Source organism: Argentina anserina, chromosome 1, assembly GCF_933775445.1.
Source record: "Argentina anserina chromosome 1, drPotAnse1.1, whole genome shotgun sequence".
NCBI classification, from domain to species: domain Eukaryota; kingdom Viridiplantae; phylum Streptophyta; class Magnoliopsida; order Rosales; family Rosaceae; genus Argentina; species Argentina anserina.
The window spans coordinates 20,677,074-20,739,427 of NC_065872.1; the positions used below are offsets into that span (position 1 = coordinate 20,677,074).

The window sequence follows — 62,354 nt, forward strand, 5'->3', positions numbered from 1 at the left end:
GAAAAGATACACAAATTCGAATAGTAAAGTTACGCAAACGATAGAAAGATACTCAATTTGAATGAAACACACGCCCACACTTGCAAAAGTCTGAAATTCAATAGAAACTCGCATCAGAAAGTCGTACAGAAAGATACTCAATCGAGAATTGGAAAGATACTCAAATTGGAATTGCAAAGATACTGAAACGATAGAAAAATACTCAGTTTGAAAGAAACACACGCCCAAACTACAAAACACTTTCAAATATAAAAGAAACTCGCATCAGAAAGCCGTACAGAAAGAAACTCACACGAGAATTGAAAAGATACTCAAATTGGAATTGGAAAGGTACTCAAACGATTGAAAGATACTCCGTTTGAAAGAAACACACGCCCATACTACAAAACACTCTCAAATACAAAAGAAACTCGCACCAGAAAGACGTACTGAAAGATTCTCAAACGAGAATTGAAAAGATACTCAAATAGGAATTGGAAAGGTACTCAAACGAAAGAAAGATACTCATTTTAAAAGAAACACACGCCCACACTACAAAACCCTCTCAAATACAAACGAAACTTGCATCAGAAAGCCGTACAAAAAGACTGATGAATGCTCGATTACTCGACATCAATATTTAACCCTGAACACATCATAGTAGTATAAAGCAAGAGGGTATCGTTCACAAACCGGGGATCCAGCCAGGGCTTAGGATCATAACACTTACACGAATTCATAAAGGTTTTAAGGTTTGATATAGATTTTGGATTGAGTCATAAAAACAGTAAATAAAACCTAAACTAATATATACATGTGATCAACCAACCAACACATAAACAATCACCAAAACAACTCACATGGAGGGAATCGAAACTAGTTCTACAACTTCTCATTGAGTCATGCCGAGACTATGTAATGAGCAACCAAGGATGGATCATGCATTTAGGGTTCTAAGCAGTAACCTAAACACATAGACACTTAACACATTCGATCAAAACCAAGCAGCCATAATCGAAATTCTAACATGTTCATCTTAATCATGTAATTCCAAAGTCATGCACATTGAATTCATCAAGTATGTCACTTACTTAACCAACAACCATGCAATTCGAAAATCACATAAACAAGAATGACATGTTCTTAGCATAAGTCTTTAATCCAACAACCTAAATATCATGCTACAAGCATAGTCATAACACTTAGAAATCGAAAATTGTTCATACATGCATTCGGCAGAAACCAAAAACCGAAAATCATAAAACCAAAAACAACCTTCGAATCATCTATATAAATTGAATCAAGTAGCTATTTCATAGACAAAATTGATACAAGACTACTCTAAACAAATCGCAAGCTTCATCCAAGCACAAGAATAAAACCAAAACCGAATTTTAAACAAGAGTGAATCATGGTTACACTTTATAAATCAAGCAATCCACAAGTGTAGCCGAGACTTCTATGGATGAAACCTTCTTCACAAGCGTGTTTGAAGGCTATTGATAGGTGGGGAATGATGGAATCGGTTTTAGGATTTCTTGGAATGGTGAAGGATGAATTCGGCAGAGCTAGGCTTGTGTTTGTGTGTAGGGCTGATGATGTTGCTGAATGGAGAGGCCGGCCTCTATATATAGAGGTCTAGGAAGCCTTCTTGCGTGCCAAAAGGAAATAGAATCCAATTGGGAAACTGAAATCCTCTTTGTTATGGATTTGATTTATGTACTCCATATCCAACTTGATGTAGGAAACCAAGTCCAATAGGGAGATCTCTTTAAGGGCTGCACGGCAATCTCTTGGTCCAACTAGGAGTAGCTAGGCCGGCCTCCTCTTCTCCTTGTTCAACTCGAATATGATTTCCTTGTTCAACTAGGAATGCAACTCAGCAACTCTTCTTCCTTTTCCATGTATGATTTGTCTTTCCTGAAAAGAAATCGTCGATTAAGGAATAGGAAAGAATGAAAATAGGAAAGTAGAGTCCTAGTCGAGTAAGGAATCCTAGCTCAATCAGGAGTTCTAACACTTAGCACAATTTCATCATCAAATCATCTAAAATCGGAATAGCTCTACTTTAAACATACATATAACAAATATGAACCTAAAGCAACTAAATAAGAAGTAACAAAGCATAAGAATAGGGCATATATACATTAAGAACGTCACACTTTGTGCTCCTATCAAAGACACTCACCTGAGAATTGAAAAGATACAGAAATTGAATATTAAAGATACGCAAATGATAGAAAGATACTCTGTTTGAAAGAAACACATGACGACACTTGCAAACCTCTCAAATTCAATAGACACTAGCATCAGAAAGCCGTTCAGAAATATACTCAAACGAGAATTGAAAAGAAATACAAATTGGAATAGTAAAGATACGCAACCGATAGAAAGATACACAGTTTGAAAGAAACAGAGGCCCACACTTGCAAAACTCTCAAATTCAATACAAACTCCGATCAGAAAGCGTTATAGAAAGATACTCAAACGAGAATTGAAAAGATACACAAATTGGAATAGTAAAGATACGCAAACGACAGAAAGATACTCAGTTTCAAAGACACGCATCAGACAACCTTAAAAAAGATACTCAATCGAGAATTGAAAATATACACAACTTGGAATTGTAAAGATACGCAAACTATAGAAAGCTACTCAGTTTGAAAGAAAACACACGCCCACACTTGCAAAACTCTCAAATTCAATAGAAATTCGCATCAGAAAGCCGTTCAGAAAGATACTGAAACGAGAATTGAAAAGATACACAAATTAAAAAAGTAAAGATACGCACGATAGAAAGATACTCAGTTTGAAAGAAACACACGCCCATACTTGTAAAACTCTCAAATTCAATAGAAACTCGCATCAGAAAGCCGTTCAGAAAGATACTCACACGAGGATTGAAAACATACACAAATTCGAATAGTAAAGTTACGCAAACGATAGAAAGATACTCAATTTGAATGAAACACACGCCCACACTTGCAAAAGTCTGAAATTCAATAGAAACTCGCATCAGAAAGCCGTTCAGAAAGATACTCAAACGAGAATTGAAAAGATACACAAATTGGAATAGTGAAGATACTCACACGATAGAAAGATACTCAGTTTGAAAGAAAAACACGCCCACACTTGCAAAAGTCTCAAATTCAATTGTAACTCGCGTTACAAAGTCGTTCAGAAAGATACTCACCCGAGAATTGAAAAGATACACAAATTCGAATAGTAAAGATACGGAAACTATAGAAAGATACTCCGTTTGAAAGAAAACACACGCCCACACTTGCAAAACTATCAAATTCAATAGAAACTCGCATCAGAAAGCCGTTCAGAAAGATACTGAAACGAGAATTGAAAAGATACACAAATTGGAATAGTAAAGACACGCACGATAATAAGATACTCAGTTTGAAAGAAACACACGCCCATACTTGTAAAACTCTCAAATTCAATAGAAACTCGCATCAGAAAGCCGTTCAGAAAGATACTCACCCGAGAATTGAAAAGATACACAAATTCGAATAGTAAAGATACGGAAACTATAGAAAGATACTCCGTTTGAAAGAAACACACGCCTACACTTGCAAAACTCTCAAAGTCAATAGAAACTCGCATCAGAAAGCCGTTCAGAAAGATACTTAAACGAGAATTGAAAAGATACACAAATTCGAATAGTAAAGATACGCAAACAATAGAAATATACTCAATTTGAAAGAAACACACGCCCACACTTGTAAAACTCTCAAATTCAATAGAAACTCGCATCAGAAAGCAATACAGAAAGAGACTCAAACGAGAATTGAAAAGATACACAAATCGGAATAGTAAAGATACGCACGATAGAAAGATACTCAGTTGGAAAGAAACACACGCCCACACTTGTAAAACTCTTAAATTCAAGAGAAACTTGCATGAGAAAGCCGTTCAGAAAGATACTCACACGAGGATTGAAAAGATACACAAATTCGAATAGTAAAGTTACGCAAACGATAGAAAGATACTCAATTTGAATGAAACACACGCCCACACTTGCAAAAGTCTGAAATTCAATAGAAACTCGCATCAGAAAGCCGTTCAGAAAGATACTCAAACGAGAATTGAAAAGATACACAAATTGGAATAGTAAAGATACTCACACGATAGAAAGATACTCCGTTTGAAAGAAAAACACGCCCACACTTGCAAAAGTCTCAAATTCAATTGTAACTCGCGTTACAAAGTCATTCAGAAAGATACTCACCCGAGAATTGAAAAGATACACAAATTCGAATAGTAAAGATACGGAAACTATAGAAAGATACTCCGTTTGAAAGAAAACACACGCCCACACTTGCAAAACTATCAAATTCAATAGAAACTCGCATCAGAAAGCCGTTCAGAAAGATACTGAAACGAGAATTGAAAAGATACACAAATTGGAATAGTAAAGACACGCACGATAATAAGATACTCAGTTTGAAAGAAACACACGCCCACACTTGTAAAACTGTCAAATTCAATAGAAACTCGCATCAGAAAACCGTTCAGAAAGATACTTAAATGAGAATTGAAAAGATACACAAATTGGAATACTAAAGATACCCAAACGATAGAAAGATAATCAGTTTGAAAGAAACACACGCCCACACTGGAAACACTCTCAAATTCAATAGAAACTCGCATCAGAAAGTCGTACAGAAAGATACTCAAACGAGAATTGAAAAGATATACACAAATTGGAATAGTAAAGATACTCAAACGATAGAAAGATACTCAGTTTAAAAGAAACACTCGCCCAAGCTTGCAAAACTCTTAAATTCAATAGAAACTCGCATAAGAAACCTTACAGAAAGATACTCCGTTTGAAAGAAACGCACGCCTACACTTGCAAAACTCTCAAATTCAATTGTAACTCGCATCAGAAAGCCGTTCAAAGAGATACTCAAACGAGAATTGAAAAGATACACAAATTGGAATGGTAAAGATACTGAAACGATAGAAAGATACTCAGTTTGAAAGAAACACACGCCCACACTTGTAAAACTCTTAAATTCAAGAGAAACTCGCATCAGAAAGCCGTTCAGAAAGATACTCACACGAGGATTGAAAAGATACACAAATTCGAATAGTAAAGTTATGCAAACGACAGAAAGATACTCAATTTGAATGAAACACACGCCCACACTTGCAAAAGTCTGAAATACAATAGAAACTTGCATCAGAAAGCCGTTCAGAAAGATACTCAAACGAGAATTGAAAAGATACACAAATTGGAATAGTCAAGATACTCACACGATAGAAAGATACTCAGTTTGAAAGAAAAACACGCCCACACTTGCAAAAGTCTCAAATTCAATAGAAACTCACATCAGAAAACCGTTCAGAAAGATACTCAAATGAGAATTGAAAAGATACACAAATTGGAATACTAAAGATACCCAAACGATAGAAAGATAATCAATTTGAAAGAAACGCACGCCCACACTTGCAAAACTCTAAAATTCAATAGAAACTCGCATCAGACAACCTTAAAAAAGATACTTAATCGAGAATTGAAAATATACACAACTTGGAATTGTAAAGATACGCAAACTATAGAAAGATACTCCGTTTGAAAGAAACACTCGCCCACACTTGCAAAACTCTCAAAGTCAATAGACACTCGCATCAGAAAGCCGTTCAGAAAGATACTCAAACGGGAATTGAAAAGATACACAAATTCGAATAGTAAAGATACGCAAACGATAGAAATATACTCAATTTGAAAGAAACACACGCCCACACTTGTAAAACGCTCAAATTCAATAGAAATTCGCATCAGAAAGCCATACAGAAAGAGACTCAAACGAGAATTGAAAAGATACATAAATCGGAATAGTAAAGATACGCACTATTGAAAGATATTCAGTTTGAAACAAACACACGCCCACACTTGTAAAACTCTTAAATTCAAGAGAAACTCGCATCAGAAAGCCGTTCAGAAAGATACTCACACGAGGATTGAAAAGATACACAAATTCGAATAGTAAAGTTACGCAAACGATAGAAAGATACTCAATTTGAATGAAACACACGCCCACACTTGCAAAAGTCTGAAATTCAATAGAAACTCGCATCAGAAAGCCGTTCAGAAAGATACTCAAACGAGAATTGAAAAGATACACAAATTGGAATAGTCAAGATACTCACACGATAGAAAGATACTCAGTTTGAAAGAAAAACACGCCCACACTTGCAAAAGTCTCAAATTCAATAGAAACTCACATCAGAAAACCGTTCAGAAAGATACTCAAACGAGAATTGAAAAGATACACAAATTGGAATACTAAAGATACCCAAACGATAGAAAGATAATCAATTTGAAAGAAACGCACGCCCACACTTGCAAAACTCTAAAATTCAATAGAAACTCGCATCAGACAACCTTAAAAAAGATACTCAATCGAGAATTGAAAATATACACAACTTGGAATTGTCAAGATACGCAAACTATAGAAAGATACTCCGTTTGAAAGAAACACTCGCCCACACTTGCAAAACTCTCAAAGTCAATAGACACTCGCATCAGAAAGCCGTTCAGAAAGATACTCAAACGAGAATTGAAAAGATACACAAATTGGAATAGTCAAGATATTCACACGATAGAAAGATACTCAGTTTGAAAGAAAAACACGCCCACACTTGCAAAAGTCTCAAATTCAATAGAAACTCACATCAGAAAACCGTTCAGAAAGATACTCAAACGAGAATTGAAAAGATACACAAATTGGAATACTAAAGATACCCAAACGATAGAAAGATAATCAATTTGAAAGAAACGCACGCCCACACTTGCAAAACTCTAAAATTCAATAGAAACTCGCATCAGACAACCTTAAAAAAGATACTCAATCGAGAATTGAAAATATACACAACTTGGAATTGTCAAGATACGCAAACTATAGAAAGATACTCCGTTTGAAAGAAACACTCGCCCACACTTGCAAAACTCTCAAAGTCAATAGACACTCGCATCAGAAAGCCGTTCAGAAAGATACTCAAACGAGAATTGAAAAGATACACAAATTGGAATAGTCAAGATATTCACACGATAGAAAGATACTCAGTTTGAAAGAAAAACACGCCCACACTTGCAAAAGTCTCAAATTCAATAGAAACTCACATCAGAAAACCGTTCAGAAAGATACTCAAACGAGAATTGAAAAGATACACAAATTGGAATACTAAAGATACCCAAACGATAGAAAGATAATCAATTTGAAAGAAACGCACGCCCACACTTGCAAAACTCTAAAATTCAATAGAAACTCGCATCAGACAACCTTAAAAAAGATACTCATTCGAGAATTGAAAATATACACAACTTGGAATTGTAAAGATACGCAAACTATAGAAAGATACTCCGTTTGAAAGAAACACTCGCCCACACTTGCAAAACTCTCAAAGTCAATAGACACTCGCATCAGAAAGCCGTTCAGAAAGATACTCAAACGAGAATTGAAAAGATACACAAATTGGAATAGTCAAGATACTCACACGATAGAAAGATACTCAGTTTGAAAGAAAAACACGCCCACACTTGCCAAAGTCTCAAATTCAATAGAAACGCACATCAGAAAACCGTTCAGAAAGATACTCAAACGAGAATTGAAAAGATACACAAATTGGAATACTAAAGATACCCAAACGATAGAAAGATAATCAATTTGAAAGAAACGCACGCCCACACTTGCAAAACTCTAAAATTCAATAGAAACTCGCATCAGACAACCTTAAAAAAGATACTCAATCGAGAATTGAAAATATACACAACTTGGAATTGTAAAGATACGCAAACTATAGAAAGATACTCCGTTTGAAAGAAACACTCGCCCACACTTGCAAAACTCTCAAAGTCAATAGACACTCGCATCAGAAAGCCGTTCAGAAAGATACTCAAACGAGAATTGAAAAGATACACAAATTGGAATAGTCAAGATACTCACACGATAGAAAGATACTCAGTTTGAAAGAAAAACACGCCCACACTTGCAAAAGTCTCAAATTCAATAGAAACGCACATCAGAAAACCGTTCAGAAAGATACTCAAACGAGAATTGAAAAGATACACAAATTGGAATACTAAAGATACCCAAACGATAGAAAGATAATCAATTTGAAAGAAACGCACGCCCACACTTGCAAAACTCTAAAATTCAATAGAAACTCGCATCAGACAACCTTAAAAAAGATACTCAATCGAGAATTGAAAATATACACAACTTGGAATTGTAAAGATACGCAAACTATAGAAAGATACTCCGTTTGAAAGAAACACTCGCCCACACTTGCTAAACTCTCAAAGTCAATAGACACTCGCATCAGAAAGCCGTTCAGAAAGATACTCAAACAGGAATTGAAAAGATACACAAATTCGAATAGTAAAGATACGCAAACGATAGAAATATACTCAATTTGAAAGAAACACACGCCCACACTTGTAAAACGCTCAAATTCAATAGAAACTCGCATCAGAAAGCCATACAGAAAGAGACTCAAACGAGAATTGAAAAGATACAGAAATCGGAATAGTAAAGATACGCACGATAGAAAGATACTCAGTTTGAAAGAAACACACGCCCACACTTGTAAAACTCTTAAATTCAAGAGAAACTCGCATCAGAAAGCCGTTCAGAAAGATACTCACACGAGGATTGAAAAGATACACAAATTCGAATAGTAAAGTTACGCAAACGATAGAAAGATACTCAATTTGAATGAAACACACGCCCACACTTGCAAAAGTCTGAAATTCAATAGAAACTCGCATCAGAAAGCCGTTCAGAAAGATACTCAAACGAGAATTGAAAAGATACACAAATTGGAGTAGTCAAGATACTCACACGATAGAAAGATACTCAGTTTGAAAGAAAAACACGCCCACACTTGCAAAAGTCTCAAATTCAATAGAAACTCACATCAGAAAACCGTTCAGAAAGATACTCAAACGCGAATTGAAAAGATACACAAATTGGAATAGTCAAGATACTCACACGATAGAAAGATACTCAGTTTGAAAGAAAAACACGCCCACAATTGCAAAAGTCTCAAATTCAATAGAAACTCACATCAGAAAACCGTTCAGAAAGATACTCAAACGAGAATTGAAAAGATATACACAAATTGGAATAGTAAAGATACTCAAACGATAGAAAGATACTCAGTTTAAAAGAAACACTCGCCCAAGCTTGCAAAACTCTTAAATTCAATAGAAACTCGCATCAGAAACCTTACAGAAAGATACTCAGTTTGAAAGAAACGCACGCCCACACATGCAAAACTCTAAAATTCAATAGAAACTCGCATAAGACAACCTTAAAAAAGATACTCAATCGAGAATTGAAAATATACACAAATTGGAATTGTAAAGATACGAAACTATAGAAAGATACTCCTTTTGAAAGAAACACACGCCCACACTTGCAAAACTCTCAAATTCAATTGTAACTCGCATCAGAAAGCCGTTCAAAAAGATACTTAAACGAGAATTGAAAAGATACACAAATCGGAATAGTAAAGATACGCACGATAGAAAGATACTCAGTTTGAAAGAAACACACGCCCACACTTGTAAAACTCTTAAATTCAAGAGAAACTCGCATCAGAAAGCCGTTCAGAAAGATACTCACACGAGGATTGAAAACATACACAAATTCGAATAGTAAAGTTACGCAAACGATAGAAAGATACTCAATTTGAATGAAACACACGCCCACACTTGCAAAAGTCTGAAATTCAATAGAAACTCGCATCAGAAAGCCGTTCAGAAAGATACTCAAACGAGAATTGAAATGATACACAAATTGGAATAGTCAAGATACTCACACGATAGAAACATACTCAGTTTGAAAGAAAAACACGCCCGCACTTGCAAAAGTCTCAAATTCAATAGAAACTCGCATCAGAAAACCGTTCAGAAAGATACTCAAACGAGAATTGAATAGATACACAAATTGGAATACTAAAGATACCCAAACGATAGAAAGATAATCAGTTTGAAAGAAACACACGCCCACACTGGAAACACTCTCAAATTCAATAGAAACTCACATCAGAAAGTCGTACAGAAAGATACTCAAAGGAGAATTGAAAAGATATACACAAATTGGAATAGTAAAGATACTCAAACGATAGAAAGATACTGAGTTTAAAAGAAACACTCGCCCAAGCTTGCAAAACTCTTAAATTCAATAGAAACTCGTATCAGAAACCTTACAGAAAGATACTCAGTTTGGAAGAAATGCACGCCCACACTTGCAAAACTCTAAAATTCAATAGAAACTCGCATCAGAAAGCCGTTCAGAAACATACTGAAACGAGAATTGAAAAGATACACAAATTGGAATAGTAAAGATACGCACGATAGAAAGATACTCAGTTTGAAAGAAACACACGCCCACACTTGTAAAACTCTCAAATTCAATAGAAACTCGCATCAGAAAGCCGTTCAGAAAGATACTCACCCGAGAATTGAAAAGATACACAAATTCGAATAGTAAAGATACGGAAACTATAGAAAGATACTCAATTTGAAAGAAACACACGCCTACACTTGCAAAACTCTCAAAGTCAATAGAATCTCGCATCAGAAAGCCGTTCAGAAAAATACTCAAATGAGAATTGAAAAGATACACAAATTGGAATGGTAAAGATACTGAAACGATAGAAAGATACTCAGTTTGAAAGAAACACTCGCCCACACTTGCAAAACTCTCAAATTCAAAAGAAACTCGCACCAGAAAGCCGTTCAGAAAAATACTTAAATGAGAATTGCAAATATACACAAATTGGAATAGTAAAGATATGCAAACGATAGAAAGATACTCAGTTTGAAAGAAACACACGCCCACACTTGCAAAACTCTTAAATTCAAAAGAAACTCACATCAGAAAGCCGTTCAGAAAGATACTCAAAGGAGAATTCAAAAGATACACCAATTGGAATAGTAAAGATACGCAAAGGATAGAAAGATACTTAGTTTGAAAGAAACGCACGCCCACACTTGCAAAACTCTCAAATTCAATAGAGACTGACATCAGAAAGCCGTTCAGAAAGATACGCAAACGAGAATTGAAAAGATACACAAATTGGAATTGTAAAGATACTCAAACGATAGAAAGATACTCAGTTTGAAAGAAACACATGCCCACACTTGCAAAAGTCTCCAATTCAATAGAAACTCGCATCAGAAACTAGTACAGAAAGATACTCCAATGAGAATTGGAAAGATATACACAAATTAGAATAGTAAAGATACTTAAACGATAGAAATATACTCAGTTTGAAAGAAACACTCGCCCACACTTGCAAAACTTTCAAATTCAATAGAAACTCGCATCAGAAAGCCTTAAAGAAAGATACTCAAACGAGAATTGAAAAGATACACAAATTGGAATAGTAAAGATATGCAAACAATATAAAGATACTCAGTTTGAAAGAAACACACGCCCACACTTACAAAACTCTCAAATTCAATATAAACTCGCATCAGAAAGCCGTTTATAAAGATACTCAAACGAGAATTGAAAAGAAACACGAATTGAAATAGTAAAGATACACAAACGATAGAAAGATACTTAATTTGAAAGAAACACACGCCCACACTTATGGAACCGGGCGAACATGGTTAAAGTAGATTCATGGTGCATTACCTTGCGGGTGTGATCATACCAGCAATAATGCACCGGATCCCATCAGAACTCTAAAATTAAGCTTGCTTGGGCGAGAGTAGTAATAGGATGGGTGACCTCCTCGGAAGGCCTCGCCTTGCACCCCTCTTTTTTATTTTCTCACCGTTTCAACTTGAAGGGGTTGCTACAGTCAGAGAGGTCCGAGGGTCAAGTGAAATTTGGCGGCAATAATAAAACCGGTAGTACGGGTTTCACCTTGGTAGAGGGGCGATCGGGGCGTTGTTCGACCAGTGGAATGGTTTTTGCGGTTAATATTTTAAATCATCTCGCGTCCCGGCCTATGCTCTTTTATGAGTGCGGCGGAAGGGTTTAGATGCATCAGAGAAGCCGGAGGGTGGTAAAAGATCTATAATTTTGTGCGTGTGGAACACCTTATGGAGCCGGGCGAACATGATAGGAGCACAAAGTGTGACGTTCTTAATGCGTTTATGCCCTATTCTTACTCTTTGTTACCTCATATTTAGTATGTTTTTTGTTTTCTTTGTATGAATAATTGTTTAGGTAGAGCTTATATCAATTATAAGTGAATTGATGATGAAATCGTGCTAAGTGTTAAGAATCCTTGTTGATATATGTTTCCTTGTTCGAGTAGGATTCATCTTTGCGTATTTCTTTGTTTTTAATATACTTATTCTTATTAGGAAATACAAATCCATGTTGGAGAAGGAAAGCAATCCTAGTTCCACAAGGAAAGAGAAGAAGATACACTTAAAAGCCCAATCCATGCAAGAATGAAAATGCTGTCAAGATTTGTAGTCCAACTTCAATGGGCTCCCGTGGATAGCTCCGATTGCGTTAGAAGACGTACCTTATATGGATAAAAAAATATTTTGAGTCTAGTTTCTGTTGGATTTAGAATTAAATAAATATCTTATTCCTACATGGAGATATGACCGAATCATTACTCGGAGGTCCAGTGAGCTCGACGGAATTATCTCAGCCATTGATTTGCTTTTGATCCAAGGGCTATGAGGGAAACTTGGGACTTTGTTCCTCCTGCATATAGAGCAAAAATATGTATCAGAATGTCCATAAATCCCTGCACCAAAGAATGTCAAAGAAGACAAGCAGCAAATTAAATGAGAAGAGGCAAGAAAGTCAAAGAAGGCATGCAGCAAATTTAATGAGGAGAGGTAAGAAAAATCAAACATGGCTGCAACAATTAAGACTTTTGCTGCCTCCCTAATTCAAAGGAAGAAATTTGTGCAAAAGAAATCAGCATTAAAGGAGGAAGAAGATATGCAATTAATGCAAAAGATATGCAATCCTTATAGAAATCAGAATTCTGGCACTGCAGATCATCCAACTTTGACGAGTTCCCTGGACAGCTCAGAATGATTGAGAAATTGCACGATAAATGGATGAATAGCCACGGAAGTCTAGTTGAAATTGCCAGTTGGAATCATCTCAATATCTATTTTCTATAGAAAGTTATGGCCACAACAAGGGACAAAGGTCAGATCTGCCGAATCTAGGAAACCTCAACCAATTTGGTTTCAACTTTGTGGACTTTATGGCCATCCTCCCTTGGGTTTCTTCCTCTATATATAGCATCTCATTTCCATATAAAATGATCATCAACCTTGCTCATAAGACTTGCCAAAGCTCTGCCCAAACACTATCATTCACCAAGAACCATAGAATCCGAATTCACCACCCTTCATCATATTTTCTGTCCAAAGCTTGGGAGCCTAGGATACCATACTCTTGAAGATCTCGTGCTACCTTTGTAAGGAACCTTGGGAGGAGAATTATAAAGTGTAACTCTTTGATCTTCATGTTAAGTTTTCGGGTTTTTATGTTCTTGTTCTTGGATGATTTATGTTTAGGTTTTGTTAAAGTTATTTTTATTCTTGTCTATGAGATATTTGTAACTTTTGAATGACATCATGAATTAAGGTTTTCGATTTTTAATTCAATGATTTTAGGTTTTATGCCATGAATTTCTGTTTATTTATTTAAATGATTTTCGGTGTGTTCTTACTTACGTGTGTGTTTGATACCCGCATGTGTAATAATCCAAAGTTATAAACGATTTTGATACTTGGGAGTTGATTAATTGTATGTTCTTTGTCATCTTCACTGATTATTGCCTAGGTTCGGTTAGACTTGTGCATTTCAATATGTTTATCTTTTCTATGTGATTTTTGGAATTGCATGATTGTTGGTTAAGTAGGTGACATGCTTAATGAATTCAATATGCGTGGCTTTAAAGTTGCATGGTAGGATAAGTATGTTAGATTTCGAATGAGGTTGGGACTGAGTTCGAATGTGTTAAAGTGTCATTGAGTTACGAACCTTAGGAGGAACTTAACTGCATAACCGATTCTAGGATGTATAATGAACCTTAAGGCATGAACTTAATTAAGATTAGATTTCGTTACCTTTGTTCTTATGTTATTTGTTTGGTAATTACTTATGTGTTGGTTGGTTGATCACATGTAAATATTAGTTTAGGTTTATTTTATGTTTGATCCGAAATATATCCCAAAATCCTCATACTCTTATGAATTCGTTGTTAAATATTTGTGATTCTTACCCTGGTTGGATCCCCGGTTTGTGAACGATACCCTCTTGCTTTATACTACTAACGATGCTTACAGGGTTAATATTGATCTCGAGTAATCGAACCGATAAGAACATGGTTAAAGTAGATTCATTGTGCATAACCTTGGGGTGCGATCGTACAAGCAATAAAGCACCGGATTCCATCAGAACTTAGAAGTTAAGCTTGCTTGGGCGAGAGTAGTACTAGGATGGGTGACCTCCTGGGAAGGCCTCTTGTTGCACCCATCTTTTTTATTTTCTCTCTGATTTCCGATGTTATACTTTAGTATTAGTTTTCATATACTTTTTACATATTTAGTCTACCGCATTCGTTTCGGCTTGAAGGCGTTGCTACAGTCAGAGAGGTCCGGGGGTCGAGTGCAATCGGGCGGCAACAGTAAAACCCGTTGTGCGGGTTTCGCCTTAGTAGAGGGGCAATCGGGGCGTTGTTCGACCAGTGGAACGATTTTTGCGGTTAATATAGTTAAATCATCTCGCGTCCCGGCCTATGCTCTATTATGAATGCGGCGGAAGCAGGGGAGATGCGGCAGAGAAGCCGGCGAGTGGTAAAAGATCATTGTGCATAACCTTGGGGATGCGATTATACACGCAATAATGCACCGGATCCCATCAGAACTCCGAAGTTAAGCTTGCTTGGGCGAGAGTAGTACTAGGATGAGTGACCTCCTGAGAAGGCCTCGTGTTGCACCCCTCTTTTTTATTTTCTCTCCTTTTCGGATGTTAGACTTTAGTATTACTTTTCCTATTTACATATTTAGTCTACCGCATTCGTTTCGACTTGAAGGCGTTGCTACAGCCAGAAAGGTCCGGGGGTCGAGTGAAAATGGGCGGCAACAGTAAAATCCGTTGTGCGGGTTTCGCCTTGGTAGAGGGGCGATCGGGGCGTTGTTAGACCAGTGGAATGGTTTATGCGGTTAATATTGTTAAATCATCTCGCGTCCCAGCCTATGCTCTTTTATTAGTGCGGCGGAAGCGGGGGAGATACGGCAGGGAAGCCGGCGGGTGGTAAAATATCTATAACACCTTATGAAGCCAGGCGAACATGGTTAAAGTAGATTGGTTGTGCATAACCTTGGGGGCGCGATCATACACGCAATAATTCACCGGATCCCATCAGAACTCCGAAGTCAAGCTTTCTTGGGCGAGAGTAGTACTAGGATAGGTGACCTCCTGGGAAGGCCTTGTGTTGCACCACTCTTTTTTATTTTCTCTCCGATTTCCGATGTTAGACTTTAATATTATTTTTGATATATTTTTTTTCATATTTAGTCTACCACATTCGTTTCGACTTGAAGGCGTTCCTACAGCTAGAGAGGTCTGGGGGTCGAGTGAAATTGGGCGGCAACAATAAAACCCGTTGTGCGGGTTTCGCCTTCATAGAGGGGCGATCGCGGTGTTGTTAGACCAGTGGAATGGTTTATGCGATTAATATTGTTAAATCATCTCGCGTCCCGGCCTATGCTCTTTTATGAGTGCGGCGGAAGCGGGGGAGATGCGGCAGGGAAGCCGGCGGGTGGTAAAAGATCTATAACACCTTATGGAGCCAGGTGAATACAGTTAAAGTAGATTCATTGTGCATAACCTTGGGGATGCGATTATACAGGCAATAATGCACCGGATCCCATCAGAACTCCGAAGTGAAGCTTGCTTGGGCGAGAGTAGTACTAGGATGAGTGACCTCCTAGGAAGGCCTCGTGTTGCACCCCTCTTTTTTATTTTCTCTCCTTTTCGGATGTTAGACTTTAGTATTACTTTTCCTATTTACATATTTAGTGTACCGCATTCATTTCAACTTGAAGGCGTTGCTACAGCCCGAAAGGTCCGGGGGTCGAGTGAAAATGGGTGGCAACAGTAAAATCCGTTGTGCGGGTTTCGAATTGGTAGAGGGGCGATCGGGGCGTTGTTAGAACAGTGGAATGGTTTATGCGGTTAATATTGTTAAATCATCTCGCGTCCCAGCCTATGCTCTTTTATTAGTGCGGCGGAAGCGGGGGAGATACGGCAGGGAAGCCGGCGGGTGGTAAAAGATCTATAACACCTTATGGAGCCAGGTGAACATGGTTAAAGTAGATTTGTTGTGCATAACCTTGGGGGTGCGATCATACACGCAATAATTCACCGGATCCCATCAGAACTCCGAAGTCAAGCTTTCTTGGGCGAGAGTAGTACTAGGATAGGTGACCTCCTGGGAAGGCCTTGTGTTGCACCACTCTTTTTTATTTTCTCTCCGATTTCCGATGTTAGACTTTAATATTATTTTTGATATATTTTTTTTCATATTTAGTCGACCACATTCGTTTCGACTTGAAGGCGTTCCTACAGCTAGAGAGGTCCGGGGGTCGAGTGAAATTGGGCGGTAACAATAAAACCCGTTGTGCGGGTTTCGCCTTGGTAGAGGGGCGATCGCGGTGTTGTTAGACCAGTGGAATGGTTTATGCGGTTAATATTGTTAAATCATCTCGCGTCCCGGCCTATGCTCTTTTATGAGTGCGGCGGAAGCGGGGGAGATGCGGTAGGGAAGCCGGCGGGTGGTAAAAGATCTATAACACCTTATGGAGCCAGGTGAATACAGTTAAAGTAGATTCATTGTGCATAACCTTGGGGATGCGATTATACAGGCAATAATGCACCGGATCCCATCAGAACTCCGAAGTTAAGCTTGCTTGGGCGAGAGTAGTACTAGGATGAGTGACCTCCTAGGAAGGCCTCTTGTTGTACCCCTCTTTTTTATTTTCTCTCCTTTTCGGATGTTAGACTTTAGTATTACTTTTCCTATTTACATATTTAGTGTACCGCATTCGCTTCGACTTGAAGGCGTTGCTACAGCCCGAAAGGTCCGGGGGTCGAGTGAAAATCGGCGGCAACAGTAAAATCCGTTGTGCGGGTTTCGAATTGGTAGAGGGGCGATCGGGGCGTTGTTAGAACAGTGGAATGGTTTATGCGGTTAATATTGTTAAATCATCTCGCGTCCCAGCCTATGCTCTTTTATTAGTGCGGCGGAAGCGGGGGAGATACGGCAGGGAAGCCGGCGGGTGGTAAAAGATCTATAACACCTTATGGAGCCAGGTGAACATGGTTAAAGTAGATTTGTTGTGCATAACCTTGGGGGTGCGATCATACACGCAATAATTCACCGGATCCCATCAGAACTCCGAAGTCAAGCTTTCTTGGGCGAGAGTAGTACTAGGATAGGTGACCTCCTGGGAAGGCCTTGTGTTGCACCACTCTTTTTTATTTTCTCTCCGATTTCCGATGTTAGACTTTAATATTATTTTTGATATATTTTTTTTCATATTTAGTCGACCACATTCGTTTCGACTTGAAGGCGTTCCTACAGCTAGAGAGGTCCGGGGGTCGAGTGAAATTGGGCGGTAACAATAAAACCCGTTGTGCGGGTTTCGCCTTGGTAGAGGGGCGATCGCGGTGTTGTTAGACCAGTGGAATGGTTTATGCGGTTAATATTGTTAAATCATCTCGCGTCCCGGCCTATGCTCTTTTATGAGTGCGGCGGAAGCGGGGGAGATGCGGTAGGGAAGCCGGCGGGTGGTAAAAGATCTATAACACCTTATGGAGCCAGGTGAATACAGTTAAAGTAGATTCATTGTGCATAACCTTGGGGATGCGATTATACAGGCAATAATGCACCGGATCCCATCAGAACTCCGAAGTTAAGCTTGCTTGGGCGAGAGTAGTACTAGGATGAGTGACCTCCTAGGAAGGCCTCTTGTTGTACCCCTCTTTTTTATTTTCTCTCCTTTTCGGATGTTAGACTTTAGTATTACTTTTCCTATTTACATATTTAGTGTACCGCATTCGCTTCGACTTGAAGGCGTTGCTACAGCCAGAAAGGTCCGGGGGTCGAGTGAAAATGGGCGGCAACAGTAAAATCCGTTGTGCGGGTTTCGAATTGGTAGAGGGGCGATCGGGGCGTTGTTAGACCAGTGGAATGGTTTATGCGGTTAATATTGTTAAATCATCTCGCGTCCCAGCCTATGCTCTTTTATTAGTGCGGCGGAAGCGGGGGAGATACGGCAGGGAAGCCGGCGGGTGGTAAAAGATCTATAACACCTTATGGAGCCAGGTGAACATGGTTAAAGTAGATTTGTTGTGCATAACCATGGGGGTGCGATCATACACGCAATAATTCACCGGATCCCATCAGAACTAAGAAGTCAGGCTTTCTTGGGCGAAAGTAGTACTAGGATAGGTGACCTCCTGGGAAGGCCTTGTGTTGCACCACTCTTTTTTATTTTCTCTCCGATTTCTGATGTTAGACTTTAATATTATTTTTGATATATTTTTTACATATTTAGTCTACCACATTCGTTTTGACTTGAAGGCGTTGCTACAGCTAGAGAGGTCCAGGGGTCGAGTGAAATTGGGTGGCAACAATAAAACCCGTTGTGCGGGTTCGCCTTGGTAGAGGGGCGATCGCGGTGTTGTTAGACCAGTGGAATGGTTTAAGCGGTTAATATTGTTAAATCATCTCGCGTCCCGGCCTATGCTCTTTTATGAGTGCGGCGGAAGCGGGGGAGATGCGGTAGGGAAGCCGGCGGGTGGTAAAAGATCTATAACACCTTATGGAGCCAGGCGAATACAGTTAAAGTAGATTCATTGTGCATAACCTTGTGGATGCGATTATATACGCAATAATGCACCGGATCCAATTAGAACTCCGAAGTCAAGCTTACTTGGGCGAGAGTAGTACTAGGATGGGTGACCTCCTGGGAAGGCTTTGTGTCGCACCCCTCTTTTTTATTTTCTCTCTGATTTCCGATGTTACATTTTAGTATTATTTTTGATTTTGTTTTACATATTTAGTCTACCGCATTCGTTTCGACTTGAAGGCATTGCTACAGCCAGAGAGGTCCGGGGGTCGAGTGAAATTGGGCGGCAACAGTAAAACCCGTTGTGCGGGTTTCGCCTTGGTAGAGGGGCGATCGCAGTGTTGTTAGACTAGTGGAATGGTTTATGCGGTTAATATTGTTAATTCATCTGGCATCCCGGCCCATGCTCTTTTATGATTGCGGTAGAAGCGGGGGAGATGCGGCAGGGAAGCCGGCGGGTGGTAAGAGATCTATAACACCTTATGGAGCCAGGCGAACATGGTTAAAGTAGATTCATTGTGCATAACCGTGGGGGTGCGATCATACACGCAATAATGCACCAGATCCCATCAGAACTCCGAAGTCAAGCTTGCTTGGGCGATAGTAGTACTAGGATGGGTGACCTCCGGGGAAGGCCTCTTGTTGCACCTCTTTTTTTTATTTTCTCTCCAATTTCCGATGTTACACTTTAGTATTATTTTTCATATACTTTTTACATATGTAGTCTACCTCATTCGTTTTGACTTGAAGGCGTTGCTACAGAGAGAGAGGTCCGGGGATCGAGTGAAATTGGGCGGCAACAGTAAAATCCGTTGTGCGGATTTGGCCTTGGTCTCGGGCGATCGGGGCGTTGTTGACCAGTGGGATGGTTTTTGCGGTTAGTATTGTTAAATCGTCTCGCATCCCGGCCTATGCTCTTTTATGAGTGCGGTGGAAGCGGGGGAGATGCGGCAGAGAAGCCGGCGGATGGTAAAAGATCTATAATTCCGTGGATGTGGAACACGTTATGGAGCCGGGCGAACATGGTTAAAGTAGATTCATTGTGCTTCACCTTTCGTGTGCGATCATACCAGCAATAATGCACCGGATCCCATAAAAAATGCGAAGTTAGGCTTGCTTGGGTTAGAGTAGTACTAGAATGGGTGACCTCCTGGGAAGGCGTTTTGTTGCACCCCTCTTTTTTATTTTCTCTCTGATTTCTGATGTTAGACTTTAGTGTTATTTTTCATATACTTTTTACATATTTAGTCTACCGCATTCGTTTCGACTTGAAGGCGTTGCTACCGCGAGAGAGGTCGGGGGGTCGAGTGAAATTGGGCGGCAACAGTAAAACCCGTTGTGCGGGTTTCGCCTTGGTAGAGGGGTGATCGGGGCGTTGTTTGACCAATGGAATGACATTTGCGGTTAATATTGTTAAATCATCTCGCGTCCCGGCCTATGCTCTTTTATGAGTGCAGCGGAAGCGGGTGAGATGGGGTAGGGAAGCCGGCGGGTGAGATGCGGTAGGGAAGCCGGCGGGTGGTAAAATATCTATAACTCCTTATGGAGCCAAGCGAACATGGTTAAAGTAGATTCATTGTGCATAACCTTGCTGTTGTGATCATAGACGCAATAATGCACCGGATCCCATCAGAACTTCGAAGTCAAGCTTGCTTGGGCGAGAGTAGTACTAGGATGGGTGACGTCCTGGGAAGGCCTCGTGTTGCACCCCTCTTTTTTATTTCTCTCCGATTTCCGATGTTAGACTTTAGTGTTATTTTTGATATATTTTTTACATATTTATTGTACCGTATTCGTTTCAACTTGAAGGCGTTGCTACAGCTAGAGAGGTCCGGGGGTCGAGTGAAATTGGGCGGCAACAGTAAAACCCGTTATGTGGGTTTCTCCTTGGTAGAGGGGCGATCGGAGCGTTGTTCGACCAGTTGAATGGTTTTTGCGGTTAATATTGTTAAATCATCTCGTTTGCCGGCCTATGCTCTTTTATGAGTGCAGCGGAAGCGGGGGAGATGCGGCAGAGAAGGCGGCGGGTGTAAAAGATCAATAATTCCGTGAGTGTGGAACACCTTATGGAGCCGGGCGAACATGGTTAAAGTATATTCATTGTGCATAACCTTGCGGGTGTGATCATACCAGCAATAATGCATCGGATCCCATTAGAACTCTGAAGTTACGCTTTCTTGGGCGAGAGTAGTACTAGGATCGGTGACCTCCTGGGAAAGCCTCGTGTTGCACCATTTGTTTTTATTTTCTCTCCGATTTCGGATGTTAGTCTTTAGTATTTTTTTCATATACTTTTTAGATATGTAGTCTACCGCATTCGTTTCGACTTGAAGGCGTTGCTACAGCCAGAGAGGTCCGGGGGTCGAGTGCAATTGGGCGGCAACAATAAAATCCGTTGTGCGGGTTTCGCCTTGGTAGAGGGGCGATCGGGGCGTTGTTAGACCAGTGGAATGGTTTATGCTGTTAATATTGTTAAATCATCTCGCGTCCCGGCCTATACTATTTTATGAGTGCGGCGGAAGCGGGGGAGATGCGGCAGGGAAGCCGGCAAGTGGTAAAAGATCTATAACACCTTATGGAGCCAGGCGAACATGGTTAAAGTAGATTCATTGTGCATAACTTTGGGGGTGCGATCATACACGCAATAATGCACCGGATCCCATCAGAACTCCGAAGTCAAGCTTGCTTGGGCGAGAGTAGTACTAGGATGGGTGACCTCCTGGGAAGGCCTTATGTTTCACCCCTCTTTTTTATTTTCTCTCTGATTTCCTATATTTGACTTTAGTGTTATTTTTCATATACTTTTTACATATTTAGTCTACCGCATTCGTTTCGACTTGAAGGCGTTGCTACATCGAGAGAGGTCCGGGGATCGAGTGAAATTGGGCGGCAACAATAAAACTCGTTGTGCGAGTTTCGCCTTGGTAGAGGGGCGATCGGGGCATTGTTCGAAAAATGTAATGGTTTTTGCGGTTAATATTGGTAAATCATCTCGCGTCCCGGCCTATGTTCTTTTATGAGTGCGGCGAAAGAGGGGGAGATGCGGCAGAGAAGGCGGCGGGTGGTAAAAGATCAATAATTCGGTACGTGTGGAACACCTTATGGAGCCGGGAGAACATGGTTAAAGTATATTCATTGTGCATAAACTTTTGGTTGTGATTATACCAGCAATAATGCACCGGATCCCATAAGAACTCTAAAGTTAAGCTTTCTAGGGCGAGAGTAGTATTAGGATGGGTGACCTCCTGGGAAAGCCTCGTGTTGCACCATTTGTTTTTATTTTCTCTCCGATTTCCGATGTTAGTCTTTAGTATTTTTTTTGCATATACTTTTTACATATGTAGTCTACCGCATTCGTTTCGACTTAAAGGCGTTGCTACAACGAGAGAGGTCCGGGGGTCGAGTGAAATTGGGCGGCAACAGTAAAACCCGTTATGCGGGTTTCCCCTTGGTAGAGGGGCGATCGGAGCGTTGTTCGACCAGTTGAATGGTTTTTGCGGTTAATATTGTTAAATCATCTCGTTTGCCGGCCTATGCTCTTTTATGAGTGCGGCAGAAGCGGGGGAGATGCGGCAGAGAAGGCGGCGGGGGTAAAAGATCAATAATTCCGTGAGTGTGGAACACCTTATGGAGCCGGGCGAACATGGTTAAAGTATATTCATTGTGCATAACCTTGCGGGTGTGATCATACCAGCAATAATGCATCGGATCCCATCAGAACTCTGAAGTTTCGCTTTCTTGGGCGAGAGTAGTACTAGGATCGGTGATCTCCTGGGAAAGCCTAGTGTTGCACCATTTGTTTTTATTTTCTCTCCGATTTCGGATGTTAGTCTTTAGTATGTTTTTCATATACTTTTTAGATATGTAGTCTACCGCATTCGTTTCGACTTGAAGGTGTTGCTATAGCCAGAGAGGTCCGGGGGTCGAGTGAAATCGGGCGGCAACAGTAAAACCCGTTGTGCGGGTTTCACCTTGTTAGAGGGGCGATCGTGGCGTTGTTCGACCTGTGGAATGGTTTTGTGGTTAATATTGTTAAATCATCTCGCGACCTGGCCTATGCTCTTTTATGAGTGTTGCGGAAGCGGGGGAGATGCGGCCTATTGTTAAAAGATGAATAATTCCGTGCGTGTGGAACACCTTATGGTTAAAGTAGATTCATTGTGCATAACCTTGCGGGTGCGATCATACCAGCAATAATGCACCGGATCTCATCAAAACTCTGAAGTTAAGCTTGCTTGGCAAGAGTAGTACTAAGATGGGTGACCTCCTGGGAAGGCCTCGTGTTGCACCCCTCTTTAAACTTAAACGTTTTTTGTTCTATCATCTTTAAGCCAAGTGGTAAGCAATAAGCAATGTGAGTCTTATTGTTAGTTTGGTGCTTGTAAATGAGTTTGAGATATTTCAAAAGAATAAGTGTGAGGTAGGGTAGATTAGTCTTCTGTGTAGCTAAGAAAAAGAAAAATGGTGACTCTAGACATGTTCACAATATCAAAATAAAAGACCTTGTGATCCGAGAGAACTCATGCAATGATCATGTGGAGAAAAGATTGAAGAGCAAGCCTATGGAAAGCGTATCCATTGAATTGCTTTTGAGTGTAAACACTAATCAAAAACACTTGAGTGAAAATGAGTGTATCCATGTGAGTTTGATGGTTAGGCAAATGTAGTCCAAGTTAATCGTATATGGATGACTTTAAGATGACACACATGGCATACACATATATATACTTTCTTGAGCATGACCTTCCAAATCCATTTATTAGCCTTGCATTTCGAAAATTTAGTTTCTAATCATGCTCAATTGATATCATGGTTCTTTAAAGAAAATTAGTTGAATTCAAGATGGAAACAAGTGACCCATTTAGTTTGGTTGTGTTATAAAGTTTGCTTGAGGACAAACAAAGTCTAAGTGTGAGGTAGTTTGTTAGGTTAATATTAACCTAGTAAGTTTGCCTTATTCTTATTCTTTTGCTTTATATTTTGTATATTTATTTATTTTTTATTACGTTTCCTACTCATGCTAGGAAAATGTGCAAATGATCGGAAACACGTCAAGAAGAGTGGATTTAGCGCACATTATGGATTCGGGTGAAAGTTTTAAGCCAAAAAGAGCAAATGTGGAGATTTCACAAGAAAACAAAAGTCAACGCCGGAAAATACCGGTTAAACTCCGACAATGTGAAGGTGGTTGCCGGAAATGGTGGTGGTTAAATTCAATAAGTCAATGAAGATCTTTTTAGGATAGTTACATACCCTTCCATGAGTGCAGTTTTATGAACAGTAGCAAAAAGAACTTCTCGACTATCAAATTTTACTTCCAACAAATAATGCATTATGTTTACTTCACTTATATCTACTTGACTTCCTAGATAACAAAATAGTAATCAGTCATATATAATCCTTGTTAGTACTATGCTAATTTCCAGAAGTTTTTCCAAAAACCCATAAAGCTCTAAAGCTACAGTAACTAAAAATAAGAATGCAACTAGTAAATAGCCTTGACATAAGTTATAGCTAAGCAATTATACTATACATTCAATAACTATCTGTTGGTCATTCTAAACAAAGAGTCATCGCAATAATACATCAAATTTCTTAACCTATTTTATCCATCCCAATTATGCTACTCTTCGATAGTTTGAAATTAAAGGAGTTTTTTGTCACTATCATAAAACTATCTAATTTTTAGTTATTTCATATTAAATGTCACTAGTTCACAACAAACAATGAATTCAAAACTAGCTTCAATAATCTCAAAATCAAGCAATTTAGTCATAACCATGATAACAAAGAGCAATGGATTCAAACATAGTAGAATTTACCAGAAGGCTTGATGGACTCGAAGGGACTTGCATGATCAATTAACATATGTGTTTCTCCTATGTCTCCATTACAAATCAGATGGACAATTTTCTCCAAAGATGGCTCTAATTCTTGTTCTGCCATGATTGAGGTTAACCTTATAATCGCCCAACTTTTACAAATAGAACACTGCAAGAAAAACAAGGGTTTCGTTGAATTGATTATTAACCTACTTCAATAATTGTATATCAGATAAACCATAATACTTGCAATACTAATCTACTGAAACCAAACCTGACGTAAAGGTAAATAATCATACTGAACGTGAACCCTAAACCACAACTGTTTCTCCCACCCAACTCTTAATCAAAATCCAACATCATTTTGCTATCAAGCAAAAACCTATTCCACACTTAGTACGAGAGCTAGGGCAAAAGAAAGTCAAGCTTACCTTGATACTTCAGACCCGGCCGAGTCAGAGTCTGGATTTTGAATCGGAATAAATTTTGATATGACGGTGAGAGTGAGAGTGATTGAGATGAGACTCATCGTCAATAAAAACAAGGGTTGGAATCTAGGGATACTAAAAAAAAGGAAAAGAAAAAAACTAAAATAAAGGGTAGTTTGGGTAGCTTGTAAATAGAAGCCATAGAAAGTATTAAAAAATAAGAAGAGGTGTCTTAATAGAGTTTTAGGGTGTGTCAATAACATCACCCTAAATTTAATATATTTATAAACATATATTTTGTTACGACCCGAATCTTTTTGTCGTTTTTATTTCTATTTAAACCTAAGTACAATTGTTATTGTAATCCGAATTTTAAGTTTTTGGCGTTAGTTAGAATAAAAGAATTTTCGTTTGAACTCATAAACCTTGGGTTATTCGTAAACGGGACTTGCTGGAGGAAAACTGATTCGGAAGGTTACTATTTATGTAAGGGTTATTTCTATATAAGGATGGAAGGTTTCCTTTTCGGGAGGAAGGAGAAAAAAAAAGAGATAGAAAAGAAAAAGAATTTCACTACAGTCCCGAGCTCCCCGACCCTATTGCCTTCTCTTCGTCGAACCGCCGCCGTCCGGCCACACCAGACCATCGCACTGGTCTCATTCGAAAGGTGACTCAATCCCCTACATTTCTGGGTTGTGGTTGGCCCTATCTCGCCAAAGGAATTGAACCAAATCAAAGTATAAGTGCTCGAATCAAGAAATTCTAATCATAGGGTTGTGAATAGTGCCGATTTTATGTTATCATAAATTGGACTGTTTAGACAGTTGAGAAAGTTGTTAGAAATGTCATTGGATGTTGATGCAGTTGAGAAAGTTGTTAGAAATGTCATTTAGATTGTGGTGGTGAAATTTGGTAGGCATTGGTGGTGGTCGAACTAAGGGTGGTCGGACGCTACTTCCGGCGGCGCTAGGGGCGGTTGCCGCCCGCCGTGCTAGAGATGTTTTTGAAGGTATTTTGAGTCGTTTAATGGTTGAGGATAGTGTGAGAATTTTGGGGGGAATTTGGAGATAAAATAGACATTATTTTCCCTAATTTTAATAGATAAGGAGTTGAGTTCTTGATCTTTAATCAAGGAACTCTGGAGTCTAGACGTTATGACCCTATAATATTTTGGGAAATGTGTGGGGGGTTGTTGGTAAGGTTGGAGGATTTCTAGTCAAAGTTGGAATGGTTTTGGGTGTGTGAGGGTGATTGTGTTCCTTTTTGTCACTTATTCCGAGTTATAGAATTTATCTTAAATTGGTCATTTAAACATGACATGAGGAGACCCGAGCTGAAGAGACTTTAGACCGAACTCCAACATAATTAGTTACAGTGAGTGGACATTTATGTTTTTAAGAAAATGCATGCATGTTTATTTTGCGACTTTAATATGTTGCACTATATTTGTATTGATTTTTAAATGATGAGTCAGGAATGGGATTTCTGAATGATTGTGCTATTTGCATTTCATCTTATTATCTCCATGGTTTTGGTTAAGTATTTCGGAATGAGACTTCTAAATGAGGGTGTTTTAATTGAGTTATATTGCATTTTGTGATTTTGGGATTTAATATGTATTTGGAAATAAAATTCCAGAAATTTCAGTTTTATTAAGTTATTATTTGAGAAAGGGAATCGTATTTGATATTATGCAACTTCTTCTCTACAAAGTCCTATTAATTCGGCTATTCCCCCCGTATGGGAATGGAAGACTAATCCAGTGGCTCGCAAAACCCTATACTAGATAAAAATGTAGTCGTTAATTGGAATCAACGAGGTATAAGCAAAATAAATATTGGGATATGAGACTTCCGGATTTTGATGATGACAATGTTGATGATGCTAGCATGGATATATATATATATATATATATATATTTATTTATTCCACCTTATGGTGTTGGTGGCTACCCCAAGTAGTGCACCCAAGCCCTTTTCACCTGGGAGGCGATGTGGTATGCAGGCAATGCCACAAAAGCTCATTACCCTCTCCGTTTAACGTGACGTAACGGTTTCGGAAGTATGGGAGTACATATTTATTTTACCTGAGGGGCACATTGTATGACTTGATGATTTTAACTAGACTAGCATGGCTAGTCCACACTTATGGCTTTGAGATATTATTTTAACTAGCAAGGCTAGTCCCTTTATGTTGTGGAAGTGTTATATTTTCTATATATCTTCTCTTTTTATTTCGTCTAGCGGGGCTAGATCATTCCATTTTATAGTGTTCGTTTTATTTGGTTACGCATCACATGCATGCATAGGATTTATTAACAATTTGATATTTTGGGGAAGTATTAAAGTTGTTCTTGTTAATTCAACAATTTATTTTCGTCCACTCACTTTAATGTTTTATATATTTTTCCCCTATGCCCTGCGTTTTCAAATGTCCAATTCGTAGGCTTACTGACTCCCCTTAGAAGCAGTGAGGCAGTGAGTCCATCGCCGAGTATCCAGACTATAGGTTATCTGTTTAATCTACTAGTCACTTTATTTATTTCCCGTTAGTTGCCTTGATTACCGTGGGACTTAGAACTATATGAGATATTGGATGTTAATTTGAGTATGTATAAGAGTGTGGACTTAAGTTGTATAATAATGGATGAGATGATTGTTGTTAAATAAGTGTTTTTGTTGGAGTTTTTGGTTGTATTGTTGCAGGTTGGGTTGTCTACTTTCAAGGGAGACTATGCCGAAATTTTCGGTGTACCTCCTTTGATAGTGGTCCCCACACGACTTACTCCAGATTTTATTGTAATATCTGGGGTGGATCGTGTCATACTTCTAAATATACCAGATAAACTTGAGAAATTAACACTTATACTCCAAACTGTACCAAATAAACTTGAGAAAAGAAAAACATTTGATTGTTTTAACAATGAAAATACATAAATAGTACTAACTAATAAAATAAGGTGCCTAAAGGATAGATGGGGTGATCATTCATCATAAACTTTTTTATCATTGAAGGTTCTCGACGACTATTTCATTTTCTTTAAATTTGTTTTTTCAAAACGGAGCTGTTAAAAAAAACAAAAAAAAACACCGAAATAATGCACCAATAATCAACTTATCCTATTATTTTGTAAAAATATATGAGCAATATATCCTGATGTTTAAAAATTGAGCGGACCAACATCATTGAAAATACAAGATAGAACAATAACGAGTAATAGCAGCGGAATATGTAGAAGAGTTTTACTTTTCTATTGAATAAACAATATTACAATGATTACACCTTAATCAATAATAATGTTATTCTCAAAAATAAAAATACTTCTTACTTGATAGTCACAATCAAGCATGAAACAACCTCACTAAGATCGTTGCTTCAAGTGTCGATACAATGTCACTAAGATCGTTGTAGTCACACGAATGATCAACCTCACTAAGAACGTTGATGTTGCCACTAAGGTCTTCAATGGAGTCACAAAGATCTCCTAGCACTAAGCTTCCCTTTTTGTGAATTTTCTTCTCTTTGGTTTCACATTCTTTCTCCTCTCTTTTTTTCTTGTTCGTGTATCTCCTAGAGGCCACCCAACCTACTGCCTATATACATCATATATATAGCAGCCACATGTATTCCCTAACCCTAGGAATTAAACCTAACTTCCATTCCTAATACATCTCACATAGAAAAGGAAAAAATCCATATGAATATGGAATACACCTTTTATTTTGAATCCTTTTCTATAACAATTCCCAAACACCATTTAACTAAATATATATTCCCAAATATATATCAATTTACCCATAATCAAATCGGTGGAGACTTCTTTGGTAGGAAAAACAAACCATAATCTTTTCCTAGTCCAATTAGGATACAACTTCAATTCTCCTTTTGCATATCAAATCTTCATGACTTGTCCTCCACACCTTTGGATCTTCATCAACTATATGGAGGCCAATATATGTACCTTTAATCATGGAGGGGACAAGAAGAGATGCTTACACCGACATTAATGGGTGGGCATGAAGTTGGCTTCAGATCCTTCTTCTATCAACTTGGAGAAAGATGGAGATGAATTAATCTCGATCTATATGTGAGGCTTATAGGAAGGAAAGCAACAAAAGAAGCTCTCTGAAAAAGGAAAGAAGGCGGCTAAGGATGAGGGGTCTTGACAATCCGTTGTGGTGACACATACAAGTACCTAAGCATCAACCTTATCAGGAAAGAAACGAGAAGAGGAATATACCAAAATTGCAAGTGTAATAACCCTAGATTTTGAAACAATATTGAATTGAATTGAATTCTATGAAGTTACGAAATTCAATTTAAAATGAAATTGTTTGTTTGCGAACCTTACGAAACGGAAACGGAATCGTTCCGAGAACGTTTAATAAGGAAACGTTACGTTTCCGAACGATTATATCGACTTTTATTCCGTCGCTCGGTTTCAAAAACTTTCTTCACGAAAGTTGTAGAGCTTGTCGATACGAGTTCGTGGATATGTGACGCGTTCGAAACGGACATCGTACGTAAAAGTTATTCACGTCGGAAGTTAGTTTCCGATTTGGAAACTAGTATAAAAAGGAATTTTTCTTACTAGGGTTTCCATAACAGGAAACCCCTCAGTTTCTCTCCGCCTCCCTCTCTCTTTCTCTCTCCCCGAAACTTCTCCCTCTCCCTTCGGAAATTTCTTCAATTCAATCCGGCGACTCCGGCCTTCGTGTCTCTCACCGCCGGTCCAAGGAGCTTCGCGACGACGTTCACAGCCACCCTCGAGCTCGCCGCATCGCGCCTCACCGCCGTTAGCTTCCTCGAGACAACCCGAAGCTCGGAGGTTACCTCGCCACAACTCGCGTCTTCACCAGCGGAGCTAGGGCACGGAGGAGGGCAGTACGACGTCGATCCTCACCTTGGTGCTCTCGGCTTTCAACTTGGAGGCCAGACTTTATCGATTCGAGTTCTCTCCAAGGATTTGAAATTCACCGGCGATCCAAGCCTTTTCGAGGCCAAATCGGAGGTTCAAGCTTCGATCAAGGTATGGATGGATGTGATTACTGGTTGTGTGTGTTTGTTGATGAATTTTGGATGGTTTGGAATGATTTTGGAGTAGGATCAGAGGAGGGGAGAAATTGGTGAGCACCGCCGCCTTAGGCGGCGCGTGTGGGAGCGTGTAGGGGTCTAGGGGCGGCGTGAGGCCGTGGAGGAGGAAGGAAGAAGAAAAGGGAGGAAATTGGGGCGGCGGTGGCGTGATACGCGCCGTGGTTAGCCTCGGCGCGTGGGCCCCACGCGTTGCCACAGTGAGTGGCGCGTGAGCGCCACGCGCGGCCCGCCGGAGGTGGCGCGTGTGCCACACGCGCCGCCACGTGCGGCGGTGTGAACAGTTTTGACAGAAGGGTATTTTGGTAATTTACTGTGTACGGTAAATGTAAATGTAATTTTTATTTGCCACGGTAAATGTAATTAAATTTTACCTTCGGTAAATGTAAATATAAATTACTTTCAGTAAATGTAAAAAGTAATTTGTAAAAGGTAATTAGTAAATTTTATTTACTAAGATTGTATTTACATTTAAATAGTACGTATATGTACAAAAATACGTATTAATATTTATACGTACAGAAATACGTATATAATATTTATACATACAGAAATATGTATATAGTATTTATACGTACAGAAATACGTATATAATATTTATACATACAGAAATACGTATTAATTGCATATTTGTACAGTAACCGCGAATAGTAACAGTGAACAATAACACTGAACAGTAATTTTGTAAAACCAAAAAAATTGCTGAACAGTAACCGATTATTACTGTTTCGGCATTTAAAGGTTTACGAAACGATTCTAAATTCTTTTCTTATCTTTTCAAGGTGATCGTTAAAACGAGGAAATGAATTATCTTCGGAAATTGTGGAATATCGCTCAAGTCAATAAGGTGAGTAAGATCTCACGTATTTACGAATCTACCCTCGCGGTGATTCAATATTTTGCAAGGGTATTTAATAATGAATTACGAACATGTATACAACATAGTGGACTACATATATACTGTATAAATGGTAATATATATATATATATATATATAGTTCATTATGTTATGTACTGTTATTAATTCATTAGAAAAGGTCATTTCAATGACGAGAAATTGTGTATTGAGCATGTGTTTGTGAAATATGACATGTATAGGATATAGTAAACTATATATATATATTGTATAAATGGTAAATAAGTACGAATATATATAGTTTTCTATATAATATACTGTTATGAGTTTTATTGCGATTATATCGAGCATAATTTTGAAACGTACAATATGATGTGTGATTATTGTACGTGAGTGTAACATTGAGTTTGTTGAAAAGTTAATTTGTCTTTGGACGTGATTTAGTACAATATGATGTGAGATTATTGTACATGTGTGGCAAGTCGGAACCTAGCCTTGGCCGGGCGAAAGTTACGATACAGTTAGAGCTCTAGTCTGTCAGCCATAGTACTTCATGTGAGGTAACGGGTGGTTATCTACTCATGAGTACTCAGATTGTTTTGGATGTTGGGTAGCGGGTGGTTACCCAATATCAGCATAGTACTGCATGTGAGGTAACGGGTGGTTATCTGCTCATGGGTACTCAGATTGTTTTGGATGTTGGGTAGTGGGTGGCTATCTAATATCAGCGGTGTATTACGAGAGGGGTAACAGATGTGTACCAGCGTTCTTGGTACTCGTATTATAAATGCATTTAGGTAACCAGAAGGGTTACTTAATTTCTCATGAGCGTTTTATTTTATATTTCTTCGGGACAACCAGATGGGCCGTCCATTGACTCATGAGGGCATTTATATTGTTGATTGTGATTTTTCGTATATATTGATATGCGAACTGTATTGTCATTTTACTCATACGAGCTATAAGCTTACCGGGTTTGTGTTTACAATCCCGGTGCACCAATTCAATGGTGTAGGGGATAATTCCGCAGGTACTGATTAGCGGAGATTGAGTGACGACTCCGGAGATTCGAAGTCGTTCGTATCCTGTTCGTGGTGAGATTTCTGGCGTGGATTTGTGTGAGAATTTGAGTGAATTTATTTGTGAGCTTTGTGAGAGTTGTGAGGATTATTACATTTTCCATCATATTGTAATGTCGAATTATAAATGTGGTTTGTAATAATTGGTTTGACTGAGTTGTATTTGGAACTCAGAGATGATCCGCTGTGCACGTTAAATGATTTCAATTTCTTGAGATTGTTTTTGGTGTTCTAACGACTTTGAAATTTTGAGTTTTTAGGCTCGAAATTTTAGGGTCGTTACAGCAAGAAAGGGAACTTCGAGAATCTATGCGCTTGCAAATGGAACTTCAAAATGAGCAATATAAACTCCAGTAGAGGGAATATCGTATTATGGAAATGAATCCAAGTACTATGTCGCCCAAACCTAAAAAAGATTATTGGCTATTAAAATAAAAAGAGATAGTTGAGAAACACCTCAACTCGATGAATATCCCTTTTGTTGGTAGATATCCCCAACCTCCATTCCCGAGTGGATATCCCCAACCTCCAATCCCTTGTGGATATCGCCAACCACCTTTCCCCGGTGGATATTCTCAACCTCCTTTTTTTGGCCTATTACTATTTGCAACCACCTTCTACTGATGAATCCACAAACCCGGTAATGACCTCCCAAATATCGATTGGGTTGGTAATGAGAATCTTGCTGATGAGGAAATTTGAAATGATTGTATTGCCCTATCAATCAAATGTCATGCAATAAAACTTTTAATTTCAAAATGTCACGTTTATTTTACAGTCATTAATTTACATCTAATATCATCATAACTCTTAATTGTTTTTTTTATCAAAATCATTGTTCACACTTTAAACATATTAAAAGGCAATACACAGTCACTGCCAAGCGGCAATCCAGAGACAAAAATCAACGGGTGGAAGCAGATGTCCAGTCTATATGACCCAGACTAACCCATGTCACATCAATGACCCAGGTCATATCCCTCACGATAACCCGACCGGTGAACTTGTTCTTAGTAACAACTAACGATTATTATATTGCCAACACAACAGAGTACCGATATTTTGAGTACATAAGACGTTGCCCAATTATTAGATTTATTGATAATAAACCAATAATATGCTAACAAATCGTGATGTAACTATACATTGTTCCATATTTTTATTTTAGAAAACAGAAAAAAAGCCTTTCAGAAACAAAAAAAGTGGGGGCAAATTGGTACAATTTCGCTGATAAGAAATGCAGGTAATGAATAATAAATCCCAAATGAAACGAAAATTCAATAGAATTGACTTGGAAACATTGGCAGCCCAGAGAAAAAGAATTGGAGAGAGAGAGAGAGAGAGAGAGTAACTGCGGCGACGATGGTCTAGGGCTTCTTCTTCTTCTTCTTCTTCTTCTTCTTCAGTAAGCAAAGAGTACAAATAGCTCCGGCCATGACCACCAGATTCCTTCGACTGCTTTTGCTCTTGAGCTTTCACCTTCATCCATCTTTCTCCGGTGACCTCTCTCTCTCTCTCTCTCTCTCTCAATGTTTGCTTTCTTAGACACTCTAATTCGTTGTTGATCAAAATCAACTTGTTTCTTTTTTGCTATATTCATATCATTTCAAGGATTTCAATCTCTGAGAGTTTTCACTGGTTATTGTTTCCGTTATGCTGTGCTGCTATAGGTTGTAGAAAGAGATGGATTATTGTTTGGTAGGGACATTTGGAATTTAAGAGATGAAATTTGGAATTGGGTGTCGATTGGGTTTCAACAAATCAGTTAGCTAAATGTCTTGGCTGGTGAATAACTTTTGTTTTAAATTTAAAACAGAAAAGACAAGGAAGACAACTACTGCTGTTCAGAATTTTTGATCATTTTACTGTCCAATTGAGAAATAGATAGAAAGGAAATCGAATTTCCCACGTAGTTTATTCGGTGCAAGAGGGCTGAGTATTATTAACTTTCCTCCATGTCCTGCAAAAAACTAATAATTGAGTGAGGATCTGATCCTTGTCCACCCTGTGACCATGTACTGATTATGTGTCTAATTTCTTGAATTGCAAGGCGATAGTTCTTAATTTTATGCCCAGTAAACATTAGTGTCCAAAGACCCGTTTCACGTTATAAATTGCAGTAGCTGTAAAAGCAGACCTCTTAGTGCCTCAAAAAAAAAATATAGACTGTAAATTGGAATTGTGAGTTTCCATAGGATTACTGAGTTTCTGTCTTGATCATTAGGAAAGACTTCTCTTATGACCATTCCTTGGTTCAAATTCTGTCCTATGGTCTTACTTTGCCCTTTTTCTTAAGGCTGTGGTACTCTATCTGTGTTGTACTTACTTATTTATTCTTTTTTCAACTGTATAAAGCATAAGCGTGATATTAATTTGTTTATTTTTTTGCATAAGATTGTGACTATAATTTTATTAATTGATAAATTTTAGGACAGACAAGCATGATGGAGTCAGTTCCTGACCTCCAGAGTTCCATGTACATGATGCTTGATGGATATCCTTGTGTTCGGCTACTCAATCTTTCTGGGGAGATCGGTTGTTCGAGTAAGTTCTTCATGGTCGCTATTTGTTAGTGTTGTTTATTTACCTGGGTTTTACATTCAATCAGATACCCTTTCAATGAACCTCTGACGAACTTTTCTCCCTTTTATTTTTTGGAAAATATTCCCAGATCCTGGAAGAGAAAAGGTTGCTGCTCCTATAGTAAAACTAAATAATTCCAATGAGCTGTCTCAAAGATCTGCAGTTTTGCTTGCAGTGGATGAAATTGAAAGCTTTTTTACCAGGCACGTATATAAGCTTCATATATGTATATAAAGTCACACTTTTGCTCGTTTAATATTCTGTTTTACTCATTAAGTCTCTTATATTAGTTGATAGGTGAACCTTGGTGTGGTTTAGTATCACTCTTTAAGTTTTTCGCCATCTTCAGTTGAATAACAGTCATATTTCAGATAATAATAATAATTATTATGATTTATGTTTCCAGTAGGAGCTACATTATCTCATTACATTAAGAAGCTTGTATAGGTTTGCTATTTTAGGATCATGTTAAAAGCAGATTTATTTTTTATTAACATAGTTTACCAAAGATTCTAGCTTTGGAGCTGATATAAGGATCCCTTTGGAGTGTTGTGGCCTGGTACATATACTTGTGGAATGAAACAACTTTCCTATATTTCTATGACAAAGCCTTTTGTTCTGTATATTCTTGATAGCTACATCAACACATAAAATTCAGCTGGAAAACAGTTGCCAAATTATTGAAAACCCACCTTATCTTGTAGGATGGGAAGAATGTCTGTATGGCTTTTTTCTTTTGTAGGCTAATTTTCCCATTTTTAGAGTCTTGAGAACTAAATGAATTTCTTTTGCTCAGTGCTAGTGGCATGCAGTTTCTCTGTCGTCGTATATGTAGATATACACACTAAATCAGTAACTCCCTAGTATTACTGTCCCTATTGGTAGACTATTAGCTGATATGAACAGCCAGATGTTAAGTGAAACCCAACAATATTTCTGCCTTTCAAGTACTAAAATAAAGAATAGGCCGCTGACTTGATTTTCTACTTATTTTTGTGTCACACAAACGTCGTTTAATTTGAAACTTTTTAAAAGAAGATTTGTGAGGTAGAAAGGCCCATGTACCATCTAGTGGCTCCTTGTCAAATTATGGTGTTTATTTTTAAAGGTTAACATGAATGATGATTATCTACATCTGTGATTCTGTAATAGAAGCAACTTGTCTATTGCTTATAACAACATATTTGTTGGCTTTATAATGTAGGCCATGGTCCAAGATGCCTCACTGTTTTTGGTTTCATTATTAAATGTAAACGATTTCTGTTATTCTGTGGTGGTGTCATTGATTAACTGTTGCCTGAGTATAATGGTATGCAAGCAAATAACCAGCAGTCGTGGCGTATAAATGCACGCGTCCACCCTTGATGCAAAAGTGCTTAGCGAATTCAAATGCACCAGTGTCTGAAATAATCTTGTTTTTCTAATTCTTTCTGAAGACGATGAATATAAACTTCAGCAACTTGTTGCTTTCTACATATCACTTTGTTCTTTCTGTTCCAACTTGAACTATGTTTACTCAGAAGATATCTGCCTGTTGCAGACTATTGAATGATACGACCTTTGCTAGCAATGTTGCTGGTGTATTGGTTCAATCAGGGCCTGAGATTCAGACTAAGTTGAAAGGTAAAGTGCACTTATCTACTGAGTAGCAATTATTAATTCCTGGCAGACCGCCAGTTTAGTTGACCATGAGCTCTATTAAGTGCATGATTCCACATCATTTCCCCTTTTGAATTTTTGTTGAAAGGCTAAGGTTGCTTAACCCTCAGCACCTCAGCAGTGATGCTGACAATGGCATTTCTTATGTGTAGGATTCTCTCCAGCTCTAAAGTTCCCACAATCAGACTTTGCTCCTTACAGAAGCACCAATTACGAGTGGAACCCGATTGTGAGTTATTTTCTTGTATATCTGCTGCTAATAAGATGAATACTTCTAGTTGAACTATCTTGAAATCAATAAATTTGACAAATGATATCAATGAGCTTCCTGGTTTGTTTTTGAAATACACAGATAGTTGGTTGATAATAATTGTTGAAGAGAAGAAGATATCAAGATGAAAATCATCTTTAAGTCTAATTCAGGAAATTTGAGTTGATAATGTTTGGTGGGATGCCTATGTTTTGGTTCAATTTTCTGACAAACTGAGGCCTTGAATTTCAAAATTGGCAGGGATCTGGTTTAATGTGGAACACGTATAACTTTCCTGTATTCTTACTCTCCAAGAGTAGCACATTGACCCTGCAGGAGGTAATTCAAGTTCTTAAGATTATTGTAAAAATGTGAAATGGCTGGATAATTCCTTATCATGTCATGTGAGATGGCTTCTCAAGGCTGGGCCCTGATGACTATTTCAACATATACATGTCGCGTGAGTTATTGGGGTTCGGTAAGTCCAAAGAGACCAAATAGTTTGACCCAAAATAATCTTCTAAATCTCTATTAAGTCGTGAGAGCAACCATTACTTATATAAGGTAAACTGTGTTTTAAATCTCTGAAGGAGTGAACCAGCTGGATGAAGTATCAAATTAGATCTCTACACTTTTTAAGAAATTTTTGAATGTTATGACTCATAGAAGAATCTCTTCAGCTTTCCTTAAGATCATTCTTTTGGTTGTGTTTTGCTATTGATTCGATGATCACATAGGTCTATAGTTTAAGCCAATTTTACCACCATATGTAAGAGTCTGACGAATTTCTGTGTATATTACTTTTGAGAGACTTATATATGTAATTATGTAAGATTTATTACCTATAGCTAAAGTAAGAAGTTACATCAAGAACTAGCTAAGCCATGTTTGGACTTGGTTGAGTTTATGGAGCAAAGTCTGAATGCGAGGATGAAGTGAGACATAAACATGGGTTAACAGTATTCATCTAAACTTCACCATTCCCTGATGTATTATACATTCCTTTGGATAAAGCAAAGTTTATGTCAGTTCCATCACTTTTTATTGAGTCATTTCCTAAGTGCAAACTACTGTTGATCTTGCGTTCTTGATAGAATTTTATGTATAATTTTTGGGTCATTTTGATTAATTACTATAATTGTGGTGTCACTTATTCAGGCTGCCTTAAAGAATGAGAAGAGCAAGAAATCTTATACTGCTGATGTGGCTGAGTTTGATTTGGTGATGCAGGTATAGTCTATATCAGTTTCCTTTTATATGTAATGTTAGTTAGAATTAAAGTTGAATAATATTAAAAACTGACATGCAGTACTTGACTTGGATCAGACAATGAAAGCTGGCACTCATGATTCTGAATCTTGTTTAGAGGAAAATGCCTGCCTTCCTTTAGGTGGATACAGGTGAGTTTCACTAGGTTTTATTTATTTATTTATTATATTTACTGTAATATGATGAGCTATCATATACATTTTACTTTAAAATTTGAAAAACTTTTCTTTTGAAGAAATGAACAAAAATATATATTCGCTTCATTATATTGTAAAAATTGATTTGAGTTTCTTGATGTCTTTAATGCTTGTCATTTTAGGAGAAACACACATTTAAAATAGAAGAGAAAGAGGTATAATGCAGGGACAATCATGATCAAGCTAGAAAAGCATTTTACAAACAAGTTGATATAGTTGCATTAAATAGTAATTATCTAATTGGAAATTCTTTTTGGAGGGCACTCTTGTACTTAAAAGTGCTCAGTGGCTGCTAACCAGATACTGTACTATTTATAGTATTTGGTGATTGCATACTCAATTCAGAATTGTAAGTTTTTTGATTGTTTGATAAACAACCACCAACTGTATTTGTTCAGAAATCACTGAGTGGCCTCTATTTCTGAAGTTACAAGTGATGGCTAAAGCAGCAATTTGTAGGAATTTCGGAAACAATCTCTGAGGAGTTTTATAGAATCCCATACTTAAATATATGTAGAATGCTAGGGGTTTATATGGTTTTTCAATTAAGGTTTGGTTTTGCTGTTGAGTTCTGTATTTCCGAACTGGTTTTGTTGCTATCAAGTCCCAGTAGCTATTAGCATACAAGTTTGACAAGGAAAATGAATTCCCAAAAGTTGTATCTAGTGCTGGATTCTGGTTAAAAAATTAATTTACTGAAAAGACCGAAAAGGTTATTACTATTATCTTTTCTTTTTGTAATTCTCTTAAGTTTATGTGAAGTGTTATATTTCCATTTTCATTATTAAGGGCAGTGTTTGGTCATCGCTTCCTCCAATCAATATTTCATCAGCCGAGCAGTCCAAGCCCATTATACTTGCTGTAGCATCAATGGATTCCGCATCCTTTTTTCGTGATAAAAACCTTGGTGCTGACTCCCCAATATCTGTAAGTTGTCTTTATTTTCTTGCAATGTCTATGCTGCCTATAATGAGCCCTACTAAATCACATTTGAAATTTATAGGGACTGATTTCATTGCTGGCAGCAGTTGATGCGCTCTCTAAAGAGGATATTGTGGATGACTTTACTAAACAGGTAAATTACGAGTATGTGGAAATTCTTGCAGTATCTGTATTTCTGTACCAACTTACATTTTTCCAGACATCGAACATCATACTGGGGGTGTATATTGCAGTTTTCAATTTAGGATTGCCAATGCCATATATTTTAGTTTTCAGTTTAACAGGTCATGTACCACCCAAGAGTGCGTTCCCTTTCTTCATCCTGGAAGGTGGGATTGAGTTATGCAGTTTGGACTGACCTGTTGCCTGTTACTAGACAACATAACTCGTCATGTCTTTACTAGATAGAACATGGTTTGTTGCTTAAATTTGAATAGGTAGTTAGTTTTTGCCAGTACAGTTGCACGGTGCTTCCACAGTAGCATAGCCTGGAATGCATTTACTATCTGAAGATTTTTTTTTTTACGGGAACTTTCTCTCTTATAATTTGTGAAACCGATTTGTTGTGTTTTTTGGCTTGTTGATGCATGTTGGAGTTAGGATTCAGTAATCAAATCCAGGTTTAGAAAGGAAATAAGTTAGCACAGCTTTTCTATATGTTTTAGGAGAGTATATCTTCCAATATTCTATTAGGATTTGTGTTAGGTTTAGTAATCCTAGTCCATATTGTATCAAGCAGCCCCTATTGATATAAATAGGGCTGCAGGGAGGTTTTTAGAGACAGAGACAGAAATCCTAAAGGGAGAGCTAAGGGTGATAGAGAGATATGAGCTAGACAGGGAAGGGTTAAGGTCTACAATAAGTACTTGTACCTAAATTCTTCAGTACTAGTAAATCTCTCAAGAGAGATCACAGTGGAGGTAGGCTTCAGCTGAACCACTATAACTTTGGTGTGTTTCTGTTTACTCTTCTTTGCTTATATCGCAAATAACTATTAAGATCTAAAGACGCTTATAACAACACGATTTGCACTGGACTTCAAAAAGGTTTTTATAAACAATACTTGAGTCTGTCTAATGCTGTTAACTCCAAGTCATCTTTTTTATAAACAGTGCATCTTTTCCTCTTTTTTCATTGATATTTTGGGTAAAGAAAGGAGAAGAAAAGAGATCGTGGATCTGAGGTATTATACTTGGTGTAAATTGAGCATACTTGAAGATTTGACAGTTTATACGCTGTTAAGTCCAACCTTCTGATGTAAAAAATCATAACATGTTGTGATTTTTACCATCCTCTTGGTGTAGTCATCAGGTCCACTATTTGTTTTACGGTATTTTTTTTCTGGTTTAAATAATATAATTTTTACCTTTTTAATGTTTTTTTGGTTTCAAACGGTGCTGAAGGAGGGCATAGCTGAGAGAAAAAGAAATTAGCTAAACATCAGAACTAAATCATCAAGGAACACTTGATTGGCATGAACCATAGGAAATTTTTTTTGTCCTGTTTCTGTTTTGTTCTTATTTATTTTTAAAATAGATTATTATTATTATTATTATTTGTTTTGTTATTTTACACCTTTTGCAGTTGCAATGCATAAATGTCATCCTTCTGATCCTAAAGTTTAATGCAGCTTGTATTTATTGTTTTCACTGGAGAGTCCTGGGGCTACCTTGGTAGTCGGAGATTTTTACTGGAACTGGATCTTCAGTCTGATGCTGTTAGTGGCATTAACTACTCATTGATTGAAACGGTGGGTGTATTTTATTCTCTATAGTATTGAAGTCAAATACTGTAATTTGGAAGGACTCCATTAACACGTTACGGTTGGCCGCTCACATGAGATGACCAACCTACAAGATCCTCCCTACAGAGAATCTTCAAAAACATTACAGCTGAAAAAAACCAAGTTTGTCACTAACTTTTTCCCTCTCAACTATGGCAGAAGTCCTCATTAATTATGTGTCATGTTAAATATCCCTCTCTTGCTTTGCTCCTTAGTGGGCTGTGTCAGCTGTTACATATGCCTGCTGTCTTTGTCAAGTTATATGTTCTGCTGTTTTTATATTTCACATGGTTCTTTCTCTGTACCAGTACATATACGTAATAGGCTAATCATTTACTAATTTAGTGCTTATGTGTAGGTTGTTGAAATTGGCTCCATTGGGAAGGTCCTCAGGCAAGAAGCTAAGAACTTTTTTGTTCATACCGCTGGGGTGAGAAATTCGCTTATCCATATTTTAGTCACATCCTTGTTACAAGCAGCTGTTCCTCAAATTTGTTTCCATTTCAAACTTAGGTTGACATTTTGTTACTTATTTATGACTACTTTAAATTCTGAGAAGTGTGATGCACTTCCAGTATGCCATGCTGGGTTCATGAGGCTCTTCTGGTTGTAGCAGTTGGTTGTTGTGGGTGATCTGAATAGTGTGATGGCGAAGAATTGGTATAGCCAGAATCATCTTAAGATATGTTAGATTGCTTAAGTACAGTGGCAAGAACCCAACAATCAAATGTCTTTGCACAGAGTACTGCCCTATTTATACTTCTACGATGCACACTACCACATTTATACCTTCAAGTTTTTGTTTATTTTCCTTCTCTATACCCATACTCTTACTGCTTAAAATTTATAAAATAGAAACAAACGAAAATTTTGTTATGTTGTGATTTAAATTAAAATCCATATCATAACTATGCATACCTGTTAGATTTAGGTCATTGCTGCAAATAATAATAAATTCGCCCTGTTTTTGAAAAACCTCTCATCTCTCTCTCAAAGAACTTCATCAAAGTTGCTCTTTGGGGGATAACATCGAAACTGTATGCTGTACTATCTGCAAAGAATGTTTGCATTCAGTATGGCGATATTCTTAAATATATATATATATATTTTTTCTGTAGACTTCCTCTGCTACAAATGAGACGCTGGATGCTTTGACAATTGCACAAGACTCAATGAAGTCTGATCACATTGTTGTCTTGTCTGCAAATACTTCAAATCCTGGGATACCTCCATCTTCCTTGATGGCTTTTCTGAGAAAGGTTTGTTGAACTACATTGGTTGAAATTTTTTACCATTGCTGTAGTTATATATGTAATGATGTTCATGTATATAGTTATATCAGATTGCGATACCAAGTAGGAAAAACTATGATGTTTTGTTGTGTGCCTGGTTCACAGTTCATGCGCATGAAACGTTCAATAATAATTAAAGAAAAGACCATCTTGTATAGGAGTCTGCTCCTGAATTTCAGTTCTTTTGTTAAGGTCCTATGTCATAATGCCAGAAAATGTGCTTATTATTAGGGATGAATCAGTAGGCTTTAAATAAAAAACAGTATAAAAAAGCAGAAAATGAAAGTGGTCTACGTAAGAAAAAAGAATCCACCGAAGCAGAGAAACACTCTCATTTCAGTGTGTTTCTTCCTTTTGGAGATCTTACTTTTCAATTCAAAAATGTTTATTTGATCCTCAAGATGGAAATGCGTGAAGGGAAATTTTGTTTTCATTCTACTTGAAGTGTTTTGACTTCGAAACCTAGAGAAGGACGCTACTAAATTATTAGAGAATTCGCTATAAAGTTATCTGTAGATAGATTGTATTATTTCCTCTCATTTCAGGCGTGTGTTTCTTCTTTCAGGAGATCTTATATCTCTACTTGAATAAGAAAATTCAATTTTTTTTAACTGGGAGAAAAGTAAAGTAGAATTCTCTAGAACCATGCTGCCAATTGTTTGAATGCCTCATCAAGATTAATACATCAGTGAGTACATCAAAATAGATTAAAAATGAAATGGTATCCTAATATGTACAAATGATACTGAGGGTTCATTAATGAATTCATGAAACTAGCAATAACCCCTCTGCTTTTAACAGGACTCTCTAACCTCTGGGGTTGTATTGGAAGACTTTGATACCGTATTCACAAACAAGTTCTACCACAGTCATCTTGATGATTTATGTGAGTTTTGTCTGCTCTTTTGTTGTTGCGATGAACCATCTCAAGACAGTTTACTGATCCAAATTCTATTTTGTACTCAATCTATGCAGCAAATGTAAACTCTTCAGCTATTGTGGCAGCTGCTTCCCTTGTAGCACGCACCCTTTACATTCTTGCCAGTGGCAATAAAAATGCAAGCAGTTCTGCCCTAACGTCTATCAATGTAAACGTTTCACTAGTTGAAGAACTAATGGGTTGCCTATTAGACTGTGAGCCAGGTCTTTCCTGTGAGCTGGTAAAAAATTATATAACACCAGCTAGTACGTGCCCCAGCAATTATGTTGGTGTCATCCTTGATGAACCGTCATCCACCCCGTATATTGGATATGTTAGTGATATTTCAAGGTTTATATGGAACTTCCTGGCTGAAAAAACCTCTATTGCGAAGGAAAATGCTACCTCTGTTTGTTCTAAAGATTGCAGCAATGATGGTAAAGTCTGCATTAGAGCAGAGACAGATGGAAAGGGAGTCTGTGTCATCTCCACAACCAGGTATTCTCTCACCATGAATTCAAAGCGTACTTCATGAATTATGTCCAAAATTTTGTTCTACGAATGTAAAATCTTCCTTCCTTTGGATACGTGCAATTAAATTTGAACGGAGAATATGATTATTGTTGATCTACTACCATTTCGTACTTTCATAGTCCTGCCTAGCAGGCAGGTTCTTATTATACTTAAAAAAAGTGATGGGTACAGACTGTTGTGAATATTGTTGATTTGGCCTCTGGATTTAAATGCTTGTGGTTGATTGTACAGATATGTTCCTGCTTATTCAACACGGTTGAAATTTGTAGATGGATCGTGGACTGTATTGCCTCCAAATAACTCTGATCCCATGGGACTGCTGGATGCTGTTTGGACAGAAAGTAACTGGAACACAATTGGACTCCGAGTCTACACAGTCCAAAATTCTTCTTTCGATGATATAGTTTTACTTGGGAGCATTGCCATTACAATCTTGGCTTACCTCACTATAGTGATTACAAGGGCCTTTTTGACAAAGGCTTTAAAGTGTGATTGATGAGAATCATCTTTTGCTGTTTGCAAGGTTTGCTTTATTATGAGCTGCATCCTTGCTTATAATGTGTAGATCTGTATTTCAGCTCTACCTGATGTTCCAAATATTGTAATTCTCGAGCTAAACTTCACTCTGAAAATTAGGGACTTGTATGAAATTTTCTTAGGTGAGCGTATAGATTCTAAATCGAGCTTGATTTCGTTCAGAATTGGGATGTGTCCATGGAGTTGCATTTTGTGCACAGGCCTACCTATGCCAGGAAAAAAGTCCTAATATTTAGTATGAGTGTTAGCTTGAGCAGCGAGTAGAAGCAGCCTTTCACTTCAATTCTTTTCCTTTATTACGAAGATGATCGATTCAACTAGCTTGACATAGTTGTGCTGCAACACATGCTTGAAATAACCAAACTCTAAACCAAGTTCTTTCAAGCTAGTGACACGTAACCAATTCTAAGATTACAGGCATGTACCATGTGTAATGGAGACTTTAATATGCAATTTGCGATTAGGCATTTGTCGGAACACTATTTTGAACTGAGAAAAAATGAGAAAAAATATGAATGACTAGAGACAAAATTTAAGAATAAATAATATTTGTCACATAAGAATGTAATACGCATCAGAATAGGGAGAAATATCATTTTTATTCATTGATAAGGAATCCTCTTTACATAGGCACTACATCAAGTATTACGTATAACTAGAGATTATATATCTTTCCTTATTTAGACTATAGATTAGTAACTAGGACAAGATACACCGAAAGATTACGGAGAGTAAGTTTCCTATAACATTCACCCTTGTACAGTTGTACCATATTTTACTAAAACAGATATAACTCATTAACGGATATAATCAAATGGTTGGTGTCCCTTGAAAGTAGATACATAGATCTTTCCAATGATACCAATTTCACCATTTTCCATCAAGCGAGCTACCTTATAGGTCCCATAGAAGTTGACCTACGAATCTAGGCAGATTCTTACATCGCTTCATTAAAGTGTCTTTTGTTTTGGGATATAGGATTTGACTCTCATTAACGGATATGATCAAATAGTTTGTGTCCCTTGAAAGTAGACAAATAGAACTTTCCAATGATACCAAATTCACCATTTTCAATCAAGCGAGCTACCATATAGGTCCCATGGAAGTTGACCTATGAATCTGGGCAAATTCTGACATCACTTCATTAAAGTGTCTTTTGTTTTGGTATATAAGATTTGACATCATAAACGTGTTGTGATAAGCACTGACATTATGTGGGTGCACTCAACCTTCATTTTGGCTTTACGAGTTTAAACCGAATGGAATGTCGAGTGACTCGAGTCAAGTAAAATACGACAAGTACATGCATACACATATCGTACTTCAATGGAGGGTTTCATCTCTTAAGACTTATCGTCGCTCATATAGCGGAAACATGTCTTCTCATGACTTCAACGGATTCATGGGATACTTGTAGGCATTAGTTTAAAGTCCTTATTGCCTTTAGCCAACCGATGAATAACATCATCAATAACGGTCATCACTTTCGAGACCTAATAATCCCAAGATCTTTTCATTCTTAAATATAGCTACATACAATATTGCATAACCCTAAGCAGTTTTAGGCAAATTATAATCCATAATTACAACCCAAGCTATAAGGTATATCCGCTTAATTGTCGCCTATGCTAATACATTCTTAAAATGAAAATAGGGTACAAGATGTTTCACATCTCTCCCGATCGAAATGCAATAGTCATTAAAAGTCTTCAAAGTAAATTCTCATGTATTATCTAGTCTAATAGACTTGATTGGATGGTCAGAGTGGTGAGCCCTGTGCTTTGAGCAAGGAGCTTCGGAAATCCAGCATTCGACTCTTAGTTCATCAAGAGTTTATCACACTTCATCTTAATATCTTTACCCTAATCAAGTTAACGTGCTCCGTGGTCTGGAAGCACTTGAATTAGGTTAAAACCAAGCCATTCAAGATCTTTCTCTACATCTTTTAACTTAGTCGTGATAGAGATAATTTGTGACCACAAGCTGCAAGTTTAGTTGTCTTGGAAACCACCTAATTGACAAGGTAGTGGAGTGCAATGGCATCCATTATGAGAGAAAACCTTCTCATATTTGATTTCAAGGCATTTTGTCAGATAGTTTGCACCATAAGGCGAGTCTAAACTCCTCTCTTTCTCACTATGCCTATTAAAACCAAGCCATTCAGGATCTTTCTCTACATCTTTTAACTTAGTCGTGAAAGAGATAATTTGTGACCACAAGCTGCAAGTTTAGTTGTTTTGGAAACCACCTAATTAACAAGGTAGTGGAGTGCAACGACATCCATTATGAGAGAAACCTTCTCATATTTGATTCCAAGGCATTTTGTCAGACAGTTTGCACCATAAGGCGAGTCTAAACTTCTCTCTCTCTCATTATTCCTAACAAAGGTATAACCGATAAAATTTACATGTGTGGTGTTGTTATTACTTGACCAATGACTTATCTCTTTGTTAAAACTTGATAGGAGCACAAAATGTGACGTTTTTAATGTATATATGCCATATTCTTACTCTTTATTACCTCTTGTTTAATATGAAGATATTTTTGTGCATATAAATCAGAATATCAAGGAGAAAAAGATCTGGACTTAAAAGCCTAATCCATGCAAGAATCAGAAATCTGTCAGGATTCGTAGTCCAATTTTGACGGGCTCCCTTGGACAGCTCAAAACGAATTAGAAGACGTGCCATATATTGATAGAAAGCTCTACGAGTCTTGTTTCCGTAGGATTTAGAATCTCATTAATATCTATTTCCTAGAGGAAGTTATGATCGAGTCTTTACTTGGAGGTCCAGTGGGCTCGGTAGAATTATCTCAGCCATTGATTTGCTTTTGATCCAAGGGTTATGAGGGAAAGTTGGGGCCTTGTTTCTCCTATATATAGAGGCACGAATCTACATCAGATCATCATCAACCTTATGCAATTACTAGCCAAAGCTCTACCCAAATTCCTTACCTTCCATCCAAGAACCCTAAATCCGATTTCACCCTTCACCATCCATTAGCTTTGAAGTACGCTTGTGAAGAAGTCCATTCCCTTAGAAGCAATGGCTGCACTTTGGAAAATCACTTGATTGAAAAAGTGTATCCATGATACTCTCTATGATAATTTCGGTTTTAGATTTTTCTTGTTCTTGGTTGTGTATGCAATTTGTTCATTGTAAACTTGTTTCAATTTTGTCTATGAAATAGTTACTTGTTTCAAATTATATAAAGTTGCGATTTTTGGTTTTTAGTTCTACGATTTTAGTTTATGCCGTGATCTATTCTTGTGTGATTTTGAGAGTATCTATGTGTCATGTATACGCTTGTAGCATGATATTTAGGTTGTTGGATTAAAGCCTTGTGACATGAATATGTTTATCCTTTCTATGTAGTTTCAAAATTGCATGATTCTTGGTTAAGTAGGTGACATGCTTAATGAATTCAATAAGCGTGGCTTTGGAGTTGCATGGCAGGATAAATATGTTATATTTCAATGAAGGCCGCTTGGCAAGAGTTGAATGTGTTAAGTGTCTATGACACGACCCGCCCCAAAATATCCTAATATCGAGGAAAATCGTGCGGGGACCACTGTTAAAGGAGATATATAGAAAATTCAGGCCTAGTCTCCCCTGAAAATAGCCAACCATACCTGCACAAAAGACACTCCCAATATCTCAAATCCAACCTCAACATCTGGAGCCACCATGCTCCCCAAAATTTCTAACTCCATATTCACAATTCAAAAATATAATTCAACATGCATGACAGACAAAAGCGCTTAACTGTAAAAGTTCCACCTCCTAAGGAATGTTTTGCGTTCTTAGCAAAGATATTCATCGATATCTCGTGGTTTCCCATTCCAATTCCTGTGACTGACTTTTCAGCATTCTTCTAGTATTTTCTTGCTAGGCTCTACCGTGATCAACTATTTACGAATGCATGTAGATGGTATTTCTTGTAGTCGGGAAAGTTTAATCCTACAGTAATATAATTACCGTATCAACTTGTTTGTACTTGTTTTACTGGTTCTGGTGAATCACCACCAGGTTCTGTAAAAGGATTGATTATCCTTTCCTCATCTTCTTCTTCTATTATTGGACACGACTCTCGAATTATTGGATTGCTTAATGAAGTTACTATCTTCATTTTTGCGACTTCATTTCCAAAGTCTTGTTTGAAAGTCTGGTCTCGCTCTTCTTCATATAACATCTCATACTCCTGATCAACAAGGATATGAGCATCATTCTCTTGTGTCATTCTTCTCAATTCTGTTATGAAGCATTTTTTATGTAATGTTTCTCTTGTCTGCTCGCAATTCATGGTATTGAACTATTATCATAATAGTTGCAATAATCACATCTGAAAGCTCCTGGTTTAGGGTGATAAATATTGATAATATCAGCGTTTTTCTCTTGTTTTGAATCTTAGACTTGTAACAAGAATATAGGACGATATCCCATATCTTCTTCAGAAGAAAAATAGTCTCTTGAAGTATTATTTGTTTCGCTATTTGATGAGTACTTAAGAGAATATATAGACTCATTCTTTTCATCAGAAAACGCTACCTCAAACTCTTTTAGATTTGCATATTCAATAGCTTCGTCATATTTGCTAATAATACATTTGGAGGATCTTTTATCTTTTTTAGGGCATTCATTAGCATAATAACCTTCATCCTTACAGAGCCAGCATATGCATTTCTTTTTAGCATCTCTTGGAGAATTTCTTGTGGATTTTTGATAGGAGCACAAAGTGTGACGTTCTTAATGTGATTATGCCCTATTCTTACTCTTTGTTACCTCTTATTTAGTATGTTTTAGTTTCTTTTGTAAGAATAAGTGTCTATGTAGAGCTTATATCAATTATGAATGAATTGATGATGAAATCGTGCTAAGTGTTAATAATCCTTGTTGAGATATGATTCCTTGTTCGAGTAGGATTCATCCTTTCGTATTTCTTTGTTTCTAACATACTTATTCTTATTAGGAAATACAAATCCATGTTGGAGAAGGAAAACAATCCTAGTTCCACAAGGAAAGAGAAGAAAATACACTTAAAAGCCCAATCCATGCAAGAAATCAAAATGCTGTCAAGATTCATAGTCCAACTTCGACGGGCTCCCATGGATAGCTCCGATTGCGTTAGAAGACGTACCTTATATGGATAAAAAGGATTTTGAGTCTAGTTTCTGTAGGATTTGGAATCAAATCAATATCTTATTCCTGCAGGGAGATATGACCAAATCATTACTCGGAGGTCCAGTGAACTCGGTGAAATTATCTCAGCCATTGATTTGCTTTTGATCCAAGGGTTATGAGGGAAACTTGGGACCTTGTTTGTCCTGCATATAGAGCACAAATATGATCAGAATCTCCATAAATCCCAGCACCAAAGAATGTCAAAGAAGGCATGCAGCAAATTAAATGAGAAGAGGCAAGAAAGTCAAAGAAGGCATGCAGCAAATTTAATGAGGAGAGCTAAGAAAAATCAAACATGGCTGCAACAATTAAGACTTTTGCTGCCTCTCTAATTCAAAGGAAGAAATTTGTGCAAAAGAAATCAGCATTAAAGGAGGAAGAAGATATGCAATTAATGCAAAAGATATGCAATCCTTATAGAAATCAGAATTCTAGCACTGCAGGTCATCCAACTTTGACGAGCTCCCCTGGACAGCTCAGAATGATTGAGAAAGTGAATGATATATGGATGAAAAGCCACGGAATTCTAGTTGAATTTGCCAGTTGGAATCATCTCAATATCTATTTTCTAGAGAAAGTTATGTCCACAACAAGGGACAAAGGTCAGATCTGCCGAATCTTGGAAACCTCAACCAATTTGGTTTCAACTTTGTGGACTTTGTGGCCATCCTCCCTTGGGTTTCTTCCTCTATATATAGCACCTCAATTCCACAGAAAAAGATGATCAACCTTGCTCACAAGACTAGCCAAAGCTCTGCCTTAAACACTACTCATCATCCTCAAAGCCATTCAAGGCGAAAACACCATCTTCCCTTCATTCCATTCGATCCAAAGCGCTACGCCTCGGATTGCCATTCAAGTTGAAGCCGTGCTGCCTTGTTTTGATACCGCTAAGGAGATTTACAAAGTGTAACTCGTTACTTCTTCACTTATGTTTTCGGTTTGGATTCTTTGTGTGATGTTGTGTTTATGTTTTTGGCTAGTTCCGAATTTGTGGAATACTCTCATGTAGTTTACGATTTTGCAAGATGTTATAAAGTAGTTCTGATTTTGTTGTCTATGATTTCTATGTAGATATCGTGAGTTTATAATTCAATGATTTAATGATTCTCTTTCTTGGGCGTTAACTATATGTGATTCAAGGCGCTAAGTTAGTTTTGCATATATGATTCTTAAGTGTTTTTGATAACTTGTTAAAGTAAGTGACATGCTTGACTTGTTAGTAATCACTAGGAATTAACCATGATCCGTTTGTTATCTAAGATGCGCTAAGTAATTAGATAAGAGATGAATCAATGAAGTGGTAAGATTGAGAAAGACATGTTACCTTGTAATTTCTAAGCGCTAAGATAGGATTACAAGGCCATGTTTCGAGTTAGGGATGCGCTAAGTAACCTAGTTCGGCATTAGGTTGTTGTTTGTTCACTCAATACTTGTCCGCTAAGGCTCGGTGTTTACGTAGGATGAGATTATGATTTTGAAGCTACTTGTGACGATTTGTTTGGTGATGTTTATGTGTTGGTTGGTTGATCACATGTATATATTAGTTTATGATTTATTTTTATGTTCTTGATCCGATCCTATATCAAATCTTTATATCTCTTATGAATTCGTTGTTAAATGTTTGTGATTCTTTACCCTGGTTGGATCCCCGGTTTGTGAACGATACCCTCTTGCTTTATACTACTAACGATGCTTACAGGGTTAATATTGATCTCGAGTAATCGAACCGATCAATTTTTATTCTTAAAAAATCTTTTCCTAGGAGAAGATTTTTCATTCTTTCCTTCCGAGGATTTCAGCTTGGAAAAATTCTTCCTTTTAAATCTATATTTCCTGGAGATAAATTTTCTTCCGCGTCCCTTGCTTGAGTAGTTACTCAAGAACTTGTTATCACCTGAGTATCTACTTTTTTGTTTCCTTTCTTTTAGAATATGGCAACCCCACTGAGTTAGAATATTCAAAATCTTAGGACATATATTTTCAACTCTTGTGAGTTGTTTCTTGGCCTTTTTGACTTCAGATTGTCTGTGCATTGTTTTTTTAGGAGATCCATAATTCTTGCTCCTCTACAGATTGAGCTACTGTATCATTCAATGGTTCTGGAAACTTTCTGTAATATGTCTTGATAAGATCCATATTATATATATCTCCAATTGTACAGTAGTGGTGTTGGAACTCATTCGTATATTCCTCGAAAAATCTCATCTTACAAATACTTAACTTCTGAATATTTGCTCTTGCTCTTTGTTTTGCCTATTCATTATTCCCTATTATGTCTCCACAAAATTGAGCATAAATTGGTATGGCGAAATCCAATGGATGGTTGGTCTGAGCAAGTCTTATTTCCCAATTTGCCCACTTCGCGCTCTTTTTAAAGGAATTGTACCAGTTCTAGACAATTCCTGTCAGTGTGGACTTGTAATATGCATGAGCATCCTAATATGCATATTGTTTAACACTAGAGATTGGGTTATCTTTAAACTAGTAACCTAGTTGTCTATGATTTTTCTCTTGTCTCCCACTCTATCTAGATCCAGATAGACTCCTTTTTCGGAGATTGATTGTCCACATTTTGGCTCTGTAAGAATGAACCTTTCTGAGCTATGTTCTCCAATTCTTCTTGAAAGAGCTTGCCCTTTTGGTAGTTTTACCTTATTTTTTCGAATAATTTTTGTTATATTATTCGTAATATTTTGGATTGTTGCCGTTTGAGGTGCAGGTCCTGTTTCTCCTTGATCGTTATCCATGGAGGATTCACTTGGACCTCCATTTGGTTCACTCTTCGCTTCTTGATAAGGAAAGATATTCTTCCTTTTCTTCTTCCCATGTTGGATTTGGGAAATTCTTCTAATTATTTCTTCAATTCTTCTATGGAGTCACAAGTTTCTACTTGTGCATAAAGCTTCCTTAATCCCTCCTTTTTGAACATTCTTAGAGGTCTTTTTGAATTTTCTTCCTCGAAGGCTTTTTCATGGAAGGTTGTAGTTCTAGTTTCGGAGGTACTTCCTTCTTCATATCCTGCAAAGGAATGCCTATGATTAAATCGTAGGCTTATCCATTTTCTCATGTCTTCATAGATGGAAACATTTGAACTCTACACCTATTTTTCTGAGGTGAAAGTTTCCATTCTCTAGGAAAAGTTACTTCATGCCATTTTGTGATATGTTTTTGCTAAGAATTATTTTTTGGATTGGTAAGAATTACTATAGTAATTTTTTCGAGTTGTCTATGAATTTAGTTCTCTTAAATGAGTGGTGAAATTGGGTAAGACATTGAAATATGCAACTTGATTGCACAAAGAGGCTTTAACTGTCCCTAACAGGTTCTTTTGAAAATCTTTTATTCTGTCATCTTGTAGAACACACAAGACATAACAATCTATTTCGTCTTTAGCAAGTAGTTTAATACTAACGTAGACGAAACCAATATGCATATAAGAGTATCATTTTCAAACTGCTTCACTTACTTCTTTAGGAGTGATTAATCTGACGTCTGTTTCTTCACCAGTGGCAGGAACTGTTAGTTCAAGGATCTTGAACTTATGAGATCTAAGAGAAAAAAAAATCCTCTCTTTAATATCTCATTTAGTTTGAATTTAGGGGCATATGCTTCTCTGACACTAGATTCAATCTCATTGTATTCAAATTCTTGAGCATTAATGAGTTGTATTGGCACAATATTCTTTTTAGTACTGAGTATTCTACTCATCATTTTCATATCTTTCTTAAATTTTGGTTTTTTCCACTCGAGTAGTTTAGGTTCACTAAACTTGAGTTTACCTTCTCCTTTTGGTGAAGGTATCTTACTGGCAATAATCTTTTCTAGAGCTTCTTCATCTATCTTAATAGATGTTTCTTTCATTTTCTCTACAAATTGTTTTAGACTTGTGATTCTTCTGCTTAACTCTTGAAATTGTTCTTTTAGGTTATTGCCTAATTCTTGATGATAGGCTATGCTGTAATTTTGTTGATGTATAAGAGCATCAACATTTTCATTGAGTTTCTCAGTAGGGAGGTAAAAGCTTAAACTTCACCATTTTCCTCCCTTACTTTTAGGTCTATTCATTGATTCATCCTATTCTTAATACAAGTGTTTCGAAAAGATATTTCAGCCTTTTCTAAATGTCTCTTAATTCAGCTATTTGCCAATGGATAATATTAGAGATATTATCTGATGTGGCTAACTTCTTCTCAATATCTGAGAAGTATTGCTTCTTTGAGGTAATCTAGCTTGACTTCAAGCTTTGTTACTCGGGAATTTATCTCCTCGAGTTGACCTAATTGAAGGTTAAACCTTTCGAGTTGATGTGTAACTTTGTTAGTACCTTTTTCTCTAGCTAGATAATCTAGGAATTCAATCAGGCTCGGTCTTGATGGATCAAGATCTGCTACTCCAATCTCCTTTTGGAGATGAATATGTTCGTCGTATAGTGTATTTAATATTCTGCAGACGTATTCAATGGAGTACTAGCTTTCTTGAATATGTTTTGAATGAAAACACACTTGCCACTTATCAGTAGCTTTTTAGTACAAAAGAACTGATAATTTTTTGGTCGGACTTCTTTTATTGGCTGAAAGGAGAAAATTTTGTGGCATAAGCCTGATCTTCACTTGTTTCTGAGCGAAACAATCTCTGATACCAGCTAAGGCAAATCTAACTGATGCTCAAAATATTAAGAGGTTTTTGGTCCCCTATTAGAGTTTCTTGGAGAGTTTCAATCTCTATTATGACAGAATATATTCTTCTCTGAACTTGATAAATAGTACCCTAGTATCCTGGAGTAGTTCTAGCAAGTTGATTTCCAAAATTCTCTAGCTTTCTTTATTTTTTTTCTTTTCTTCTTGCAATTCTTTATAAGTTATTTTCCAAAATGCTAGATAGTCTAGTCGAGTATAAGCTGATTCAATAATTTCAGATAAAAAATAACTGTTTATTTTTTAGCACAGAGGTTAGATCTTAGTTGCATAATATTAAAATAAACAAACACAATTATGGGCCTACTACGCTCCGTCAGTAAAACTTAACGGTATTAACTGTTCCATATACCAAAGATGTAAGGGAGTGAAAACTTGAGATATGGTTTTGATATTTTAGAAAGATGAGACACCAAAGCTAATGATAGAACGTTCTGTTAGAACGTCTATAAAATACCCTGTAAAACATCATCGTTAGTATAGAATAAGCAGGGATCGTTCAGTCCGGGGAATCAAAAGGGCCTCAACACTTATCATGTTATTGGGAGATTTGAGTTGGATTCTAAAACTACAACTTAAAATAAATCCTAAATTACTTATATACAATTGATCAACCATTCATCACATAAACAAAACACGAATTTCACTCAAGAAACATGTATGACACGCATAGAACAACATATAGGCAGCGGCTTATTTTGATTCTTTCTAAGTCCATTTCAATTCCAATTCTAATTAGAATCCGAAGCGGTTCATCTAATCGTTAAGACTTCTTAGTTATTTAGAATCAACGAAGCGTTCAATCCTAAACATATGCTAACAAGAGTTCAACATAACGAAGCGTTCTAGTTAAACAACAAAGTAGCACATAAGCACATTAAGTCGAATTGGAAACATGTTACACAAGCATGGCGTCACTCATCTTGATTAAGCATGCAAATTCCTAGAACTATCACAGCCCTATATAAGTATCCATAATTGAAACACGAAGCGCATATTCAATCAAAGAACACTTTGGTGAATTAAATCGCAACCCTAGGAGAACCATGGCCTTGGCTTCCTCAAGCATTGATTTAGATGTACAAGTTCAAGGAACTAATTGAAATAAAACCTAAAAACAATTCGGAAACCTACTGCCCATAATCATCTAACACGTCAAACATACATATTTCAATGAATTCATACAATCAAAACATAAAACCAAAGAAGTCTGAATTTATGTTCTTCATATATAAAACCGAAAATCACATCCAAGAATTCATACAATGAAATCGAAAATTGCAGAAAACCAAAAGAAAAATTACAAGACATGGATGAATCACACTTTAGAAACCTTCTAGGATTCGGCAAGAATGGATTCGGATTTGGATGAGGAGGAAGATGAGCACGGTTTTGTGGTGATGGATGAAGATTTTGTGGCTTGAATTTTCTGGATGTGTTTGGGCAGCAATTCGGCTGTGTTTGTGGAAGAATGGAGATGGTGAATTGTGAGGGAGGCCATGCCTTTTATAGAGGAAGGAGGAGAGGAGAGGCTGCTAGGGTTTTGAATGGGCTGATCCATGTATGCACGGCTGGGATTTCTTCTTTTTAATTAGATCTAATGGCTGCCCTTCTTTTCCTTGTAGAACAAGCTCTTATCTCCTTGTTTCTCTAGGGTTAGCATGGCATGGGCTGGGCTCCTTCTCCTTGGCTGATTTGGATAGCATGGCAAGAACTTCTTCTCCTTGAATTATCTCTTCAAATCTGAAAATAAGAAAAGAAAATCAATAGTAAGAGATAATACATTTCGAAAATCATGTCCTAATCTAGATATTTGTTTTCTTAAAAAGACACATGTAATAGATGAACTCAACTAGATTAGGAAAGTTTCTAATTTGCAAAAAGGAAACTTACTAGAATAAGTAAGTTACTAGAACAAGGAAGTTCATTTAGGAAAGTTTCGTGATAAGAGTTTGAGTTCAAGTAGGACTTTCCAAAATGGTACGTTTCCTAGTTTAACAAGGATTCCTAATGCAAGAATGACTCTCAAGATATCGCCAATGCGACCAAAACGTAGAAAGATGAAGACTCCTAATTCAACTAGGTTTCCTTGTCCTATAAGGATTCCTACTCAAACTAGGACTCTAGACCAATTCTTCGTTTTTAACTCGTTTAAGCACAAAGACACATCCAATACCATCCTAGACTCCTATTGTGACTCAATGACTCTATACTACAATAATAAGGGCTAAGTAAAGTACGAATGGAGGTAAAAACATGTTAAGAACGTTGCACAAAGTGCTCCTATCAACTACCCCACACTTGGCTTTTGCTAGTCCCTTAGCAAAACAACACAAAACTCTATTGCCCCTAAATGATTGCCTCACAATCTCAAAACACATAGCTTTCAAGTTAAAGAATTTAAATGTAAGCACATAAATTCCAAGTTTCATCAACATGGTTCTTAGTATGAATAAGTAAGAAATGAGACAATAGGCACATAACATGTTTAGTCAATTCAATCCTCCTCACAAGGCATACTCTCTTCTTTTCACTTAAATTCATGGTTACGATTCACACACAAGTATATGCAAGAGAAAGGATAATAAAGCATCAAATAGCTTGCATATTTCATCAAATGAAAGCACTTTGTGAATAACATTAGGAAAACCTCATTTAACAACTAAGTGCACAAATGGACCAAAACCATATGCTCAACTCTTGTGATCGTCTCCACAAACCAAGATTTGCTCATTTTAAGAATCATTAGGATCATTATACAAGGTGAATGTTTAGGCTTAGCTAAAGGCATGGAATATCAAGGAATTACAAAGGTAATCCTATAGACTTAGCAGAGTAAATACCATCCTTATGACACCACACACCATCAAGGGCCAAATATAACAAGTTGGGCCCAAACATCATTTTAACCACAAAGTCAACATGGACAAAGGTCAAATAAACATTTTTTAGACCTTCAATTACAACTCAACTCCAAATCACACATGGAAGACAACATCTTTTTTTTTTCCTTTTCATATATTGCCGATCTCATCATTTTTTTCATTCATCATCATTTTTTTTTCCTTTTATTTCTTTTTCGGCATTTGCTTAAAAGCTTGTTCATATTTTCTTTTCTCATGTCTTCCACCCCACACTTATTTCATGCATCATCACAACATCATCTCAAAAATAGTTCTGCCAAGTCTATAGGACAAGGTAGAGGTAACTATACTAAGCATGGAGATAACATAGGTGATGAAGAAAAGGCTCAATGTAGGCTCAAATGGGGTTCAACTAAGGGGTCCCAAACAGGGCACATATAGGGATACATGGCTGTTTGGCTAAAGTGGTGGTAATCCTAGAAATGATCCATAAATCCCTTTCAAAATCAGAGCATTTTATGACTTAAAAGTTTCAACAATCACAAAAGATGAGTTCTAGTAAATTCTAGAGTCCATTAAAAGCTATGGCACATAGTCATTGAATATGCAAAGAATAATGAGGTTCACAAAACAACCACGAAATTTCATATTATCACTCAAGAAGAAAGCATATATAGGCTCAAAAACTCACAGGTTGTTATGGACTTAAACTAACCAAACATGTATGTCATATTACATTCAATCAACTCTCACATGTTCATACCAAATCCACATTATCAATGAAACTTACAATTCAATTCTTATGAAATGCAAAACCATCATCTATGCATTTAGAGACATAATCATCCTAGACTTTAGGGGCATCCTAAGACTCAAAACAACACATTTTTTTTTCGATTTTTCAAACATTTTTTCGATTTTTTTCTTTCTTTTTTCGTTTTATATCATGAAATCAAAGCAAAAATCAGCAAACAATGATCATGCAACCCTACCCCACACTTAGAAAATTACATTGTCCTCAATGTAAGCTCAATAATCAGAATGTAATTCATAAGTATAGACTAAGATCACACATCAATACATATACAATTCAACCATAAGAGTGAAGGGATAAGAAAATGAAAACTCCCGTAGACGACTCCTCCACAAGTACGGTTGAAATGGGTTGCCTCCCATGCAGCGCTTGAGTTTTAAAGTCTCTCAGCCTAGACTCTCTCATGCTCATACATCTTTTGGCGCATCTCTCACACTCGTCTCCTCATACGTGTGCTCCTCAAAAGGTTCATAGTAGGGCTTAAGTCGATGCCCATTCACCTTGAATGTCTGACCTGTTTTGTCACTTTTAATTTCAATAGCACCATGAGCAAACACATTAGTAACAACAAATGGACCAATCCAACGAGAACGTAATTTTCCAGGAAAAAGTTTAAGTCTAGAGTGGAATAAAAGAACTTTTTGACCATGCCTTAAATTTTTCTTACCTCTCCTCATCATCTGTCTCAAGAAGGCTTGAGGTTGCTTTTGTTTCCATTTACCCTTAAGGACGATGCTAAACGTTGGTTGTACTCTCTGCCTCCGGGAATCATCACCACATGGGATGAAATGACTAGGAAGTTCTTGAAACAATTCTTCCCTGCTCAACTCACGAAAAGACTAAGGAGGGAGATTCAGAACTTCACTCAAAAGGATGGTGATTCACTCTACGAGGCATGGGAGGAATTTCAAGAACTACAAAGAAAGTGCCCTCACCATGGTATTTCGTTGGATGACTTGGTGCAATTCTTCTATGAAGGACTCGACACCATTAACAAGAGTATGGTGGATTCGGCATGTGGCTGCACATTCATGAACAAGACCAGTCAAGAAGCTTACACCTTGATTGATGACTTGGCTGACAACAATCGCCAATTTAGTTCTAAGGAAAAGAGAGGAAGCAAGAGCCGTGGAGTGTATGACGTTGATACAAGGAATCAAATGGCTACTTTAGAAAGAAAGCTTGATGTTCTAGTTAAGGCATTCAATGGTTCGACCATCAACACTCAAGCGTGTGGCATTTGTTCATTCAAGGACCACACCACCGAGAATTGTCCAAATGGTGCAATAACTGAAGAGGAGTTGAACTTCATGGGGCAACAAAGGCCTAGGTACGATCCATACTCGAACACATACAACCCTGGACTTAGAGATCATCCAAATTTTCGTTGGAACAACAATGCTCAACCGTCCAATACTCAAGGTCAAGGACCTCGTCCTTCAGGTTTGTTTGTGAGGCCTCAGGTACCTCAAGGTTCTGTTCCCTTTAACTCTAACGTTCATGGTTCAAATAATGCACCTGCACCTAACTATGATGAACTTTTGAAGTCTCTTGCTCAAGGGCAACAGTATGTGCACAAGGTTGATCATCATTTTATGTAGAAATGAGGTGCTATATATAGAGGAAGAAACCCAAGGGAGGATGGCCACAAAGTCCACAAAGTTGAAACCAAATTGGTTGAGGTTTCCTAGATTCGGCAGATTTGACCTTTGTCCCTTGTTGTGGCCATAACTTTCTCTAGAAAATAGATATTGAGATGATTCCAACTGGCAATTTCAACTAGACTTCCGTGGCTTTTCATCCATATATCATGCACGTTCTCAATCATTCTGAGCTGTCCAGGAGAACTCGTCAAAGTTGGATGATCTGCAGTGCCAGAATTCTGATTTCTATAAGGATTGCATATCTTTTGCATTAATTGCATATCTTCTTCCTCCTTTAATGCTGATTTCTTTTGCACAAATTTCTTCCTTTGAATTAGGGAGGCAGCAAAAGTCTTAATTGTTGCAGCCATGTTTGATTTTTCTTACCTCTCCTCATTAAATTTGCTGCATGCCTTCTTTGACATTCTTTGGTGCAGGGATTTATGGAGATTCTGATCATATTTGTGCTCTATATGCAGGAGAAACAAGGTCCCAAGTTTCCCTCATAGCCCTTGGATCAAAAGCAAATCAATGGCTGAGATAATTCTGTCGAGTTCACTGGACCTCCGATCAATGATTCGGTCATATCTCCCTGTAGGAATAAGATATTGATTTGATTCCAAATCCTACAGAAACTAGACTCAAAATCCTTTTTATCCATATAAGGTACGTCTTCTAACTCGATCGGAGCTATCCAGGGGAGCCCATCGAAGTTGGACTACAAATCATGACAGCATTTTCATTCTTGCATGGATTGGGCTTTTAAGTGTATCTTCTTCTCTTTCCTTGTGGAACTAGGATCGCTTTCCTTCTCCAACATGGATTTGTATTTCCTAATAAGAATAAGTATGTTAGAAACAAAGAAATACGAAAGGATGAATCCTACTCGAACAAGGAATCATATCTCAACAAGGATTATTAACACTTAGCACGATTTCATCATCAATTCATTCATAATTGATATAAGCTCTACCTAGACACTTATTCATACAAAATAAACTAAAACATACTAAATAAGAGGTAACAAAGAGTAAGAATAGGGCATAAACGCATTAAGAACGTCACACTTTGTGCTCCTATCACAAACAAATAACATAAGAACAAAGGTAACAAAATCTACTCTCAATCTTGTTCGTGCCGGAAGTATCATAGTTCATCTTAAATTTGATCATGCATCAAGTTCCTACTTGGTTCCTAATACATAGATATTATCGAGCTCAACTACTTGTCTTGCTATGAAATCTAACATACCAATTCATCATGCAATTACGTATCACAAAGAGAAATCAACATGTTTAAAGCACTTATCCAATGTCGAACTTAAGATCATAATCGGTGGAGGAACACAAAGGGGACAAACAATTAATCAACTACTTGTATCAAAATTGTTTTTAACTTTGAATGATTAACATATGCGACATCAACTACTTGTCTTAATCACACATGCAATATAAGAACACACCGAAAATTAACTAAGAACATAAATCGAAACTCATGGCATAAAACCTAAAATCATTGAATAAAAATAGAAAACCTTAATTCATCATGTCATTCGAAAATTACAAATATCTCATAGACAAGAATAAAAATAACTTTAACAAAACCTAAACATAAATCATCCAAGAACAAGAACATAAAAACCCGAAAACTAAACATGAAGATCATAGAGTTACACTTTATAATTCTCCTCCAAGGTTCCTTACAGTGGTAGCACAAGATCTTCAAGAGAATGGTATCCTAGGCTCCCAAGCTTTGGACAGAAAATATGGTGAAGGGTGGTGAATTCGGATTCTATGATGCTTGGTGAATGAAAGTGTTTAGGCAGAGCTTTGGCAAGTCTTGTGAGCAAGGTTGATGATCTTTTTCTGTGGAATTGAGGTGCTATATATAGAGGAAGAAACCCAAGGGAGGATGGCCACAAAGTCCACAAAGTTGAAACCAAATTGGTTGAGGTTTCCAAGATTCGGCAGATCTGACCTTTGTCCCTTGTTGTGGACATAACTTTCTCTAGAAAATAGATATTGAGATGATTCCAACTGGCAAATTCAACTAGACTTCCGTGGCTTTTCATCCATATAAGGTAGATGTTCTCAATCCTTTTGAGCTGTCTAGGAGAACTCGTCAAAGTTGGATGATCTGCAGTGCCAGAATTCTGATTTCTATAAGGATTGCATATCTTTTGCATTAATTGCATATCTTCTTCCTCCTTTAATGCTGATTTCTTCTGCACAAATTTCTTCCTTTGAATTAGGGAGGCAGCAAAAGTCTTAATTGTTGCAGCCATGTTTGATTTTTCTTACCTCTCCTCATTAAATTTGCTGCATGCCTTCTTTGACTTTCTTGCCTCTTCTCATTTAATTTGCTGCATGCCTTCTTTGACATTCTTTGGTGCAGGGATTTATGGAGATTCTGATCATATTTGTGCTCTATATGCAGGACAAACAAGGTCCCAAGTTTCCCTCATAACCCTTGGATCAAAAGCAAATCAATGGCTGAGATAATTCCGCCGAGCTCACCTGACCTCCGAGTAATGATTTGGTCATATCTCCCTGTAGGAATAAGATATTGATTTGATTCCAAATCCTACAGAAACTAGACTCAAAATCCTTTTTATCCATATAAGGTACGTCTTCTAACGCAATCGGAGCTATCCAGGGGAGCCCGTCGAAGTTGGACTACGAATCTTGACAGCATTTTCATTCTTGCATTGATTGGGCTTTTAAGTGCAAATCTTCTCTTTCCTTGTGGAACTAGGATTGCTTTCCTTCTCCAACATGGATTTGTATTTCCTAATAAGAATAAGTATGTTAGAAACAAAGAAATATGAAAGGATGAATCCTACTCGAACAAGGAATCATATCTCAACAAGGATTATTAACACTTAGCACGATTTCATCATCAATTCACTCATAATTGATATAAGCTCTACCTAGACACTTATTCTTACAAAAGAAACTAAAACATACTAAATAAGAGGTAACAAAGAGTAAGAATAGGGCATAATCACATTAAGAACGTCACACTTTGTGCTCCTATCAACTAGTCCATGA

At 37.4% G+C, this 62,354-nt stretch overlaps 1 protein-coding gene, 12 non-coding genes and 8 pseudogenes across 13 annotated transcripts; 20 read left to right on the top strand and 1 right to left on the bottom strand.

The window, feature by feature from the left end:
• Positions 1–11,653: 11,653 nt before the first annotated feature.
• LOC126805273 (5S ribosomal RNA) lies at positions 11,654–11,772 on the top strand. The gene has a single exon (XR_007673963.1). It is a non-coding gene; the product is annotated as a 5S ribosomal RNA (ribosomal RNA).
• A 2,589-nt stretch (positions 11,773–14,361) lies between these two features.
• Positions 14,362–14,480, top strand: LOC126805277 (5S ribosomal RNA). Its single transcript, XR_007673966.1, has one exon. It is a non-coding gene; the product is annotated as a 5S ribosomal RNA (ribosomal RNA).
• A 347-nt stretch (positions 14,481–14,827) lies between these two features.
• On the top strand, positions 14,828–14,946 carry LOC126805267 (5S ribosomal RNA). The gene has a single exon (XR_007673957.1). It is a non-coding gene; the product is annotated as a 5S ribosomal RNA (ribosomal RNA).
• Positions 14,947–15,331: 385 nt separating this feature from the next.
• LOC126805282 (uncharacterized) lies at positions 15,332–15,450 on the top strand (annotated as a pseudogene).
• Positions 15,451–15,842: 392 nt separating this feature from the next.
• On the top strand, positions 15,843–15,961 carry LOC126805268 (5S ribosomal RNA). Its single transcript, XR_007673958.1, has one exon. It is a non-coding gene; the product is annotated as a 5S ribosomal RNA (ribosomal RNA).
• A 385-nt stretch (positions 15,962–16,346) lies between these two features.
• LOC126805274 (5S ribosomal RNA) lies at positions 16,347–16,465 on the top strand. Its single transcript, XR_007673964.1, has one exon. It is a non-coding gene; the product is annotated as a 5S ribosomal RNA (ribosomal RNA).
• A 392-nt stretch (positions 16,466–16,857) lies between these two features.
• LOC126805279 (5S ribosomal RNA) lies at positions 16,858–16,976 on the top strand. The gene has a single exon (XR_007673968.1). It is a non-coding gene; the product is annotated as a 5S ribosomal RNA (ribosomal RNA).
• A 385-nt stretch (positions 16,977–17,361) lies between these two features.
• Positions 17,362–17,480, top strand: LOC126805275 (5S ribosomal RNA). Its single transcript, XR_007673965.1, has one exon. It is a non-coding gene; the product is annotated as a 5S ribosomal RNA (ribosomal RNA).
• Positions 17,481–17,872: 392 nt separating this feature from the next.
• Positions 17,873–17,991, top strand: LOC126805280 (5S ribosomal RNA). The gene has a single exon (XR_007673969.1). It is a non-coding gene; the product is annotated as a 5S ribosomal RNA (ribosomal RNA).
• Positions 17,992–18,376: 385 nt separating this feature from the next.
• On the top strand, positions 18,377–18,495 carry LOC126805291 (uncharacterized; annotated as a pseudogene).
• A 390-nt stretch (positions 18,496–18,885) lies between these two features.
• Positions 18,886–19,004, top strand: LOC126805285 (uncharacterized; annotated as a pseudogene).
• A 390-nt stretch (positions 19,005–19,394) lies between these two features.
• Positions 19,395–19,513, top strand: LOC126805281 (uncharacterized; annotated as a pseudogene).
• Positions 19,514–19,918: 405 nt separating this feature from the next.
• On the top strand, positions 19,919–20,037 carry LOC126805289 (uncharacterized; annotated as a pseudogene).
• A 417-nt stretch (positions 20,038–20,454) lies between these two features.
• Positions 20,455–20,573, top strand: LOC126805286 (uncharacterized; annotated as a pseudogene).
• Positions 20,574–20,978: 405 nt separating this feature from the next.
• Positions 20,979–21,097, top strand: LOC126805284 (uncharacterized; annotated as a pseudogene).
• Positions 21,098–21,487: 390 nt separating this feature from the next.
• LOC126805269 (5S ribosomal RNA) lies at positions 21,488–21,606 on the top strand. The gene has a single exon (XR_007673959.1). It is a non-coding gene; the product is annotated as a 5S ribosomal RNA (ribosomal RNA).
• Positions 21,607–22,013: 407 nt separating this feature from the next.
• Positions 22,014–22,132, top strand: LOC126805278 (5S ribosomal RNA). Its single transcript, XR_007673967.1, has one exon. It is a non-coding gene; the product is annotated as a 5S ribosomal RNA (ribosomal RNA).
• A 407-nt stretch (positions 22,133–22,539) lies between these two features.
• LOC126805290 (uncharacterized) lies at positions 22,540–22,658 on the top strand (annotated as a pseudogene).
• A 378-nt stretch (positions 22,659–23,036) lies between these two features.
• LOC126805272 (5S ribosomal RNA) lies at positions 23,037–23,154 on the top strand. The gene has a single exon (XR_007673962.1). It is a non-coding gene; the product is annotated as a 5S ribosomal RNA (ribosomal RNA).
• Positions 23,155–33,445: 10,291 nt separating this feature from the next.
• Positions 33,446–44,245, top strand: LOC126787726 (nicastrin). Its single transcript, XM_050513630.1, has 16 exons — positions 33,446–33,636; positions 34,569–34,682; positions 34,810–34,924; positions 36,262–36,344; positions 36,533–36,609; positions 36,892–36,969; positions 37,789–37,860; positions 37,957–38,030; positions 38,891–39,023; positions 39,100–39,171; positions 40,669–40,788; positions 41,180–41,251; positions 41,940–42,080; positions 42,915–42,999; positions 43,089–43,530; positions 43,798–44,245. The coding sequence occupies exons 1-16, from the start codon at positions 33,573–33,575 to the stop codon at positions 44,060–44,062; spliced, it is 2,007 nt and encodes a 668-aa protein (XP_050369587.1). The 5' UTR covers positions 33,446–33,572; the 3' UTR covers positions 44,063–44,245.
• Positions 44,246–58,497: 14,252 nt separating this feature from the next.
• On the bottom strand, positions 58,498–58,604 carry LOC126805349 (small nucleolar RNA R71). Its single transcript, XR_007674020.1, has one exon. It is a non-coding gene; the product is annotated as a small nucleolar RNA R71 (small nucleolar RNA).
• Positions 58,605–62,354: the final 3,750 nt, after the last annotated feature.

What these genes read in the sequence shown, in the direction of transcription:
- LOC126787726 (XM_050513630.1), top strand. Translation starts at nt 33,573, where the DNA reads ATGACCACCAGATTCCTTCGACTGCTTTTGCTCTTGAGCTTTCACCTT. An exon ending in CCTTCATCCATCTTTCTCCG is followed by an intron (nt 33,637 to 34,568) that starts GTGACCTCTCTC and finishes GATAAATTTTAG; the next exon opens with GACAGACAAGCATGATGGAG. An exon ending in ATTGAAAGCTTTTTTACCAG is followed by an intron (nt 34,925 to 36,261) that starts GCACGTATATAA and finishes TGCCTGTTGCAG; the next exon opens with ACTATTGAATGATACGACCT.